Below are 60,948 nucleotides of genomic sequence, written 5' to 3'. Positions count from 1 at the left end.
GCATGCGTCCGCCCTCCAGCAAGGCCGCACCTCCTAATTTCCCCAAACAGTATGATCAGCTGAGAACCAAGTATTCAAAAGCCCAAGACTGTGGGGACAGTTCTCATTCAAATCACCACAATGGACATGTATGCAAACTGACTGCTATGATCCTCTCGTTGCATCATAACTCATATGATACTCCTCAATATCTCTTATCACAAGCTATATATACACAACCATCCCTTAGTACCTGTCAGGTATTTGTCCCAGGATATCTTGTGGATACAAATCCTTATATTCTTAAGCCTGTGTGTAAAATGGTGTAGTATTTGTACATAGCCAACCATGTCTTCCACTATACTTTAAATCATCTCTAGATGCATGCTTCCATTTGTAATATGTTCATAATACTTATGCTATGTAAATGCTATGTTAATAGGTTTTATACTGTTTGGAGAACAATGGCAAGAATGAATGCCCGTGGGTGTCCTGGGCAGCCTCAATTCTTCCCTGACTGCTTTTAATACATGGTTTCTTGAGCCCACATGTGAAGAAGCCATGGTCTGAGGATGTGTAGATATTTTTATGAATCAGTTAGTTTCTCTTTACATTTTCCCCATCCCACTGATGTGTTCGCTCTGTGCAGGAGGGTCACTGGTGTTTGGTTCCCTACAGCTAGTCCAGCACTCTGACTTTAGGCACACCATGATCAAAAACAGGAATGAGGTAAGGCTTTTATACTGGCTTTTTGTTAAATCTCCTCAAGCGATCCTAACGTACAGCCAGGAAGGATGTTTGCCCAGGCTATGTTCCTCTTTAGGAAGGTCGGAGGTTTAGAGAGTTCTCCTGACAATGTCAAGGCTCTGGACCAGGTGTGGCTGTCAGGATGTTGAGACAAGGACTCCATCTGAGATCAGCTTCTTTCCTTGCTGTTTCGACCTTTCAGTCAACTTGGAGGCGTTTTGCTACTGAGCAGAGGTAGAGTCCTTTCAGACTCTCACATTCTCCCAGAATGAGTAACTCAGATCTGCTGGTCCAGGCCTTTCTCTATCTCAACACCCAGGCCCTGGGCCTGAGGGTCACTGGCATTTTTTGTGCAATCAGAGTCCAGGCAAGGTAAAGGAAACAGCGCAGAGTGGCTGAAAGTCCCGCTTCTGAGCTAGGCTCTCCTGGGTTTGAATTCTGATTTGATAACCAAACTTAAGCAACCCTTAGGATCTCTGGTTGTAACGGGGTGTGGGGGGGGGGGAAGACTGACACTTGCTGCTTCAAGTAGTTGCTGTAAAGGCAAAGAGAACCAATGTTCTGTGTGAAGAACTCAGCACCATGCCTGGCTCACACCAAGAGACCAGCTGCCATCAGCTTTAAAACCTGAAGCATGTACCCCAGTTAGGAGCCCCCCCTTTACGCTCTTCCTTTCTCCCACCTTCTCCTCTTTCCCTTTTGTATTGAATGTTTTTCTTTTCTTCAGGAGGTGTGCATATAAAATAGAGATGTGTTTCAGAAAGTCTAGCTATTAAACTCTAAAATACCCCCCAAACCCGAAAGCCCTGATTACAGCCTGTCAACTCTGCAGGTCACCCCATCATCTCTAGGTCATGCAGTCACACTCTGCAAAGTTAAAGCATCTTGTGGAGCTCAGTCGCTAAGCAACTGCCTAACACAGTGTGCAGGAACTCTGCATCCCTTGGTCATTCAGGCTTATGATGTCTGACTGCCTATCTCTTCAACTCCAGCCATGTTTTAAATAATGGTATGCCAGACTAACCATTTGTTTCTAAGGCAACACTGAACAAATCCAATCCCTGAAACCCACAAAATATTAGCGAGGTAGGTCTTAGTGGTGCATATTTATTGGATTACTTATTTGTATTCTTTTTGTTATACGCACAGGGCAATCTAAAGATAAATTCAAGGCTAGACCCAAGCATGACAAGGACGTCTTCATTCATTTGTCTTGGCTCTCTGGGACTGGCCATCTACACCAGGAAGTCCATTAGTGGGAATACGAAGCAACCAGAGGTTCTGAGATGTGGCTTTGGGGATGACTCCACCCAACCCCCTTGAGGAGTATCTCTCACTCACCCAATGCATTGTTAATGTAGCACTTTGCACCCCACCAGGATATCGTTGCTCTATGCTACAACTGCCCAGACGGGAGGACTTGGGAGAGGAACACAGCTGCTGGTTCAGAAGTGGGAAAGCAGTGGGCACTGAGGAATTTGTCACTGTTCTGTGGTGACATCCCAGGGAGAGGCCACCCAGAGTACACTTCAGAGTGATGGACAGTCATTAATACACACTGGCCTATTTTTAATATTTCTATTATGTGTGTGTGTGTGTGTGTGTGTGTTTATCTGTGGTGTGTATGTGTATGGGTGTGAACGCCACAGTGCACATGTGGAGGTCAGAGAACAACTTTTGGGGCACTGGTTCTCTCTTTTTACTCTTATGTAGGTTTGGGGGATCAGATTCAGGTCCCGAGATCTGGGACAAACACAAAACCAGAAGCTATAAGATATGTACAAAGGACCTGTAGGGTAAAAAAGATAAAATAAAAATAAAAAAAAATAAAGAAAAGATCAAGTTAAAAAAGAAAAAACCCCGACATGACATTATGAGACAGGGAAACTTCAAAGATGCCATTGAGTTGGTTTCTGTGGGCCATCTACAGCTGGGCATGCAGCCTGCTCTCAAGAGTAGTTTGTTTCCCCAGTGCAACTCCCTTGGAGGGATCTCTGCTCCCATCTGCTGCAGGAGGAAGCCTCTCTGATGATGGCTGAGCAAGGCCCGGATCTATGAGTGTAGCAGAATGTCATTAGGAGTCATTTTACTACTATGGTCTTTTCATAGAACAGTAGTACTTGGTTTTACCCTAGGACCCCAAGCTTTCTACTCTCAGGTTCTCTGTCACCAGAGCAGAATGTGGGTTTCACCCCAGGGGGTAGAATTTCTTTTTCTGAAGTTCCACCCTACCCCATCCTTCACCTCGCCACTTGGCTTCTTGCTGACTTTCTATCTTAAAAGGCATGGCTTCCTCTCCTCCTCTGTACACCATCCTCCCCGAGCCTGCTGTGAATTGGAGCTTGTCTGCCCTGTTTTGCTTTTTCCTGAACTCTAGTAAAAGGTCTTTGTACTTAAAACACAGTAAGAGAAGAAATAAAATTTTGCAAGCCTAGATTTTGTCTGCCTCACCTTATTACTTGCGAAGTTGAGGACGTTCTGTGTGATTTGTGACTGAGTATGCGTCTCCCTTAGAGACAGCACCTTTCAGAGCCTCGACCCGTGGTAATGAGTATCATTTTTAAATTATTGTTTCAGTAGTTCCTCATGTGTGTAAATCCTAATGCTTTACACTTGAATGTAGTCACAGTGTGACTTGCACAAAACAACATTGAAGAAATAGACTTCCGGTGTTCACCAGTTGTCTGGCTCAGCAAAGACATCATTTCCTGGCAAATTTCATGCACAACTCAGTTTCATTTGTCTACATGAATAAAAAAAATCAACAAATAACAGATCAACTACAGACAAACATTCAACAAAAGCCAGAGTGCTCGCTTTGCCAGCATACATACTAAAATTGGAACGGTACAGAGAAGATTAGCATGGCCCCTACACAAGGATGACACACACATTCATGAACTGTCTCATATGCTTTTATGATGGGGAAACCCACAGAGACAGCTAACCCCACCTACCAGGAGCTCACTGACTCTGGACTGGCAGCTGGGGAACCTGCATACGACTGAACTAGGCCCTCTGAATGTGCGTGACAGTTGTGTGACTTTTTAAATTTTAAATTTAAAAAAATCTACAAAAGCTAGAGATAGTGCGGTGTGACTACCCTTTGCTTTTATTCAATTTACAATGCAATATTGCCTATCCTATTGTTATTTAAAAGTTGTATTGCATGTTCTTGATACTTACATGTATATATACTCATATTTATCCTTTGCACTAGTAATGTATATGTATATTCTTGTAATAGATATTTACCTCTTTCCTTCGTGGAAATCTTCCTGTGTATTTCCTAGTAGAGTCCTGGCTCTAACCAGTGTCCCGAAGTAACTGCCCTCTACCAATGACTGATAGGATTCGATGTATAAATACCCCAGCTCTTTACCATCTAGTGGATGACTGGTGGTGTTTTACGTTGCTTCCCAGAACTTTCTGAGGGATTAGCTGCAGTTGTCATCCCGTGGGGGAGCCAACTTGATAGCCCTCCCCTTTTGACTGTCTTCCCTCTGGTCTGATTTCCCATTTCCCTCCTGGTAACATCTCCATCACCCTAATCTACCTACACTTGAATTTTTGTCTCAGGGTCTGCCTGAGATTTGCTGCAGCCTGTTACATCTTTTATTCTTGGGGCCCCTCAATTCTGTCAAAGGTATTTTCCAAGGCTAGACTGTAGAGGAGATCTGGGGAAGTGGTTGACTTGAAGGAAGTGGTTAGATCTCCACTCCTACACACTAAATACATCACATCATTTCAGTGGCTGATTTCATGTGTACATGTTTCTATTCCATGAAGTCTGGGAGAGCAGGGAACATGTCTTATGGTATCTTTGGCATGTAGCATCATGTCTTCCATGGATGGTGGGAATAGAAACTAGTTTAGAAGCAGACATTTTAGGATTTCCCTATGAAAACCCTGAGAGAGGTAGAAGCCCCAGCAAGCTGGTGAGACATCCATATGTAGGACATGTAGGATATCCAGTGTTGGGGTAGCAGAAGGCAATCGAGGGTGAAACTCTGTAGACCCACACGCATAGAGAATACCTAGAGACCCCATGTCTGAATTGTGTAGGGTTACAATTCTACAATTATGTAGAGTCCCATAAAGGGACTCATACAAGTTAGCAGTTGCTGCCAAGGCACTTTGGGAGTTGGGGTGGAGGCAGAAAGGCAGATTTTTGTCGACTTGCACCTGAGATGGGATGACTGAGTGTAGAAAGTGTGTTTCTTCTCAGTTCCTAGAGAGATGCTCAAGTCAATCTATTTATTTACTTTTCAGATTAACTAAGCAATTGAGTAATTTGTGTATGTATTCATATGTGAGGGTTGATGTATGCCACATGTGCAGGATGCTCACAGGGACCAGAAGAGACCACTATATCCCAGGAGCTGGAGTCACAGAAGCCTGTGAGTTTGTCCAACACAAAACCAAACCGTGTCCTCTGGGGGTGCAGCAAGTGCTCCTAATGCCTGAGCCATCTCTCCAGCCCCTCAAGTCATTTTAGCTAAAGAAAATGCAATGAACTGTGTAGCGGGCCTTTGCTTGGCATACCACTGACGCAGTGAGCAAGGAATGCTGAGTCCCAGAGGAGCGGCAAACAGCTTTGACCGAAATTTGACACAGGGAAATCCATTAATGTAAAAAATGCAAAGATAGGCATAGAAAGATGGCAGTCTGTACACACACACACACGCACATACACACAGGGTGGGGAGGGAGGGGAGAGAGAGAGAAAGAGAGAGAGAGAGAGAGAGAGAGAGAGAGAGAGAGAGAAATAGAGAAAGCATTTGTCAGCATCCTTCATACCTCACACCACTAAGCACTAAATTCTTGGATTTCTTCCCCATAAACGATCACGTACATAAATTTATAACAAAATGGAGCCAAAATAAAACACGATGAAAGAGAAATGTATGCATTTCTTTAAAGTAGCTGTACATAAGATTGTTTATTTATATTACAGAGCAGGCCGTTTTCCTTCTCGAAAGGGGGTAAATTTATCCACATAAAAAAGCATGATCCTAGTCACTGTTTCCTGTGGAGTCACAACTATTGGAAATGCTTGGTCTTTCAGATTTAACCTCTAGCCTCTGTGTGTCGGATGCTGGGTATTCCTAGCCTGTTGTTGGTCCCACATAAAGGTGAGCTACTTCCAACCAGGACAACCTTAGCTCTTGCAAGCCCCACTGTGGCATGCATTTTAGAAAAACTCTTGGAGTCTTCTTTTGAGGCCTTGACGTGAAGCAGAGAATAGTGTATTTGGGGTCCGAAGGTCAAAAGCAAGGCTTTTAAAAAGGTTTCTGCCCCTCCCTATGGTGATGGGATAGAGTTACCTCTGAGACTGGCTTTCTGCTCGTTTCTCCCTCAGGCTGCGACCCACTGAGGAGGTTTTGCCTGCTTCCACCCTGCCAGCACCCGCCACCCTCTAACCAGCCCATCCTTCTCCAAGTGAAGACATGTCTCATATTTTGTATTTTCTTCCTTACGTTTGTGTTAAGGTCTTTGGTAGGCATCAGACGATGCTTGCCAGGGGAGTAAGTTTTACAGCAAACATCTTAGTCGTCACTGCCCACTTCGCTTTCCTAGTAGTGAGTATAATAGGGAACAGGGTTTTAATGTCTTTTGTTGATTATCTATGGAGGTCCTGATGGCTTCTGAAGAGTTTTACAGAGGTCTCATTCATCGTGATCTTAGGAAGCTAAAATGACATGCCCAAGCTCGCCCAAGCTCGCCCAAGCTCTCTCAAGCTACGAGTGGCAGAACGACTCCAAGTTCTTCACCACTGCATTATCGTCCAGAATCAAGACCAAGGGCTCTTAACCGTTGAAGGTGTTTGGTTTTGTTCAGGCTACAAAGCTCAGGCTGGCTTGGAAATTGTGATCCTCCTGCCTCTTCCTCTTGGCTGCTGAAATTACAGGCATGTGCTACTACTTTTTATTGCCTTTCACTCGGGAAAATTTGGTGGTCACATTTTAATCCCTGAGCTAATTTGATGACCACTTAGAAGCGTGTCTATGACCTACAAACCTCTCTTAAGGATGCCATAAACAGAATATATTAGATGGCAATGTTCTTGACTATCTCAAGTAAGCCATCCAAAACAAATTATGCAGTCATTTTCAGCCTCCCTGTGGAGTGTGGAGAGCTGAGCAATCATGATTCACATTCTGCAATTTCTGCCCTTAGACTTGCTCTTCCACAAGTCTCATATGGAAGCACTAAACTGATGGGGTAAAGAGCAAATTAATTTTATCCTGAAATGGCCCAGATTGAGTTTTAAATGTTATTCTACCTCTATTTTTAGCCTTCCTTAGTAGCCAAAATGTTATATTCTTGATAATAAGGAATAAATTATAAATCCCCATACTTCTTAAAATAGATTTCACTGAAACTTCACTAATCTCTTTGAGTACATTTATAATAACATAAAAGCTATACAAACTTAATAGCAAGTAGAATGTTTGCACACTAAAAATATCAAACTATTACTGAGTCAAAAAAAGAGGAAGAGTTAAATCAATACAGGGATTCTGTTTGTGTATTGGAAGGGTCGCTGTGTGAAGAGGGTAGGTGCAAGATGACCTGTAACAGAAGTAAAAAAGCTGTGACTGAGACAAGTCCAGCCCACCACCTGCCTTTGTGAATAAGCGTTTATCAAACACACCTACACCATCCATTCACCTATTGCCTATGGCTCTCCACCCTTAAAACATCAAAAATCTTTAAACACAATCTCAGTCAAAATCCAGTTGGTTGCTAGTATGCCATGTATGTGTGTGTGTAGAAACTGAGTAGAGTCTAAATTAGTATGGAAATGCAAAAGATCTGGAATAGTTTGTAATGTTGAAAATGAATAGCCCTAAAGCAACTCCATTTGATGTTTAGAGTTAACCTGGACCACTTGGACCTGCCACGCAGTTGGTATCTCTTCTAAACCTTGAGTCTTCTCCTGTTCTTACTATCCTCTGCAGAAGAACCTGCCTGGATGATGCAAGTCTTTGATGAGTGTGCACACGGAGAGTCGGGGGCGGCTCTTTTCCTTAGCTCCCAGGATGCAGTTCAGTTCCCATGAAGGGCTGAGCGTGGGTGAAAAGGGGAACACATTGCCTTGCCCCGTCCCCCTGAGGTCTGTGTAGATTAGATCTCCAGTGGTTTTAGGTGGGATGTGGGTCACGCTGTCCCTGGACTGAACATCTCTCTCCCACACGAATTCTTCTACTTCCACCTCCTCTGCTACAAGCATGCCAATCTCACTGTTTCTCCTCCCCTGCTAGGGGTAATGTGTGGTAAACTCCAAACCCCTTCCTTTCTTGTTCTGTTCACATATTTCCATCCAAGGATGCTCCACCCACATAAATGGCCCCCTTCTACCTATGCTAAGGATTGACACCCAATGCCTTAAAAACAACCCTTTTTCATTGTTCAGTCTGCAGATATCCTAAGGACTTCTTTCAGGGACTGTTTGAAGAGGCTGACCTAGCTGTGTGCTTGTAAAGCCCAGGATAGCTGCCATGTTCCACCTGACCTGGCCTTGTCAGGATGGTGCAGCAGTTGAGGTGAAGTGGCTCTGCAGTCAGTCACCTTTGCCAGTTCTGCAACTTTCTGTAAATGTTTAACTTCGCCATGACCTTAGCTGTTTCAGCAATAAAACGATGGTGGAAAACCCACACTTGCCTTGTACTTCCTTATAGCGTCGTGCTGAGTATCTGCTGGGAAGAGAAACAAAATGAAGATAGCAACCAAGAAGTGTTCACCATTCTTCTTGTTGTTAGATATTCTTTCCAGGATGAGGACTGTCTGCTTACTTCTGAGTTAACACCGGGTAGATGAGAAGGAAGGTCCCTTCCAAGGACATTCAACTATCCAGGGAGAGGAGCTTTTCTAGGACTAGAGAGTCATCGCAATCGGCAGGTGGCTGTCTTGACAAGCAGAGAGCAGTGTGGTCATACAAAGGAAGACATCCTTTTTAGAGACAGGGAGGGATACTTCAGAATGTGCCCCGACACTCTTTGACCCAACTGTGTAGCTCAAGTCTCCAAAGAACACAAAAAAATTGCTTTCTGCAGGATTCTCCTGATTTATTGTTCATATGTATCTTACTCATTTAGAAATTATTCAAGTTGCCACCAGAGGAAATTATTTTAAATGGAATAGTTAAATGCTTTAATGCAGTGCATTTCCTTTTGGAAAAATGAATGTTATAAATAGGAGTTTAAAGATTCTAAAAGCTATAGGTGTAGAATAGTAAACAAACTGAAGTGTTGGGACAGTGTGAGAGAACACTGTAACTTCTACCCAACATCCAGGCATTTAGGCGACTGAGAAATGACAGGATTCTGGATCAACCACCAATAGAAAAGACTCCTGATGGAGACGAGCGAGCGACTGATGCCCAGACATCTCTCTTGCCCTGGATAAAGCCGTGAGCCAGCTTTATAGCAGGGAACACTTTTTTCTCTAGTAATAGAATTGATTATTGGAAACAGTTTGGATATGAAGATATTTTCTTTTTTCTTTTCTTTTTTTTGTTTTTTGTTTTGTTTTGTTTTTCGAGACAGGGTTTCTCTGTAGCTTTGGAGCTCTTGTAGACCAGGCTGGTCTTGAACCCACAGAGATCCATCTGTCTCTGTCTCCCAAGTGCTGGGATTAAAGGCGTGCGCCACCACCGCCTGGCCAAATATTACTTCTTTTTAAAATCTCATTAGTTTGAGGAAAACATCATTTTCCTTATTTTTGAAGTTTCAATACTGAAAGATCAACTGGACTAAAAAAAAAATTACTCTCATACGAGGAGGAAAATGCCCTAACATTACAAGAATCCAGTTCAGCTAATAGTTATAGATAAATGTTCCCCAAATCTCAGAGGATTTTTGTTTCTCCTCAGAGTGCATTTCGAGGCTCTGTGTGGTATGTGTTGGGGGTTCATCTGCAAATCCTTCCAATTTCAGATTTCCTGGGCTAGCAGAGAGGAGGAACTTGGTAAATGGAGGAGGTGCCTGGCTACGGAGTCTATGTGGCTGGCAGAGCTATGGGGTCTCTGGCTTCTATCAATGATCTCTTGGTCTAACTGCAAATTAGCATGAGAACCAGAATTCAGCTGTCTGCTCAAAGAGAGGAGGATACAAACTGGATGAGCCAGATTCTGTCATAAAAGTTACACAAAAGGCCATGTTAGCAGCAGGCAAGCTACAAACTACCCCACATGGCTTTCCTTTTAGTCTGCACTGACTGCTTTGAAAATTCTTATTAATTCAAAGTTTTGACTATCGAATCATTTCACTGCCAAAGAAGGAGATCTACTATTTTAGGTTTCTCTCTAAATATCAAAGTCTAAGATATTTTCTGTTTCTGTGCTTCCCTTTTGTCTTCAAATGGTCCAAACTGAGCAGCGGCTGCCCCAGAGCTTAGACAGAGAGTCTCCAGTTTGCCTTGCAGTTCATTGAACTCTGAATTGGCCTGATCCTCAAAGATGCCAAAACCACAAGCAGACAAGAGGAAGGGAGAACAAGGAAAGGTCGTACAGAAGTAGACTCGTCGGGAGTAAGCTGATGTCAAGCCTGGGGTTTTCAGGGCATCCAATGACTCTCGACCAAGCGGAAGTCTATAGGTTCAGGACAAAGTGGGCTAAGAGATGTGGCAACCTTTTACCTCTCTGGCTCCCAGGATTGAACCACAGGGTATAGGTCTTAACTGGGGGCATTTCAGTCCTAGAAAGAAACACAGTGGGTAGATTCCAACAGATCAATAGCAACAGCAAAGGCACAGAGATACAGCTCTTGGGAGGATGTCCAAACCCAAGCTGGCTAGCTAACTTGAAGCGGGAGGCAAGGATTATAGCGGGCATCTGTGAAGCGTGTGTCCGCCCTTCAGGATGGATTAGCCTGCAGTGAGGGTAGACTCGGGAGTTGAAAGTGATGAAATGGACAAGAGGCTTCCAAGCTGATAGCAGAAAATGCTTTTGGAACGATTACAGGGCAGCCCTTTGAGGGTTCAAGGATTCTCACTCTCCCAGACTCCCCCTTGTTCTGAGCATTTCCCAGCCAATGAGGACGGTCTACAGCAGGTGGCGCAGGACCCGCCTACCCATGGTGATGTTGATCCCAGGAGAAACTGTGGCCAGAAGGTCCAAAAAGGCGAGGTGACTCATTCTTCCTGCCTGGGTCATTTCCATGAGTCATGCACTTGAATCTAGTCCTAATCGTGGAGAGAGCAACATCAAAAGGGCTGTCTATGATCTTTTTTATCAACATTTGATGCAAACAAAATCCTCTTTCCTAGGATCATCGCCGAACGTGTTTATCTAGCCTTTTCATTCCGTTGCCATTTCTTCCCCAGCTTCTGAATGGAGGAAGGAAAAGGAGGCTCTAGAAGACACAAAGAAAGGTTAAGATGGCTCAGTCATCATCTCAGCCTGGAAGCAACAACTCTCCTTGGAGTAATCATGACTTCTTACTGATTGCTTCTCTGCTCTGTTGGTAAGAGAGTGTAAACAGAGGCTTTTCTGCCCAAATAATCATTCAGAGGCTAAATATTCATTACAAACCGTTTGACCTATTCCTCAGGCTTATTACTAACGAGCTCTTACAACTTAAATGAACCCATTTCTATTTATTAATCTACATTTTGTCACGTGGCTTCATGGCCTTGCCTGTTCTCTAGTATATCATGTTGCTCCAGGGGCTCCCTGGCATCTCCCTGACACCGCCCATCTTCTCCCTGTATCTACTTGGCTTTCCCACGCAGTTCTAGCCTGCCTTGCTATAGGCCAAAGCCTCTTCTTTATTAACCAACGGTAATAAAATATAGTCCCAGCCTACAGAGGGGCTATCCCACAGCGAGAGTACACCGTTCAGATCTCCTTTGCTGGAAGAGAAAAGGAATGGGTGGGGTGATTCGAAACACTTAGACTTTGGTGTCGGGAGGATGGAGTTGAGCCCTGAACTTACCACTGTTTAGCTGTGCAACTTCATGCAAGAGACTTGAGTGGGTTTAAATTTAGCATTTACATCTGTAAAACAAATGTAAAAAAAATAGTATCGATACAGTGTTGACATGTCTGTCATTGATTAAGCTTCTAGTCTGTGCCAGATACTGACTTACGGACTTTGAGTGTAATGTCTCATTTGTCCTCTACTGCAGTCTCAGACATGAGTTCCATGACTTGGCCCCTGATACACAGAGTTAGGAGAATGTGTCCAGGGTCATGAGAATAGAAAGCACTGGAAGCAACATAATTTCCTCCTCCAAGTGTTCGGAGGCTGGTGAATAAGCTAAAGCATTAGCTCCCTGTAAGCTCGCAATGTATAATAGATTTTAAGGTAAAGGAGAAAAAGGGAAAGAATTCCCTTCCAACGGCTTCAATAGCTAATTCCTTCTGTTTCAAACAAATGAGCCATTCTGTCACCAACCCACGATGTGAGAGTAACTTCTAGTATGCCCTACATCTTAGTTCAAGTTACTCAGAATCATAGAGAGTCTTCATGAAAAGACTATGAGTGTCACCTGATGCTAGGCTAGCACACATTTTGTTCAAGAAACTTCTCTGTTCATTTTTTCAACCGACTACAACGAAGCCTGCAAGCTATTGAAAATCTACTTTCCACAAACCTTAGGCGTGGACTTCAGAGCACAACACAAGTGTTTTCCTTCATGCGTGCTTTACAGACATGTGTTTCATGCATATGTTTGTTTGTACACACACACATTCACACACACACACACACACACACACACGCACACACACACACACACACACGCCTACCTACTTGGCCACGTTGAAAGTGATTCTGCTTAAATCCTTCTTGCCAGCAATGCTGATCTCTGCAGTGGCCAGTGTGTTAGACTCTTTGGGATGTCATAGTTAACTGAAGCGACAGAAATTAGTTTTTTACTGTTCTGGTGGCCAAAAGACTGAGATCGAAGTGCTGCCTGGTGCCATTTTTGAGGCCACTTCCTTTCATGGCTTACAAGCTGCCACCTCCTTGAATCCTCACATGACCTGTCCTCTGTATGGACTTGTAGAGTCTGACCTTTCTCTCTCTCTCCTTGCTTTTCCTCCTCCTCCTTTCCCTCTTCTCCCCTTTCTCAGTGCTTCTGGACTATGCCCACACCCCAATGACTTCCTTACCATGTATGGCCCTCTTAGAGCTCTCCAAATGCCTTCTAGAAGAGAATTAAAGCCTTAACACGGGAATCTGAAGAGGACGATTTAGTTCATAAAGAGCAACTGAGGTTGGGACCAACTGAGGTTGGGACCGTGTATTTCAGAAAGCTGTTCACAAATTATTCTCATTTTCCATGGATGGAGGTCATCTGTTCACCAGTCATTAGAAAAGGCTGTGAATGGGGCCTGTATTGTATACAACCCACGGGCTACATAGAGTAGACCAAATCTCTCCTCTCCTCTCCCTCTCCTCTCCTCTCCTCCCCTCCCTTCCTCTCCCCTCCCCTCTCCTCTCCTCCTCTCCTCTTCCCTCCCCTTTCCTTCCTTTTCCTTCTTCTCCCTCCCTTCCTCCCTCCCTTTTTTCTAAAGCAAGGGAAAGAACTACTGGAATATGGAGTGTTGCTAGCCTCCCCAAGATTAAATCTTGGCGGCTGCTATACTCCTAATGCTGAAAGGCACGTGAGAACTTAGGTAAGTGTTAGATACAAAATGCCTATTTTCCAATGGCTTTACTTCTTTCCTGTGTCTGTCTCATGCTAAAGAGACAGACAGCTGGATGTCCTGACTAAGCATGGATGTGTTTTCACACGGCTTCAGAAATCTCAATAGCGCCGCTTTGGTGAGTTTAGAGAGATTCATTAATTCTTTTCAGGCACTATCTAAAACTCCTGGATATGCGAGTGTGCCATTCTCTCACTTTCTGACTTTATTAGCGTCCCCTTTGGCTACAGTATGTCCATGGGTATGTGTGTGATTATGTAGGCGGGGATGCAGGCACAGCCAGATGGCACAGCTAGGAAAAAAGTAGGGATTTCTATTTGTGAAAGCCCAGATAGCGTTGCTTCTAATGTTTAAAATCAGATCTATCTATAAGGCTGTTGTCTTGAGAGTAAATTTTCAAAAAATAATAAATAAATTTCTTCTAGAAATGAAGTGCTAAGACCTTACACCCTACTGATTCCTCTCACAGATAGAGGAGCCAGACAATTCCCAGAACTCCTGTGTGTGTGTGTGTGTGTGTGTGTGTGTGTGTGTGTGTGTGTGTAAGAGAGAGAGAGTGAGTGTGTGCGTATGAGTGTGTGTGTGTGTATGTGTGTGAGTGTGTGTATGAATGTGTATATGTGTGTGCACACATATGTTTGTATCTAGCATGATGAAGGGGCACAGAAGAGTCACACATAATGATATTTGTGCCTTCGAGGTCTTTGAACAGGTGGAGGGGTCATCCAAGAAGAAAACAACTCCTTTCTATTAAGTCAGTCTGCCACGAGCCTGGCTAGTCACAGGGAGCATTGAGGTCTTATGCCTTGTTTTCTGAGGAGGAAGTGCCTGCGAGGCTCCTGGGGTCACTGGGACTCTGGCAGCAGAGACAGAGAACTAGCTCACTAGTTACACACCACTGGTAGACAGAGACTAGTAGGCAGGGGTCACTATGCCTACCACGTCCCACTGGAAGCTATGCCATCATTTACATCTCAAAATCCTGCAAGTTGTAGTCATAGCTACTTCCTTCTTCCCATTTACCAGTTTGGGGGGGGGGGGGCAGTGTGAGGAGAATGAGAGCAAAGACAGTGGGGCAGAAGGGAAGGAGGAAGCCTTCCAGAAACTTGAGAATTTTTATTTGAGAATCGCCAAGTATTACTCAAAGCACTCTACACTGAGAGGCTCATGACTGGTTTCCACAGAATTGCTTGACTTTTCTGACCTCATACCTTGAAACACATCTCTGTCTCCTCCCATATTTTATCCATCGCAGGTATCTATTCCCTGATAAAGAAACTTGTCTGGAGAAGATGGCTGAGTGGTTAAGAGCTTTGCCTGCTCTTCCAAAGGTCCTGAGTTCAATTCCCAGCAACCATATGGTGGCTCACAGCCATCTGTAATGAGACTTGGTATCCTCTTCTGGCCTGCACTGTATACATAATACATAAATCAATCAATCAATCAATCAATCAATCAATCAATAAAACCAACAAAGTTACTCACGCCAAGCTGCAAGCTCCATGGCAAAAGGGCAGTAGGCTTTATGCTTCTGGGTGTTCAAATAGTATTAAAAAAAAAGAAGAAGAAGAAGAAGAAAGAAAGAAGCTTGTCATCTGATGCCATTCCCTCACTAACAAAGACTTGTCCATATTTCAGTAAGGGCTCTCTTTAGAATTTATAAATTTCAGATTAGATGATGTGTTCTAAATATAGACCCTCCAGAAAAGAGACACCGGTGTCACGCACTCTTTGTCTGGATCAGACAAGCACTCACACAGGTGAGAGTAGATTTTTCAGTCAGGAAAATCCTGGGCCTGGGTGTTTCCAGCCAAATGCTGACAGCCGTGAGCTTTTTACAGAAGTAGAGGATTTTATTTGAGGATATCAGCTTTACAGATCTCTCTTTTTTTCCTTGATCCTAATTATCCACATATTTTTAACCCCTTCTGAGTCTGAAACATACTGTGTACAGAAGCACTTCCTGGCTACGATGCCCGTCTTGTTTCCCAGTTCACTGTGTGGGTCTGAGTCATTCTTTACATCCCAGTTCCGGGTCCTCCTTTATTCATGAGTTCCTCCTCCCTCGGTCCTTTAGTACAGAGATACTTTACAAATGTCTGCACATTCCACAAACGAATACTGAATCCTTGAAGGTGTTTCGACTTTCTCAAAAAGATAACCCCAGGATTGACTTGAGTCAAAAGATAAAACAGCTCAGAGGAATTGCTTACTGTGTTTCTATTTCTCTCTAGTGGAAAGTCCCAGCTGGTTATCAATTAATAGCGAGTATCAACAGCGGTTTATCTAGCCCTAACAGAGAACATGTCTGGAGATAACTCCATAGACCAAGCCTATTGTGAAACAGCCTGAATTCTGACCAGTTCACTCCCTCTCCGGCGTCAGACTAATCGCTTAACACTTGCAGCGCCATAGGTAGGAAGCGAATTCTGCTATCAGTAAATCTGAACGTTAAGAATCCAGTTATCCTGTTACCACGGTCCAGCAGTCAGCAAGCGGGTTGAGAGCCGAGTACCTGGGCTCCTGGCTTTGTGTGTTGTGCCTTTAAGGATCTTTGGGAAGAAAGCAAAGATATGAACACAAAGGAGCCATTATAAGAGTCTCCGTGTTTACGTTCCTGGCTTGTATCAAGGTCAAAGGAAAGCTAGACAAGGGCAGGGCTTGGACAAGTGACAGGACAGAATGGCAGCAACAGTGCTGGGTGAGCCATTATTTGTTCCAAGTGCCAAACCTTGCTACCATCTTAGAGCCCTTTGTCCCTTTTTAAGAAAAAAATAGGTTGCTAGCACTGCATGGAGGGAGGTTCGAGAGTTTGTGTCAGTAGGAAGAACGCTAATCAATCTCATGCCCATTTGTAGTTCAGTATTTGACAAACTCGATTTAGAGACCAAGGGTTCCTTTCCTTAATAACTGGGAGGGGACAGACAATTATGGGGTGGCACGCGATAACAGATTTTCTGGTGCCTGAACGGAAACCCTGTAGCTGGGGGTAACAGAAGCCATATTCTTTTGGTGATTTGGATGGCCAAATCCATACTCCATGGCACCTTCTGATAGGCACCTGAGAGGTGTCCACCCTCCATGTTATGACTGCTCTTTCCCAAAGCCTGCTCAGTGAGGGCATGAGTGTAGGGCGGAACTTAAGCATATTAACGTTTTGTTAAACTGGTCAAGGAACTGTCTTTGGTTAGAAGTTTTTTGGGGAAGTTTCTAAGTCTCGTGATTGCCAGGTATTATGAACAAAGATGCCCTATTTTACCCAGGATTAAAAATAAAACCATTCTCCCCCTCCCCATCAGGGGCATTTTAAGTTCAGCAAGGGTGTCCGTTGAGAAACACAGATTAAAGGCTGGCTTCGAAATTCCTAATTCAGAGAAATAGGTGATTGGCTATTCCATGAGAATTTTCACAAATAATCCTTGAACTGAGTGTTCTAGAAGCAACTGCCTGCATAAGGTGGAGACAGTGGCATGGGGAGGAGAGGAGAAGAGAGGGGAGAATGGAGACATGTATCTGAGGAATGGGGCCTTGGGATATCCAGACAAATTGTTCTGAAGGAAGAACCTGACAGACGAACTGAAGGAATGAACTCAGTCTCTGGAGATGTCTGAGCCAAAACAAGTTTTAGGGCTTTGATGATAGGGAGGAAATGTATTATGAACCTTAAGATAATGAACATCAAAGCCACACAATTTGGAGGAAAAGAACATTACTGTCAAGTTTTAAGTTTTGAAAAATAAATGATAGTACGGTCTTTGGCTTATCAGGCTGAAAGTGGATAGTTAGATGTCTCAAAAGAAAAGAAAAGGAAAAGGAAAAACCTTATAAGCATATACAGAAAATTCATCATGATAATGCAGCAAAAGTACGTAAATTTATCTCACACAAATAAAATTAAAGTAGGAATAAGTCATAGTCTACTCTTAATGAAACATCCATTGTAAATGAGAATCTTTAGCCATTGTGTAGAAATCCAGAATCAGGTTTTAAAAAGTCACATTTATGGATATTATTTTTCACAATTTAGCTAAAAAAATCCTACTATAATACCTATTATTTAAGTCTGTTCACTTTATTCCTGTATAGAAAGGCAGAGGGGAATGAGCGGTAATCTCATGGCAAGGTTCAATGAGGCAGAGAACATATCCTGGACACTGAACTTTGCTGCCAGGCTGAAGATTGTCCAAAAGAAGTCTTTTGAATTAATCAGAATTTACCAACAAATAGATTTCAAAATGGAACTTGGAAGAGCCCCAAGTGCAAGAGAGCAAGAAACACAACCGTCACCTGCGCTTGCCTTTAGGAGATGCATGTAAACTGAATGGCAAGGGGACAGAGAGAAGAAACCCGCCCATCCACTGACTGCTGGGTGTCTTCAAGGCAGGGTCTTGGGGTACGGGATGGAGGCTTTCTATGCTGGCGTGAGAACAACCTCCATGCCAGAGCAAGCAGACCAAGCCACTGCCTGTATTTCCAAAGGGGCCCAGAGCCCAGGAATGCTACTCAGTGTTTGACGGTACTTTCCAAAGCAAGAATGGGTACAGAAAAGGAAGGAGACTAAGGAAATCTTACCAGGGAACTTCTTCTATTTCACCTGTCTTTGGGATAAGGAAACTATCATAGCATCAGGCCTAAGGGGAGACTATACCACAGCTGGAAGACATATATATGACCATGAAGTTTTATAAATTTCCTGCACTGCATTCTCATCCGTGAAACATAGAGCTGGACTAAATGGCTTCTGTCCACTCTAACGTGTTATTGTTTCATGAAGCCTGTTTTCACACCGATCCTCATCCCACACAACGCGATCCCATCCAGAAGGCAGAGGTCTTTCAGGCCTGGTAAACCACAACTGCTGGACATGGCCCTCGTGGCTGCAGATTTCTATGGTTCCTGTGGGCAACATCCAGCTGTACAAGGAAGGAGCCACAGAGGCAAAGGGAAGGACACTGGTGAGCAGTAATTCAGAAATGAGACTCTTGGCTTCGCTCTCGTGTCAGTCTGAAACTGGGCTCCTGTTGGAGACACAAGACCTTTGAGCAGTGTTCCGTGTGTTTGTTCTACTTGTATCAAAGAGACTTTCATTTCCCCAGGGCAAATTATTAACACATTCCTCCAAAAATGGGAGGGTGGAGGCCCGGCCTTGGAGGAAAAAATAATCACCGTTATAGTAAAGTTATATGCGTGAGATGCAAACTTAGCAGACACTGGCATGAAAACCTGCACTTGTAATCACAGGGGTTGGCTGAACACCAAGGCCTTTGTGCCCAGGGAAGCATATCTGGGTGATTTCTTGTCTGGAAGCTGACCCGTCTGTGCCCAGGAATTTTCCACTAGGAAGCTGGTGGTGTTGGAGGTGGGGACCTTTGAAGGCACCCACAGCTGGTCACCCTCAACCTTAGCGGGAGACTAAATGGTGATGGCTGACTGAACGGTGACTCTGGGTTCCAGGCTGTAAATTTTCGTCTTTCAAGATGATTGATTGGGTTGAGGAGAGGAGGGGAGAGCAGGAGTGTGGGGGTAGAGTACTGGGGGAGTCGTAGGTGGGGGCAGAAGGGAGGCCAACCAACCACGCTTACAGTTAAGACTTAGATACAGTAACAGACATGAAATAGACAGTATATCCTTGGGCCTTCTCTAATGGATCACTCCCCAAGGCCAAGGCTTGCAAAAAATTGTTTTCAGACAGTTTTCTAAAGCGTGTTTGCCTAATTTACGGGGTCCATATGATGTTCGGGCACCGCCTCTGAGGTACAGCTCAATGAGTTGTATGCAGAAAAGGGCCTGGTGCATGAAGGTACACTAGGGCGTATTTGTTGACCCCAGCTCAGACTTCGTTTGTGTCTATCTTTTTAATAATCTTTCCAGGTAACACCAAAATACGTGATACCTCAAGAGTCACACTCAGTGACTGTGAAAAACGAGATGGAGGAACAGTGTAAACATATTGTTTGTTATTAGTTTCAGAGCGAAGCTAAGGGTACAACTGGGATTTGAAAATCTTCCTCCGGCAGAACAGCCCAAAGGTTTTTCTACAGAAACAGCCTGGGGTCTCCAACTGTTTTGTTATCTGAAGCTGAGAGCTTGGTTGTGGACTGAGGATCCATGTTATCCCTACATCGAGAGGACATCACCAACATCCCAGGACACACATTATCCCTACATCCAGAGGACGTCACCAACATGCCACTACTTCACGTACAGATTTATAAAACTTTAGTTAATGGCGGCCAGTGTCATTTATTCTCTTAGTATCTGGCTGCCTCAGGGGTGTTTCCCAGCTGTAGTTGGGTTGCTGTTATAATCACTGGAGGTGATGAATTCAGGAACGGATGCTCAGAGTGTGCAATTCATCTGTTTCCCTCTCCAGGATCCTTGCTCTACACCTGTGGTTCTCAGGAAGGGTGAGAGTTTTCAGCACTCCAGGTCAAGGCTGGCCATGTTTAGAGACATTTCTGGCTGCTGTAAGTCAGGGAGAAGATTCCTCTGATATCTCGTGGGTATGCAGGATGCTGATTGCCCTAACGTGCTCCAGATGCCCCTCAACAAATAATTACTGATAAAAGCAGGTGCTAGAAACTGGTTGGGCAGTTTCGGGGTAAGGAACCCAGGAAGAAGACAGTCTTTACAAGGCCAAAAGCTGGAACTGTCCCAAGGCTTGTTGGAAGTTCTGTCCTTGACAAAGGCCAGGGATGCCAGAAATACTTCAGCCAAAATGTCTGGTTGTACCTTGGCTGAAAGCCAGGTTGCCAGGTGGGAGGTTTCTGGTTTCTCATTATCTCTGTTTCTCCTGGAAGCAATGTGCAAGAAAAGGACCAAAACTGAGAGGAAGCACCTGGACGCCTCACCACTGGGCCAAATGAACTGACCAGCGCCTCGCCCTCCCCATGTCTCACCACAGTTTCTGCTAAAAGTCTATAAAAAGCTCAGCTTAGGTGTTAAACGCCGTCCCATATCCCAGGACTTGCTCCTGCCATGTAGGAGCTCTGCCTTCTTTCTTACAAGTGCCCACCTGTGAAGTTTCTAAACTTGTCCTCTGGTTGACCATGAATTTATCCTTTGAATTTGAAAGACCAGAGGCCACAAGAACTCAGAGGCCACTGGCTCAGTAGAAGCAGAATATGAGCACAGCGTCTGTCACCCTAACTCCTGAATTAAGTCCCATCTGAGATGAGTGAGAAATCTTCCTTCAAATTAAAAAAAAAAAAAATCTGACTTTCCTCATGTCATTATCTACCTCCAAGTGTCAGTAACTCGAAGGCTGAGAAACCTAACTTCACGTATTCTTGTGTGGGGAATCCCCTTTACTGACTCTAGTAGTGGTTTGAATAAGAATGGCCCCATAGGAAAGACTTGAGGAAGAGACTCCTCTAATTGAATTGTTGGCCAAAGGGTTTTATGGGAACCCCCAAACAACCCAGGTTGTTGCCAAAGCTGTGGGTTGCTCTCCAAAAACTGACAGCAAGGTCCTATTGCTGAAGACAACACCTACACAACTCATTAAACATGGAGAAGTTGAGTGGATGCCTACATAGAGCCTTCACCCCTACTGACTTAGAGCTCTTGGTACCAGACGGTACTCTGAATGCTACCAAAGGAGAAATGTAAATACCAAAACGGTTACAGAACCTTTGATTTACAATGGTGTCCTTGCAAGATAGGCTAGTGCAAGGGTAGACTTACACCTGACATTGCTCTGGTGACCAAGAGCATGAGACTAGATAAGTCACGGGCCCAGAGGGAACCCAAATAGCAAAATATTGTTTGAATATAGCAATAGAATGTCTCCTAATGACATTCTGTTATACCCCTGGATCAGTGTCTCACTCATCCATCACCAGACAAGTTTCCTCTTGCAGTAGGTAGAACTAAAATAGAGACCAACAGCAGGAGGACATGCAGAGAGTGAGGGCCTTTGGAACCCTCAGTCCTATAAGGGCATCTTCATCAAACCCCTCCCTTCAGGACTTTGTGGAAGACGAGGCAGAAAAGTTGTAGAGCCAGTGGAGATGGGGACACCATGAACGCAGTGTCTTGTAGGTGGGTGCATACCACCCACGTGATGTCGCCGAGGTAGGCGACCTGCACAAAATCTGTCCAAGTTCAAGCCGGGCAGAGTTCCAGTAGCAGAGGAAAATGAGTGCAATCCCCCATCTCTGATGAAGATGCTGTCTCTGATTGACAGCCACGTACAGTGAAAAATACAAGCTTTCTCCGATGGAGTCCCCTGGGGGATATAAACTACACTTAAGGACAGGCCCCTTGGCCAGCACAAAACAAACTCAAACTCAGTGGTATTTTTGTCGATCTTTTCTTTCATATTGCTTTGTTTGCACATTAAAAAAAAAAAACCTTACTAGTCTTTTGCTTGTATATTATGGTTTCTGGTTTGTGTGTGTGTGTGTGGGGGGGGGTATTTCTGTCATTTTTCAATGGTTTTTTTTTTTTTGCTTGACTAATTAGCTTTATTTTTAAATTCTGGGTTTTTTTGTTTTGTTTTGTTTTTATTTGCTTCTTTGGTTTCTAAAGAGAGAGAGAAATAAGGCTTGGAGTTGGATGGGTGGAGACGTCGGGGAGGATCTGGGAGGAAATTAAGGAGGAGAAACCATGATCAAAATATATTTTATAAATTTCAGTAATAAAAAATGAACAATGGATTCCCTTATTGCCAACCACCTAACAGAGACTTGCCTGCTTGTCATGTAGGAATCTACATATAAGCTGTTAAAAAAAAAACCTCTACTTTCCAGCTCATTGTTATTGTTATTGTCATATTTTAGACAGTGTCTCATTATGCAGCCCAGGCTGACCTAGAACTCACTATGCAGCCCAGGCTGGCCTAGAACTCACTTTGGAGCCTAGGCTAGCATGTAACCAATAATCCTTCTGTTTGGAATTTCTGGGTGCATCATTTCTATTTTGAACTCATTATTGGCTCTATCATCATCTAGAGTTTTTTTATACTGGAGTAACAGTTGTCCTGTCTGATTCTTCCTCCCAGTTTTAGTTTGGATAAGAAAGGGCCCTAAAACCTCCACATTTATGTGATGAAGGTTTAGTCTCCACCTTGAGAGGAAGTAGAACAAATTCTTCTTTTACTTCTCTATACCTGGAATGTTCTGGAACTTTTCTCATTTTTGTGCCATTGAAAATATTTCCCTTTAGTTCCCAGGAATCCACAAGGATGACCCCAGCTAAGAATCTAAGCAATAGTGGAAAGTGTTTGAACTGGCCTTGCCCTGTAATCAGATTGATGATTGCCTTAATTGTCATCATAGAACTGTCATCCAGTAACTGATGGAACAGATGCAGAGATCCACAGCTAAGCACTGGGCCGAGCTCCCAAAGTCCAGTTGAAGAGAACGAGAAGAGTTAATATGAGCAATGGGGTCGAGACCATGATGGTGATACCCACAGAAACAGCTGATCCGAGCTAGTGGGAGCTCACTGACCCTGAACTGACATCTGGGGAACCTACATAGGATCAAACTAGACCCTCTGAATATGGGTGACAGTTCTGTGAGTTGGGGAGTTTGTGGGGTTACTGGCAGTGGGACCAGAATTTATCCCTAGTGCATGAATTGGATTTTTGGAGCCCATTCCCTATCGAGGGATATTTTGCTCAACCTTGATACAGGGGGTAGGGCCTTGGTCTTGTCTCAGTGATGTGACAGACTTTTTGACTCCCCATGAGAGGACTCACCCTCTCTGAGGTGTGGATGGAGGGTGGGAGAGAAACGGGAGGAGGGAGGGAGAGGGAACTGTGATTGATATGTTAAATAAAAGATTGTTTAAAAAAAGGAAATATTTCCTTTTACCCCAAACTCCCTTTCTCTTTTCCTTGTTCCGTAGCTCAGATAACAGCTATTCAAGTCCATAATCATGTTCCATTGATTGGCTGTTAATTATCTAATGCTAGACCCCTTTTATAATAGGTACCCAAATCTTAGCTAAATTAAAGATGGAGCTTTCTCTTTCCACTACTTCCAAAGAATAGTTACTTTGAGATTATTTTTCTTTGAAAGCCTCCATTAATGCCACATCCATCCCTCAGGATCAGAAGTGAATGTTTTCATACGTGTTTGAATAGGGATAAACTCTCCAACACACATCAACCCTGTGATGAGTCCACGGCACTGACTACGTGGGTTCCATCAGCATATGTCGTATGTCATTTCCACCATGAGTTCAAAGAAGCAGCAGCTTCCTGACTGAAAGAGTCTGAGCTTTGCATGTAGCCCCGAATCTAGGTCTTGATTTGAAAATTAATCTCTTCTATGGGGCCTGGTTGTGAGGGGAGGAAGCGTTATACAAGGTGATTTGTCTCAAATAACCCATGTTGGAGATCAGAAGACATTCAAAGGCTGTGGCACTGGAGGCTGATCTCACATTCATGCTATTTTAACAACCTCCCCCTCACTCTGCTCTGCCCCCTGGCACCATATGCAGTTGACGTGCAAACACCGCATGGTGCAAGATTTAAAGTAATTCTAGTGTCTATTTCTAGCTGCACTGCCATAAGGCGTGCAAAAAGACAGACACTTCCTGGCAAGCGCCTTTGTCGTCAGCAGAAAGGGAAAACAGAAATACAGTGTTGGGGGAGATGTTCCGACATTCCTTTGGAAAAAAATCAGGCAGTGGCTTTAACTTAGACACAAACTCTGTTTAGTCCTATCTCCACCTATGTTCCTATTGGATTAAACACTGGAAAGCAAGAGCAGAAACTGGAAATAATTAAGTAACATCTGAAACTAAAGGACAGAGCTGTGCATAGTGTGGACTAAATAGGACCCCAGACATGATAGTGCCTGTCCAGAGAACGTAAGAGTGAGAATGGTTATTGTAGCCACCACTCTTTGGAAGATGTAAAATATATATAAGTTCTTTTTTTCCTGAACTATTTTAATAATTTGAAGGTCAAATCCTGACTTGTTGTTAGTATAACATTTCCCATCTCTTTGGCCACCGTGCTGGCTAGTTTTATGTCAACTGGACACAAGCTAAAGTCATTGGAGAACAGGGAGCTTCGGTTGAGAAAATGCCTTCATAAGATTCATAAGCTAGGTCTGTATACAAGCCTTTAGGGAATGTTCTCTTACTTTTTTTGTAAGAATTTTTTTTAATACCATCTTTTCTCATTTTATATAGCTATCCCCATTCCCACATCCTCCCCTTCTCTCACCCCACCCTTCCCCCTACTCCCCCATTCACTCCCCAGAAAGGGTAAGGCTTCCCATGGGGAGTCAACACAGTCTCACACATCTTAATTAGTATTTGACCTGTGAGGGTGCAGTCTATTGTGGGTGGTGCCATCCCTGGGCTGGTGGTCCTGGGCTCTGTAAGAAAGCAGGCTGAGCAATCCATGAAGAAGCCAGTAAGCAGCCCCCCTCCATGGCTTCTTCATCAGTTCCTGCCTCCAGGTCCCTGTCCTCTTGAGTTCCTGTCCTGACTTTCTTCAGTGGTGAACAATAAATAATCAGGAAGCAGAAGTCCAATAAACTCTGCCCTCCCCGAGTTGCTTTTGGTCATGGTGTTTCATCACAGCATACCCCTCATCAAGACAGCTACCAAACAGGCCAGTTAAGGACTCACACATTTTTCTTTATCAGTTTCAGAATCCTCCTGAAACACAGCTAATGAGGATGGCATTTTACTCACGTGTCACCTTTGAGAAGAGGCCCGAGGTGTGGAGAAAACTAGCTTCAGTCATAGCACTTCATATACAAAAATACATCTACATCTGTAGTGCAAGACCCACTGGTTCGACTACGCATGCATCCATCAGTGATTGGTGACAGTTCTAGATAATGCCATGTTTCCTTTTAGTGATGTTTCCCATGGCATGGCCTGTGGGAAATCAGTGGATGCATATGGTACCCGATGTCTGTCATCTCAAGCTGCTATAGCAAATGACCATTGGCTGGGCAGATCTCTCACAGTGCCTGAGGCTGGGAGTTCTAGATACAGCCCTCTTATGGGTTGTAGATTGCTTGTGTGCATGTCCTCACATGGGAGGGAGGGAGAGAGAGAGAGAGAGAGAGAGAGAGAGAGAGAGAGAGAGAGAGAGAGAGCGCCTTTCTCATCAGGAATGATGCGGGAGAATTGTCTGTATTCTGTCAATCATATTTTAATAAAACGCTGATTGGCCAGGCAGGCAGTATAGGCGGAAAAACCAGACAGGAAGTAGAGGTGATGCAATGAGAACAGGAGAATTCTGGGAAGCAGGGAGGTTCCTCTGCCATTCCTGCACAGACCACCGAAGAGGCAACATGTAAGCTGACAGCTGAAAAAGGTACCAAGCCATATGGCTACCATAGATAATAATAATGGGTTAAAATAAGTCATAAGAACTAATAAGTAGCATGATCTAATGGGCCAATCAGCTTTATAACTTATAGAAATCTCTGTGTGATTGATTTTCTTTGGAACTTGCCGGCTGTGGGGTACCAGGCAGGATAGAAACCCCAACAAGCTGGCCCTCATGTTACATGTCGGGATTTCAATAATTTGGGGGTGCATTATTAATTAGCATGGTATATAACTCTTTGGCATCATCCCTACCCCCATCCACAAGTTGTAAGTGGCTACTGGGGCTGCTGTTGGTTTTCTAATGCCAGAACTTCTCATATTAACATCTCTTTCAAGCCGCTATTGCCCTTGCTTGGGATGTTTCCACCTAACTTTTCCACTGACCAATTCATGTGATTCCTTTGCTTCAAACCTCAACGTAAAACCACTGAGTTTGGGAGGCTTAACAGGCAAACTATGTTAAGGGTTGTAATTAGACAATTAATTATTAATTCTGGTTAAATATTAGAAGCATTGATGGGAGGGGTCTAAAGTCACTAATAACAGCCTGGCAGTAGAGGAACTAGAATCTCTGAGGTGGCATTGGGCATCAGGACACTAGCAGTATCCCTGGTGATCTTGACTTGCAGCCAGCATCCAACAACTGCCTTCACGGACACGATTTCTTGCCGTCTCTAGGGTGAATGCTGGTTCTCTGTCTTTCTTCATTAGTGGATCGTGCTAGAGTGGAGAGTCTTCTTCATCAGAAAATGTCCATCTGAAATTCTCATAGGAAGGAAGAGAGAAAACCAGTTTTCAGCATGCTGCCCCTCAGCTCCAGGAACACAGGCAGACAGGACCGGGGCTGCCCCTCACCCCCAGGAGCACAGATGGACAGGACCGGTGCTGCCCCTCACCCCCAGGAGCACAGGCGGACAGGGCTGGAGAAGCACCGTTCTTTCTGGCTAATCTAGTTCCTAAGTTTCTACACCTGGAGGCTGAAACGATGCCAGAGTTGAAGAGCCAAACAGGGCTTCTATGCGCCCTCCCAACTGTGCTCCTACATTGGGTTTCCTCACCTCACCTGCTTATTCCCAGGGGCCCTGGACTCTTTCTTAATGCCTTTTCCTCCCCATCTCTCCCTTTCCCTTCCCTCCTCCAATCCTACCTCTAACCTCATCTGACTCTGGTCTAAGCTGTTGTGGTTCCTTCTGTAATCTTGCAAACAGAGCCCACCTCTGCCGTTAGTCTTCCTGTCCCTGTCCCTTTCAGACGATGCTGGGCCCTGAAGACAGAGTGATCTAGTTAAAATGTAATTCAGAGGCCAGTGAGCTGGCTCAGCGGGTAAGGGTGCTTGCCTCCCAAGTCTGCTGACCTGAGTTCAGTCCCCGGAATCTACATGGTAGAAGGACAGAACTGACTTTTGTGAACTGTTTTCAGTTTTTGTGGCAAACAGAAAGACAGACAGACAGACAGACAGACAGACACACACACACACACACACACACACGTGTGCACACACACAAGAAGTAAGTAAAAATGTAAATAAAAATAGAAGTCATATTTTTCTTAGAAGGCCCCAGTGTCTTCTATTTCACAGAACAGATACCAAGCACCTTCAGAAGCTTTAGATGCCCATACAACTAAGTCTTCATTGTTTCTGTCTTTACCTGCTACCAGAGTCCCCTTAGTGCCCTGGGCCTGTCTTCAGTCTCTTTGTTCATCCGCAAATGTCTGTTTCAGGACCTCTGCCCTGCCTTCCACCCGGAACTCTCTGTCCCCATGTGTCCACCCCATTCAGGACCCCCCTGCACTGTCTTCCGCCCGTAACCCATGTTCCCATGTGTCCACCGCACACTTCCTTACCTCTCTTGAGAATTTCCTGAAGTGTCACCTTCCCAGCCAGGTATACCTTGACAACCCTACTTAAGCAGGACAGTCCCCAACAGCCATGGTGCAGTTCTGCTGTGGGAAAGCCGAGGATGGACTGCGTGCAGACTCTTCCAATAGCAGAGGCTGGGCTGGACCATGGTGCTGAGGTCCAAAGGGCAGAAGGAAGTGATTTTTTTCTGCACACTGACTCGGACAACACTTTTCAAAATCATTTTGGAAACCATTATTTCTCACACATTAGCATTCTTGAACTTCTATTTTTGGTGACCTTCAGACCACAGTGAGTGCTCCCATTTCTACACTACTGTCTCTTGGTTTGGGTTACAGGTCAAGAATTGAGGTGGGGGGTGGAGGCTTGCTTCACAGGGGCTAATTTTCTGTTTGCAGCTCCCTTCTTTTCCCCTCTCTGACTTACTTCCCGGAAACTCCAACCTCCAGCCCAGCATTGTTTTACCCTATGGTCTCTGCCAATAAGGAGCAATGATAATGATTCTGCAACTTTACAAATGACAGTCAAAAACTTTACGGAGAGTACACGAGTCCAGGTCTTCTTGGCTCACCACTCTTCTTACAGCCCAATAACTCCCGAGCCCAGGGCCATCAAGAAGCAGGTCGCGGGGGCAGGCCTTTGAGTCCAGTGCCAGAAAGGCTGAGGCAGGAGAGTCATGAGGTTAAGGTCAGCCTGGAATACACAGAAAGACTTATAAAAGGAGAGAAGGGGAGGGTTGGGGGTCTTGAGGCTTGCTCTGAATGTCAAAGCAAGCCTGTGCAAATAAGCACACATCCATCTCATAGGCTCATGCTGTTCTTTAGTAACCATGGCATCTGAGATGAATATGCCAGAACTCACCTCAGCTCATCTCTATCTTCAGAGATCTTGCATCCAGGGAGAATCCTGATAGTAGCAATCCTGATCGTAGGTTAATGTGTATACCGAGGGACTGGGAGTCAGATAGATCCCCAGCAGGCAGACAGGGAGCAGATTTTCTAGGTAGATTAGTGTGCTTTTAATTTAAACATTTAAGATTCTCTCCCTCTCCAAAACAAAGACACAAAAGTCGAGAGCACAAAGAAAAAGCAGAGAACAAAGCAGATGTGGGGAGAGGCTTAACTCAATGCCTGACCCAAGTGACAGACTTTCAATGGCAGAGAACCACCTCCTAATCAGAACCACCAGCCAGTGGCTAAGTATTCAGAGGTGTGTGCCTACGCAGGACAGCTGTCATTCAAATCATGACAGGGTTTGTTTTCGCTTGTGGTTCCAGAAGGATGGTGTCCATCATGGTGGGAAAGGCCCAACAACAGTCAAGGAAAGCGTGGAGGCGGGAGTAGGAGTTGGGCAATCACATTTTGATTCACACACAGGAAGCAGATGAAAGGCTAAACCCCTCAAAGTCCACCTCCAGTGATGAACTTCCTCCAGCAAGGCTCCACCTCCTGATAGTTCCATGACCACCTACCTCCAAACAACACCACAGCTGTTAATAGAGTCCAGATACATAAGCCTATGACATTTCTCCCTCAAACCCCCACATAATCAAGGCAGTGGGTTGCTACAATGAAAACCTTATGATCAGAGTGGAGAGTGAAGAAATAAGCCTTTCATTTGTAATACAGGTTCAAGCTCACCTATTTAGACATCCGGATTATTTCTAGTGCTTGACTATTACATACGTGACCTTTGTGAATCTCTTTAACAAGTGTTGTGTGAACATGTTATCTCATTTCACATGAATAAATACATGTGAGTGGAGGGGCCTTCTCAGATGATAGCTTAATGTTTTGTTCTCCCCGGTGGGATAACTACGGAGCACAAAAGTTACCATTTTGGCCCTCTTAAGTGAGCATTTAGCCATATTAAAGTAGATCAACTTTGATGTGAAGCACATTTCCACCTTGCTAGTTTGAAATTTGATGCCTGCAAAACAGTTCTCCTCCTCCTTTCCCCAGTCCTTACTGACCAGTATTCTTTCTGCTCCTACAAATTAGCCTGTTTTGAAAACTTACATTGATAATATTTGTTTTTTGGGTTTGTGTGTGTGTGTGTGTGTGTGTGTGTGTGTGTGTGTGTGTGTGTGAGAGAGAGAGAGAGAGAGAGAGAGAGAGAGAGAGAGAGAGAGATGCTTATTTCATTTAGCACAGGATCCTCCAGGTTCCTCCATATAGTATTAGGCAGGACGGGGCTTCCTTTCTTCACAGTACTAAATACTATTTCAATGGATGAGTGGATTTTATTTAATCTGTTTTTTAAAAGACTTGTTTAGTTCTGTTTTACATGCTTGGGTTTATTGCTTACATGAATGTCTGTACATATATAAGCCAGAAGAGGGCATTGATACCCTTTGAAACCAGAATTACAGCTGGTTGTGAACCATCATGTGAGTGCTAGGGATTGCACCTAGTGCCCCTGCACCCACCCCACCCCAGGATAGCGGTGTGTGCTCTTAACTGCTGAGCCATCTTTCCAGCTCTCTTGTTTAATCTTTTATACACTGATGGAAATGAGGGTTGATTCTACCTTTTTGTAGGCAGAACTTTTCTGTCCCACCAGACAGCTCCCAAATAATCACACAGAGACTTCTTTTTAATTAGAAATGCTTGGCTGATAACTTAGGCTTGTTGTTAACTAGCTCTTACAGCTTAAATTAAGCAATATTTCTTATCTACCCTCTACCACGTGGCAGTACCTTTTTTTTTTTTTGCATGGCATGTTCATCTCCTGTTTCCCCTTTCTTCTGTTTCCTGACTCCGCCCTCTTTCTTCTTCCCAACATTCTCTTAGTCTGGCTTTCCTGCCTAACTTCTTTCTGCCTAGCTATTGGCCAGTCCGCTCTTTATTAACAATGAAAGCAACACATCTTCACAGTGTGCAAAAGGGTTATTCTATAGCACCCGTTAGCTGTTGAATCCTGCTATTAATAGCCTGTGTATGTTAGGACTTCTTCATGTAAGTTCAACTTTTCCAGAAACTGCCACTCTTGTTCCTGAAGTGATTATATCAGCTTACATTTCCACCATCAGTGTACAGAGATGTCACTCCATCCTCATCCACTTTGTGTTGATAATTTTTGGTTAGTATAGTAAGCACAACTTCAATTCTCACTTCCCTAGTCATTCACATGTCTTTTCTGCCTACTTTCTCTGAGAAGTCAAGGATCTCTTGTGAAACAACGCGCTGGGTGGAGACCCTCCCAGAGTCCAAGCTCCTTGTGTTAGTGCTCCTGCTAAAGCTAGGCTGGACAGTGGCTCTGAGGGCCGAGAGTGGGCATGTTCCTTCTTTCAGTTGACCATCACAGCGGCCTTCTCTCTAAATGTAGTCTGGGTTGTGTGTTCACATCTTTGTGAGAGCTTGATGTTAATTTGTGTGTTTTCCTTTTGAGTTCAAGAATTGTTGCTGTATTTCTGATTCATGTCCTTTGTCAGTGATATGACACACAATATGATTTCAAATATTTTCTCTTGCTCTGTAACTTGCTATTCTAATGGCATACTTAATGGAACAGTTTATTTTTAATAATGCTAAAATTATTAAATTTTGTCTTTATGACTGGTATGCTTGGTGTCTTATCTAAGAAAATATTACTTTAACACAAAGTCATGAAGAATTTTCTAGGTTCTTTGGTAAGGGTCTGGTCCCTATAGGTAATCTCAACTTTAGGTCTATGATATACCTGAGTCAAACATGGGACAAAACTTGTAATTTTGTATACTGGTATTTAATAATTTTAGCATACATTATTGAAAATAAACTATTTAACCACAGAATTATCTTTGTCAAAAGTCATTTATCCACATGTCTACATGTCTGTTTCTGAACTTATCTGTTCAATTTAATTTGATACTTTTCATGTATCTTTATATTATTGTCATACATTGTCTTAATTACTATAGTTTTAAGTCTTAAAATTAAGTAACATTGGCCAATGATTGCTCTTTATTTTCAGTTTCTAAAATTAGTATTATATAAATTTGTGTTAGAAAAAACTGAGATCCTTGGTTCACTCATGTGGTAACCAACCCCACTGAGGCTGAGGCCCTGGCACTGAAGGTCGTAGAGCTGGCTGGTAGGAATGGGGCACAGAGAGCAGGTGATCCTGCTAGAGCAGCTGAGAGAGAAGGCGTCAGTTCACAGTAGATGGCACATCTTGAATACATGCGGACAGCCCAGAGGTCCTGTGAGTCCCAGGGCGGGCTGAGTAGCTTACTGGAGCGTGTTTTGTTTTCAAGCATGATCTTTTCAAACATCACCATCCGTGCTACAATGAAGAATGAAAAGTCGAATTGAGAGATTGGCAGAAAAGATTCAAAATATTTGTGTTTGTTCAGGGAGCTTGATGAACAATACAGGGCTCAGAGGGAACAGATTCATTTCAACCTCAGGACAACACGATTCAAGAATATTGGGAGTGGGCTTTATGTTGAGTGGATTGTTTGGCATTTTGAAAACATATTTGGCTACTATACAGATGACAGATTATAGGTGACCTTAAAAATCTTATCTGCCAATTTCGAGGAAAAGGTATATTTTCCCCAAATCATTTTGGTTTAGCTAGTTTTGATTACCAACTTGACAAAGCCTTGAGTCATCAGAGAGAAGTGGGGAGGGATTTGCCTAGATCAGATTGGCCTGTGGCTTGTCTATGGTGGGCTATCTTGATTATTAATGTATGCTGGAGTGTCTAGCCCACTGTAGGCAGTACAATTTCCTGAGAAGATTGTCTTGGGCTGTATAGGAAAGATAACTGGGCATGAACTTGCTTGAGTCAGTTATCAGGCAGCACATTCCATGGTTCCTGCTCTACCTCTCAAATTGTGAAGGAGTTCAGAATAAGTAGCTTTCCTTCAAATTTCTGCTTGAGTTCTTGCTCTGACATCCATGAGGGATGGACTGTAGCTTGTAAGTTTGTTTTGCAAGTTTCTTTTAAGTTCCGTTTGGTTCTGGTATTTGTCACAGGAGCAAAATGAAAACAGAACATATCTCAACCACAGGCTGCTAAGAAGCAGAATGCATTGAGTTTGTCTTACTAATGTCATTGGTACAGTGACTCTCCAATGAGGGGTTTAGAGAACAAACCGAAACCTTCCCTTTGAGCGTCACTAGCTTTGTAAACCTCTAGAACCAGGACTAGGATGATCTCCAAGTAGATTTATGGTACTAACTTTGTGTAGATTGCAGGAGTGGTGGAAATTCACTCATGCTTCTGGCCCACTATGTGCATCGTTGAACTGGCAGTACACTTAACAATGGGATATTATTTAGCACTAAAGACACCGGCTATTAATCTCTGATGGTGAAGTTTTTGAGACGTCTTTTTATGTAGTTCCAGTTGATCTGGAACTTGCTGTGTAGTCCAGGTTAGCTTCAAGCGCACAGTCCTCCTACCTCAGTCTCCTGAGTGATGGGGTCGCAAAGGGGATGCATCAGGGAAGCTTACATTTATGTAACTAAGTTTAAAAAAAAGCAAATTTGAAAAATGAGACATACAAATCTAATGATGCAACTGTCTGGAAGGGGCAAACTATGGATGGAGACAGTAGGAAAGGCGAATGACTGCCTGCAGCTATCTGGAGCATAGAAGAGATTTAAGGATGTCACACTGTTCTGTAGGGTATCATAGAAAGTGATCTATGTCCTTATACATTTGTCAAAATCCATAAAACATATACAACCTTAACACCACCTGTGGGCCTTAAGGGACGCTGGTGTGTCAGTGCAGCTGACTGACAGGAACAAATGTAGAACTCTGGTGCCTGGGGAGGTCAGAAGATATCAGATTCCCCTGGAACTGAAGTTACAAATTGTTGTAAGCTGTTATGTGGGTGCTTGGAATAGAGCCTGGGTTCTCTGCAAAGCAGCCAGCGCTCTTAACTGCTGAACCATCTCTCAGGCTCTTGCTTCCCTGGAACATTTACCTCAAACTCTCCCTCTAGATCTCAGTTAGTAGAACTGATATGTGTGTGTGTGGGGGGGGTGTCACGTGTACTTTATAGCCTGCTGACTTCTATGCTAACTAGATTCTAGGCCCTTTAGCTACAGAACCCAACCTTGTGGTCACATGTACTTTGCAAAGGAGTTTCTAGGTAGTTAAACTCCTTTTCAATACCTTAAACTTTATTGTGCACCTAGAATCAGAATAACTGTTGCCTGTAAACATCTTCCCAAGTTGTACTGTGTTTGAAATATGCTGACAATGAAACTCCACATCAGACTCCATATATCTGATCTAGGATGACCAAGTCGATCTGAACTGAGATTCTCACCTCCTTGTGGTTCTCTTCCTGGCCTGCGCCTCTGTAGGGTCCCCCTCATGAAAAGCAAAAGAACCAGCGCATAGTCAACACATCAGATTGAATCTGATGAACATTTTAAAAAGTGTTATTTAATTGATTTCTTTTAAAGATGAGAGAAAGTATATTTCTCCATTGGGAAACTATGGAGTAATTAGTATCAAACTTGGGCCATTATGCAGATAGACCTCACCATAGCCAAGCATTTCTCATGAGGTTTCTCTATCAATAATATTCATCAATAAGCAAACAAAAATGGAAGTTGAAACTGTAGGATTATGAGCCTTACAAGGCTAAAGCAAAAAACAAAGTAAAACAAAGTTTTGAAAAACAGAGTAACGGAAAGGTCTTCCTGACTCATTAAGTAATCTAAAGTGATCGTCTCCATTTAAGTGGTGTCTTTTGGTTTCTATTGCTGTGAAGAGACACCATGACTGCAGCAACTCTTTTCTAAAGGAAAAACATTTACTTGGGGTGGTTCCCCAACAAAGTCATGCCTCCTAGTAGTGCCTCTCCCTGAGAGCTTATGGGGGCCAATTACATCTAAGCTACCACAAGTGGGGAAAGGAGAGACTATGCCTCAAACCAGGAAGCAAGGAGAAAGGAGAGGAGGAGAAGAGGCTGGAGAGCCGGGTCTCACAGCCCTACTGCCTGTAGTGTCCTCCGGAGCAGTCTTGTCAGATGTCCAGTGGTGACCTTGTAGACACATCATCTTGTACAACAGTTTTCAAGTTGAGACGTTAGAGACTGTAACCAGGAGCCTGGACGTAGCACCCCTGTGAGGAATTAGTCAACAAACACAGGAAACGGTTCCCTCTAGATTCTTCCAAGCCTTTAAGGGATTGAGCTCAAACCCCAATTTCTCGGTTTACCCGCAGCATCTTTATCTTGTGTAAATATGAGAGACGCAGATAAACTACTTCCCCCACACACCTCTGAGAAATAGTACTTTACTCTAACGTGGTAGAGATGCCCTCCCATTCATCTCAAGGTTATAGCGCAGGGAAGCAATGGAAGACTCCGAGCAGAACAGACCACTCTGCTCAAAAGAAGGCCAGTGCTTTAGGCACAGGCAGTTCCAGCAGCCTTCAGCACTGCCCCTGTTCTCCTGCAGTAGGTCCTCTTTCTTCGCCCCCCCCCCCCCCGCCCCATTCCTCCTGGTCCTTCTTTTCACTTTCCTCCTACTCCTCTGCCCTTTCTCCTCCTCTTCCTTATCTTCTTCTCCTCCTTCTTGTTTTTCCATTAGCTTATGCCCAAGTTATTCAAGCCTAAAGGACTTACAGGCATCTTTTCCCTGTGGAAAGAATAAGATAGGTAACGTTAAGCACGTGACCTAATTCTACATATGAAGTCTAAAGAGTTCCAGAAAATCATACAGTTGTTGAAAACACTGTAAGTTCTCCCCAGAGAGCTAATTTAATCAGACCATTCATGACTGTTTAGGATATGGCCATAGCTCACAATAACATTCCAATTATCATGGAGGCAGCCCTCTATTTGTCGGTTAGATTAACTTAGCCATGGTGCCTTGCTCCTAATAGCATTCACCATCCAGTGACCTTCAGGAAACACAGCCTTTTACTAGACATCAATCAAAGTCTAGGTCGTGAGTTGAATGGCTCTGGGGTTTGTGGCTGCTGGTACCCATTTAAGCTGCAACAAACCGGTCAGTTCCTGGCTTAGTGGGCAGTGCTTGTTACTGAGTTACCTGAACCTGAGTTTCTTACTTACTTAGGAAGACCCCCAATTAATTTTTTCTCAACTGTGTGATTTTTGACGCTGCAGCACTGCGGCATGGTTTGGAAGTCTCCCCGCAACTGTGCTCAGCACCTGAACTCTAAAGCGAGAAGTCCAGCAGGAGGGAGTATGCCCGGTCCCAGCAAACCTAGCATGGCATGCTTGGGAATGGGAGATGGGAGACAATGACATTCTTCCAGAGTGATCTGTATCCAGCCAGGACGCAAGGACAATCATCTGGTCTTTCTAGAATCTCCTCATACTCAGTGCACAGGGAATGACTCACGTGCACCTCTGTAGAGAACTCAATATTACTATTAATCCCTCAGAAGCGTGCTTGATTGTTCCTTAGATGATTTGATAGGAGGTGGCAAAGCCCAAAATGATCCTGAAAAACTCTCTATATTTTTCTTTAAGTTGTAAGCAGTTTACTTAGAAAAATGTGCTTCTGAAGCAAAATGGAACACTTAAAGAGACATACAGGATGGTTCTAGGGAGGGCTGGATAGCGGTCGACAAACACAGCAGTGTGTGCTCACCTGTTCTCCCCAGTTTGTCTCAGGAGGAAGAACCACACTGGCCAGTATCATCATCCCGTTTGTTGATGGAGTGGCAGTGTCCACGATGAACAGAAAACCTTGGGGGGCAGAGCGGTTCCTGGGGCGTCTAAATGCTGCTCTTTGTGAAAAATTGAAACTATGGTGGCTCTACAGAGGTAAACAATCCTGGAGATGCTTTGGCACTAGCTTTCTTGGACTGGACAGTCTTTATCCTACACTGAGCCAGGGTGACTAGCAAATGCTCTTTTCCTTCTTCTCGGAGTTCCTCAGCATCCTGGGTTCTCAGGATCATTCTGCTCTCTCCAGGCAAAGTCTGAATTTATAAAAGAACCTGACGACATAGGCTCCCAAGTCTTGGCAAGTGAAATCAGTTATTGTCATATATTAACCTATTTCTCGGTTGACAAAAAAAGGTTTAGTAACAGTTATTCTGTGTATTTGCCTCCCTCCCATCTTTTTCTTGTACAGGCGCATGCGCATGCACGTAGGCTTGCGTGTAACTTTACAGTAGGTGTCAAAGTCTTCTTTGATGGCTCTCTGGCTTACATGTTGAGGCCTGCGTCCTCAGTTGAATCCAGAGGACACTGATAGTCTAGTTGGCCAGTGTGCTCAGAAGATCCCGTTTCCAACTTCTATGCTCTGGGATCACAGGCAGGCTGCCTCACCCATCCTGCATTTACATTGTTCCTGGGGATTTGAGCTTTGCTCCTCATGCCTATGTGGCAAGCAGTTCAACCTGACTATCTCCCCAGTCCTTGTACTTTTGTGTACTTTGTCTTCCCTCCCTCCCTCCCTCCCTCCATCCCTCCCTCCCTCCTTTCTCTCTTTCTTTGTTTTTCAAGACAGAGTTTCTCTGTGTTGTTCTGACTGTCCTGGAACTCGTTCTGTAGACCAGGTTGGCCTTGAACTACGAGATCCACCAGCCCCTGTCTCTCAAGTGCCCCACCACCGCCCGGCCGTGTCTTTTTTCATAGAGGCTGATGTTTTTGTCTGGATGATAGGTTCCTAATTGTAGAATTTAAAGACACCAATCAGATCATAAGAGGAGATAACTTTGTCAGACAAAAGATAATTGCTAATAAAATTAGAGTATTTGTTTATCTACTTCACCCACTTTTAAAGGCTGGTAGTTGACCATCTGCTAGCATTCCAGCCTTCCTACATACTAAGAAGAGGCCTTATTAGTGAAGCCTAATTAGCATCAGCACAGTGAGTGGTCTCCTCAAATTCTACTGCATATCTCTCAGCCGCTTTCCCTGGAAGCCCCCTCCAAACCCAGATACACAATCTCCATTCCTGAAGAGGTGAAGCTGAACTGCTGGGCTAATTGAACTAAGCAGTGTCTTTCTTGCATCCATGGGACTGAAAAGGGTTAAATTACAACTATTAAGTTCTATAAACTTTGATAACAATGCTTGGGCTGTTTTCTCCTTCCTACTTCCATGACATTGTTACCTTTTGGAAATCAAAAAGGTGTCTTGTACTTTCTCGACTGTTTAAAGACAGCTTTTCTGAGCTTCCCCTTCCCGTTCTGATCCAAATTGCTTGTTTCTAAGCAACTTAACACGCTGTCATTAGATGTTTAATTCATTTTAAGATGTGTCCAGAACTGTTTGTGTTGGACTTGGGCTGGTCGCTTGAACCCTGGGAGCTGGCTGCCTTTCTACGATCTCCTTTTCTATCCATTTTGTACACAGACTGTGTGGTAGACTTACAAGTTATGTACACACAAACACACTTGCTTCATTGTGCTTTAGATCCCAAATTCCCAACAGAATGCAGCCGTATAGTAATCAGTCTCAGAGACGTGTTTGCTTTTCTTCATGAACCCCTCACCATTTCCTATCGTAGCAGAAAGTATGCAAGGCTCAGGTTAGGTCAACAAGGGAGTCCAGGTCAGCTGTGGGGGAGTGACATGGGAAAATATCAAAATATCAATAGACAGCTTAGGCCGACTTTGGCGCTGGTCACCTCAGGTACCCGGCATGTGGCATGCTTCGTCTCCCTTTTCTAGCACAAGGAGGGGTTCTTTGACTTTAAAACACCAGTCTACTGCTGCAGATAGCTCTGTGAGTGGCTTGTGGAAGGTCTCATAAACGTACCCCCTGAACTATAAAACAACAAACAGTTCACAGAATGGTTTCCCAGGCCCCATGGGAAGCCCTTGTCAGGCCGCATAGCTTGTTCCAGATGAGACTGACTAGACCTCCTGCTTCAGGCCCAGGGCAGCGGCAGACCCATAGGATTTTTTGTTGACATGTGAGATTTACTTTGGCCCTCTCAAACCCTACGTCTCAGCAAAACAGGGCTCCAAGTTTATGTGACCTGGGTTAACTGTGAAGAAAAGAGATGGGACAAACTTCAGGGGCTGCCTCCGATTTTAGCAATAGATCCATAGTTTGTGTTGGATTTCCATTAACATAGCATAATACCTAAGGCAATTAGCTTATAGACAAATAAACAACAACAAAAGCTTGTTTGTTATCAGAGTTTTAATGGTTCCAGACCATGAACAGTTGGCTATGTGACCTTGGGTCTGTGACCACATCATGGTGGGAAAATGGGGTGCAGCTAACTTGTCAACATTGTGGTCAGAAAACGAGGAAAGAAGAGAGGATTGTGACTCGATGATCTCTGTTGAAGGTTTACAGCTGATGACACAAAACCTCAAACCAGCTCTACTTTTCAAAGGCTCCGTCTTCCAGGGGCACCACCCAGCCGGCAACCCCTTAACATACGAGCCTCTGGGGATCACTCAGCACCCAACACCTAAACCACAGCTGAGCAGACCTCATCTTCTACTGAGTCTACTCCCATGCATGACTGAAGGGCCCTCTCAGGTGTGACTCGGTCTTGTGTGAAGACATGTGTGCTCACTCTCCATGACTTCCTGCTTTGAGTCTTTTAGGTTAACCTAAATAAATTCCAGTACTTTCGAAACAAGAAAAATGTACACTTAGATCATACTGAAAATTGTTTAGGTAAAGGGAAAAAAAATCACACGGTTGCACAAACAGTTGTGTGACTGTCCGTTGCAGATCATCAAGAGTGGGCAAGCATTTCCCAAAGATCTGTGGCCTTGGAAGACTTCTCCTTCTTTAGAGATGTTCTCAGAATCTCCTGTTCCACAAGGAGAACCATGGCAGACCACAGTCAGGTTTCAGCTTCAAGCTTGTCTCAGTCCCTTACAGCCACTCCATCACAAGGCAGCAGCAGCAAGATCCTGCTGACGTGGTCCCATCCCATCAGCTGTATCCCTGTGGACCAGAGCCAGGGCCAGCTGCAGCGTCCTGGCACTGAAAGACTGCCCCTGGCCCGTGTGAGAAGGTGTGCACGTGTGCCTTATAGAATACAAAGTCAGGACGCAGTCTTGGAAGAATTGCTATCTGACTGTTGAGAGTGTCATCACACCATAGTAGAACCAGGGAGTCATGCAATAAAAAGGAGCCTATGACAGAGTGTGACAAGATCCTTGAAATATTAAGAATGCAGGGCTCTTCCCTGGCATCTCTGTGGGGTTTCTTTTCTTTCATTTTTAAAATAAATTTGTTTATTTGACATCTGGCTGCAATTTCCCCTCCTCCCTCTCCTCCCAGTCCCTCTGCCAACCTGCCCTCTGCCCACCCCCATCCACTCCCCCCTGATTTCTATTCAGAAAGGGGCAGAGCTTCCATGAATATCAACAGAACATGGCATATCAAGTTGCAATACGACTAAGAACCTCTCCATGTATTAAGACTGGACAAGGCGACCCAGTAGGAAGAATAGGTTTCTTAAACATCTATTATTGAGAAATTGCTCCAAGCTTTATTATATCATATTTTATTTTTGAGTGGAAGGCAAAAATCATGGGGGTATCATAGTGTTACTGCCTCAATGTTAAAATGTTTTGTTTATTTGAACAGAAATAATATTTCCCTCAGTCTATTTGGGCTGCTATGATTGGCTAATGGCACAAGTTTATCGCTCACAGTTTTTCAAGCTACATAGTCAAAGCCAAGGCACTGGCAGAGTCAGTGCCTGGTGGAGGCTTGTTGTGTGTTCCATCGATGGTACCCATGGTTATGACATCACATGGTGGAAGGGGCCAAGAGGAGGGTACTATCCTGTGCATGAGATAATAGAACTCATGATGCAAATGACCCACTTTCTAATCCTAGAAACGAGGAAACTGAAACCTGTACTTTTATCTTTTTATTTGCAATTTTAAATTGAAAACATAATCGTACCATTTCCCTCCTCTTCTGCCCCCAACCCTTCCCAGGCCCCCACCCCCACCCAATTCATGATGAGGTCTGCTTTTTGACATATGAATTTTGGGAGGACATTCTATTCAAATTGTAGTAGTGTTGCTGTTGCTTTAAGTTAGTATACAGAACAACAGCTTAGTTGCATGTTTTCAGACTTATTTGTTCATATTTGCCCCCTCCTCCAATGCCCTTCTTCTTTTTCACTTTCCTTCCCCCAACAGCACTCCTGTGTCCTTATCACATGCATCCTATGATCCTCTCCCCAGCCCCACCCTGCCCCTTGCTTTCAAATCATCGCACTCTGTGATCCTCTCCCCACCCCCACCCCACCCCCACCCCTCTGATAATATGGTTTTTCTTATCCTCCCATGGTTCCTTTTCTGATTTCTTCACATACACAAAACACACAAACACATGCGCACATACACACACACACAGATGTAGGCACACATACACACATGCAAATGCACATTCACACAAGTACAGACACACAAGTACACACAGGTGAGCATGCATTCACAGACAACAAATGGATCTTTAAATCCTGTTTACACATGAGAAAAAAATACGGTATTTTTTTCTTCTTTCTTATTTCACTTGACATACTACTTTCCAATCCTACCCATTTTCACACAGATTTTATAATTTTATTTCTCTTTATGGTTCAATAAAATCCCACTGGGTCTATACATCCTCGTTTTCTTTGTCCACTTACCTACTGATGGACATCTACAAGTGTTGCTACAGTGGGACTTGGAGTCCTTTCGACATAAGCCAGGAGTGGCATTATCTGGTGTGCTGATTTGAAGGAGCTAGCCCCACAAATCTGGGTACATTTGAATACTTGGTGTCTGGATGGGGAAGGTCGGAAGGTAGACTTGCTGGAGGATTTACTCCGATGGGCTAGGCTTTGAGGCTTTAAAAGACTAGCATCATCTTGAGTGTGTACTTTCTGGGTTCTGTTGGTGATTGAGATGTGAGCTCTCAGCTTCTGTTCCAGCCTCCTTCTCCACTGTCAAGGACCCTAAACCTCTGGAATCCTTAGCCCCTGTAAGTTCTTTCTTCTCTAAGCTGTCTTGGTCATGGTGTTTCGTCACAGCAATAAAGAAGTAACTGATATAACTGGGTCTACGATAGCTCTATTTTTTGTTTATTAAGAAATTTCCATGCTGATTTTCACAGTGGCTACACCAGTCAATATTCCCACCAGAAATGAATACGTGTCTCTCTTTCATCACACCTAGCTAGTGTTTGTTATCATTTGTTTTCCTGAGGATAGTCATTCTAAGAGGAGGTGGATTCTCAAAGCACTTTGAATTTACATTTCCCTAACAGCTAAGGATGTCAAAAACTGTCACTATCCTCTATTGGCCATTTGTATTTCTTTTGAAAATTGTCTACTTAAATCTGTAGCCCATTCTTTATAAATAAACGAAGTAAGTTTATTTCGGGCTCACAATTTTGGAGAACAGAAAGCTCAGGAGGCGCCATCTCTGGCGGTGGCGGTGGGATCAGGATCACGTGGTGGGCGAGATCACACAGCAGGGGTGCATGCGAGAGCTGTGAGCAGTAGAAGCGGGAGAATCCTAATGTGGGGCGACCTTGCATCGTGATAGCCCCTTTCCTGATGTCTGATGAGCATTAATCCTCTCAAGGGATGTTGTCCCCATAAGCTCATTGTCTCCTGTTAAACTTCATCCCTTCCTGTCCCCTTCCATCTCACACTGTAAGGCTGGGAACTAAGGCTCCTCATGCAGACCATCAGGAGACAATATCCAGATAGAAATGTGTAGCTTGATCCCGGGCTACAACCAGACACAACCAGACAGAAGAACTCTGGAGCAGATACCACTCAGCATGGGTACACAGATAATATGTTTCTATTGGAAGCGGATGACCCTTCCAAAAGAACATGTTTGAAACACCTGGGTCATACAGTGGTGTGTGTCAGGGCAGAGACATCTATTTTAGAAAAGATCTACTTCCTTTGTGACTTCTACCTTAGTTCAGAATGCAGAAGTATGCCAAGAATCTTCACTACTGTTGTAACAGAGGTAACAAAATAGCAAAACAAGAAGTATCATTCCTTACAGGGCAGGGCAATTGGTTGGATGAACAAAACATCAAGATCTGAGTCTAAGAAGAATAGCGTTCTACAGATGGGTAAGAAGCCATCACAGCCTCTCATCCTTGGGTGCACATATCTGGTCTGGTTCCATGTAGAAACAACCATAGTGAGATCTTTCAGTGACGGAGGGAAATTGGACACGTATTTCAGGGTACCCTGGTCTGGGTAGAAGAATCAGGGTCTGGCAGAACTTTAGATGCAAGGGCCAGTCTCCTTCCCCCCATACACACACACACACACACACACACACACACACACACACACACACACACACACACATTCAATTGATTCTTTAGAAATTTCATATCTTGTACTCCAACCCCCCAATCTCCTACTCCCTCCATAACTGCCTCTCACCCCTACAGCTCCCTGAAAACCTTCCAAATTATTAAAAATAAAACAAAAACAAAGAATAAAATAAACAAAGAAAACACAAAAACAAACAAAAATACAAACAAAGATATCAACTAAAAACAAAAAAATAAACAAAAAACAGAGCCAACAAACTTCTGTGATCCTCAGCCTCTTCAGTCTGTCACCTCTCCATTTGGTGGCACTGGGAGCTGCTGTGTATTGTGTGTGCAGTGTACCCCGTTGGGTATGCAGCTTCACTTGCAAATGTGCATTGTGCAGTGTGTTGTCAATCAGGTTCAAGGCTGCTGGCCTCTGGCACACCATCATCACTGGACCCTCGCCGAAACTCCTACTGAATATCCTGCTGTTGCCCCAAATCATGGAGATCCTGCAGCTTCACCTGCTCCAGCAGGTCATAGATGGGGCAGACGCTGGGGTGGGCCGACTTAAAGCCTAGATCTATGCTTGGTTGGTCTGTCTGGACTGCTGGGACCACTCCTTCAGGTGTGGGGTGGAGTCAGCTCTCCGATACTCCCTCCCACGTGAGTCAGCTGGGGGGGGGGGGAGGCAGGGCCAACCCATCAAGGCCCTTGTACTTCAACACATGGTTTGCATAGGCTCCTGTAGTAATAGGGACAGTGAGCATCAACACTGACCCCAGCTGCAGCAGAGCCACGGGCCCATACATGGCCAGCAGCAGCAGCTTGGGCCCGGATGTCACCATAAGGACCAATCTCTCAACCCAGCAATATTTTGTGTCACCCTTGCTGTCCCATTTCCATGAGGTCTGCTGGGAGAAACAGCGAAGGTGAATCGTTGGTAAGCAGAGCACAGAGGACGGAAATAACTGCTCCACGGTCCTAGGAAACACAGCTGCATTTTTTTTGGCTGTTGTTGTGCAGCGTACACTGCACTTCCCCTGTGAGTCACCTTGAGCCATTGCAGCCTTGCAAATAAATTGTTCCTCCTGGTTGGTGTAACATGAGGGGGCCTGTTTGTTTGGGCTTCTTGGTTCTGCCCGGCCCCCCAGCTGTTTAGTCCCAGAGAAAAACCACACAGAAATACCTATAACTTATAATGCTGATTGGCCCATTAGGTCAGGCTACTTATTAGCTAACGCTCACATCTTGATTAACCCATTTTTCTGATCTATGTTAGCCATGTGACTCAGTACCTTTTTCAGTGGGGCAGCTCACATCCTGCTGCTTCGGTGATCTGGGCAGGAGTGGGGCAATCAGCTTCCTTCTCCCTAGAATTCCTTCCTGTCTGGGTTTCCCACCTACACCTTCTGCCTGGCCAATCAGTGTTTATTTAAAACATGATTGACAGAATACAGAGAATTCTCCCGCACCACTTCCCCCTCTTTAAAAAAAAAAAAAAAGGAAAATATCCATAGTCCATATTTTGGGAATGTGGGCGTAGTATTCCAAGCTACTTTCAGCTGGTTGAGGGCGCTGATAATCTTATGGGGGCCTAAAGAATATTTAGAGTTATGATCAAGTCCTGACTGAAGTATCCTGTGAGTCTTGATCATCTCAGGCAGCAGTCTTGAACCTGTACTGGATGAAGAACTCAGACATCTGGGCCATCTGTTCCTACTGGAGATTGCTCAGGTGGTCTCCCTTGGTCAAAGACGATTTTTCTTAACTCTGAATAAATCCAGAGCCTCTCATTTTCTGTGGAAACAAAAGCAAAATCTCTTCTCCAAAGTAACATACCTTTAGCCTTCAATTTTGAAGCCAAGGTATTTTCAAAATACCTTTCTTGGATTGATTCTGCAGCATTTATAAGCAAATATCTTTTAGCAGCTATTGCTCTTTCCTCAGCATTTAAACGATTTAAAGAGAGCATAACAGCATACAGTATCAAGATTCCCTGTGTATTTTCCATCTTTACGTGGCTTTATTTTTAACCTCTATTTCTTTTATTTTTACTTTTAACTTTTGGCTTTTTGAGACAGGTTCTCTGCATATCTTTGTCCTGGAACTCCCTCTGTAGACCAGACTATCCTTGAACTCCCAGAGATCTGTCTGTCTCTGCCTCCCCAGTGCTGGAATTAAAGGTGTCTGCCACCACACCTTGAATTTACAGAGGTCTGCCTGCCTCTGCCTCCCAAGCCTTGGGATTAAAGGTGTGTACCACCACACCCAACTACTTTTTTTCTTTTTTTCTTTTATTTCTAAATACTTTAAACCATTTAGAGGTTGTTTTTTTTTTTCTTTGAATCTCTCTTTGCTGTATCTCTCTCTCTTTCTGACCATGTGGGTCTTTAATTTGCTAAGGAATATGGAGAAGACAACACTCAAAAGCTCCTATGGCATTTCAAGGTCCTTGCCAGGAAGCAAGCTGCAACATTGTGTCCAAAGCTCCCTAGTCGGGACGCCTGCTTGAAAGAGTCAGAGTTTTTCCCTGGCAGGACAGCCTAGAAAGCCGGCATTTTAAAACAGCGCAGCTTTTTTCCTGCTACGGCTGAAATGCTTTACTCTAGTCTTTCCCAAGCTTTCTCAGGCTTTGTGTGGATGCAGTTATCCACGTGGGCTCCATCTTTTGCACCAGGTTGGCACAACAAAGGATTTTCAGGAGCAGTGGTTGGAGATGGTTTGGATGTGCCAAAAAACTACACCCAGAAACCATGATTTTGGTAACGCATAGAAGATCAAAGTAGAGGGCATATGGTTCTCCTCCTTTACCTGATTGGACGACTCAGAGTATCATCCAAGGATAATGGACAGACGGCTATATTCAGAGACAAGACATAGAAAAGTAGTTGCCAAGGAACTGGAGGAGATTGGGTGGTGGGGTTAGTGGGTATGGAGCTTTCAGCTGGGAAATGTTAGAAACTTTGGGAGTGGGTGGTTCCAGCTCTGTAACAATGTAAGCATACATGATGACGTTAATCAGAGATTAATTTTGCTCTCAGACCCTCGCCAACCACCGTATCCATGTCTACAGCATCCCTCAGTAGAAAAGTAGAGAACCAAGTGTCTTCAATGGGAGATAATGCAGGCTAAGCAACAGTAATGAAACTAAACACCTCAGCCTAATGGCACAGGTTTATAATCCCGTCTGCTAGGGAGGCTGAGATAGTGTTGGAAGTTCAAGAACAGGCTGAACCACAGGAAGAGTTCAGGACTTTCTTGGGCAACTTAATGAAACCTTGTCTCCAAATGAAAAGTAGGTGATAGTATACTTGCGTAGCACGTGTGCGACCTTAGGTTGAATCCCCAGTGCTAAAACACACAAACCTAAAGATATTAACACTGATATTTAGGTATCTACACTTTAAGTTAGCTTGCAGTACATCAAATCTAAGACTTACCAAGCACTTACCGCACTAATCTTTAGAATCCTTTTGAAGTCCTTGTCAGTGGACCTGATTGATTTGCTTCTGAATTAGCAGGTTTAATTAATCTGAGCATCTGTTGATTGGGAAACATTCCACTTTCCTTGTAGCTAATTTTCAAAGACTTTGTAAACCCTAAGAGTCCTTGAACGAAAGACTCTTTTCTCCTGTCCCTGAAAGTAAATTGACATACCCTTATTTGAGAAACTAAAGCCTTCCTCCGTAAAGACGACTGCACAGTGATAAACCTCTACTGCAAACGGTACTGTCATCTTTCTAATGGGTAAAAATAAAATTTCAAGTCATCATCGTCATAACCAAAACACTGGGTTTAAATTTTTTTTAAGTTCCTTGTAATTTATAGAGCTCTCTCACATTGCAAGAATATGCCTAGGATCTTTGCTTGAGAAATAATTCTTGTAGAAAGTTCTGGGAACCTCTTACAGCCAGGGCTTATGAGGAAAAAGTGGGAAAAGTTGAGGATTTCGGTGACGCTGAGTGTATGGGGCCAGAGAGGCGACTCTCTCAGTAAAACACTTTCCATGCAAGAACAGGAACCTGAATTTCATTCCCGGAATCCATGTGAAGATGCCAGATGGGGTAGACAGGGCCTATAATTGACATGCTGGGATGGCAGAGATAGGAGGGTTCCTGAGGCTCCTAGCCAGCCTGTCCAGGCTAATTGATAAGACCTGGGTCCTGAGGAAAGCCCTGTCTCAAAAGAGGAAAGAGAGAGAGAGAGAGAGAGAGAGAGAGAGAGAGAGAGAGAGAGATACAAACACACACACACAGAGAGAGAGAGAGAGAGAGAGAGAGAGAGAGAGAGAGAGAGAGGTGGGGAGGAGAACAATAGAGGAATGACACCTGAGTTGACCTCCGGCTTCCATGTACTTTCTTACACACATGTATGAATACACATGAATACATATTTGCGCACACAGAGACATTCACACACATACACACACACAAGGAAACAGCAACAAAATGAGTGTATTTCTTACAATAGGAAGTCAAGTTAGAAAATAAGTATTTGCATAGAGAAAATAACGTTGAAGTCGTATTTTTGATTTCAGTAGGTGAAAAGTGACTTGGGCACATTAGTTCTTTCAGAAACCAGTGTCTAGAGAAACTATTCTTCTGCAACAAAACCCGGGTGCCTTCATTTCTGCACCCCCATTCTCGGGCAATTCGATTCGAAACAACTTGTTTTAGAAGTTTAGCCAACCCTTCTCCGAGTACTGACATGGGCAGATCTTGTTTTCCCGCGGGGCTGAACCTCTGCCAGCCATTTAGTGCCCGCCTGGTACATGGGTGTGTTTTTCTCTATCCCTTTCCCCTCTTGTGGTTTCTGCAATCGAAATGGTCATTTTTGAAAACGAGAAGGGACACTCCTTCTCAGAATCTCAGCCCCAGATCTGCTTTTGATTCGGCATGCTCCGTTTTGTTCCCTGAAGGATAATTTGAAGATTTGAGCAATTAACCCAAGACTCCTAGGATGCTGTCTCCTGGAAGGGAGCGATTTTGCTGTGGTGGAGTCGGCCGCTGTCAAGCACTAACTTCTTAATAATGGACCCTTTCAGCCCCTCCGCCGTTGGCACAATGCTGTACTTCAAGCTGGTGGTTTGGCAAAGTGTAAGCGGACCACTTCCATTCTTCCCTTACACAAAATAGTCCTCTTGATCTCTGGGTTGGAGCTATTTTTATTTTACTTTGGTTCTTTTCTGCTCTTTAACTTGGTGAGCAAGCCTTTCTCTTATATTTTGATCCACTGCTTAATCTGTTGCCTTACTCCCCACCCCCACCCCCACCCCAAGACCCGCAAAAGGACTCCCTTCCCGAGATCAGCAGCTAGTTCTTCCCTTTCAGGATATTTAGAATCCTGCCTTTGAGAGAGACCAGGGACTCAGCTGCTGGAGGAACTAGGAGCTTGCTTCTCTGATCCCAGTACACTTCCTGCTATTAACATGGTAATGTCCCTGGCACAGCTCTGGGGACAATCACACCTGCAATTAAAAGCCAAATTAGGACATATCTTTTCTTGGCAAATGGGAGCCACAGAAATCTGAGGACAGCTGCAGCTCCTCCCATGACTCCCTTCCCCACCTGCCCTTTAATGCCCACTCTCCCCCCACCCCCCCCGCCCCAGCCCTCAGCAAAGAAAGGAACTATACAGTTCTGGGGTTTTTTGTTTGTTTGTTTGTTTGTTTTGTTTTTTAGTTTGCCGAATTGATGCATTTTAAACGATCCAGCGAATGTTTAGCACTTGCACTTGCGACGCAGACACCGAGGCACACAGAGGCCAATTTCACCTGCCCAGAGGTGGGTACCATACCCAGGATGGAAGAGAGTTAGGGAAATACAACACCTAACCATGGGTACATAGATCTGTAACAACTGTATGCACTCATAAATAACAATCTATAAATAAGAGTCGTACACAGCTAAATGACAACTTCCTTACAAGGCAAGAAACCCCATTACATCGAGAAGCAACTTGCAGCTAAATTTTTGTCTCATTTCAAGGATTATAAAAATTCCTACTGCTTTTGCTTCACTTGCAAGTAGAGTTAATTTTTCATTGCTGGATCATTTCAAAAATACATCTAGTCAAGAGAAACATCCCTCAAACAGTACAGGAAGGCCTTGGTGTGCAGCTTCATGGTGGAGCATTGGCCCAGCTGATGCGGCACTTTGAGTTTGAGCCAAAGTTCCAAAAGGATTAAGTATATGAACAAATAAGTTAACACGAGATGTTTTATACAACAGGGGCTTCAGAAGCCTTAAAACCACCCAGCTGGAAGAGCTAAGGGATGCTAAGAGAGGCCACAGTCACTCTGACGCTTGTAGTCCAGACTGGGCAGACAAGGCCACCCATAATGCTGGCCACTGCTCTGCGTTGGCTGCTACTAAGTGCGCGATGCCGCCAGCTGCATCTCCTGTTATCTCTGCAGCTTGTTACCCATGGAAGGTTCTGTGCAGACGGCTCTTCGTGCCAACGGATCCTCTTGTCTCTGCTATTGCTATTCCTTGCTCCCTTGTGTGTCATTCTGGTCGCTTTCTTTTCATTGTGTTTTGTCTTTACCCCAAAAGGAAATGCTGTTTAGTAAATTCAGAGTAAGCGGGAACTTCACCACGGCAGTAGAGTCCCAGCCTTTGTCATTGCAGTTATACAGTGCCATAGGGAGTAGGCCGACAAGATGGCGCAGTAGTTCGGGGTACCTGTCCCCAAGGCTGGTGACCTTAGTTTAAATCCCAGAACTGATGAGACGGAAAGAGAGGACTAAATCCACAAAATTGTCCCCTGCATACACACGTGTGTGCACAATACGTAAATAGATACATGTTATATATATATATATATATATATATATATGTAAAAATATATGTAAAAAGGTCATCCTCAATCAAAACAAAAGCATCCGTTTGCCTTTTTCCTATCAACTATGCAGAGTAGTCAACCCTCAGTGGCATTGGCTAAGCAGCCTTTCCAAATGTCTTGGTGTATGTTTATATTTTTAAAATATTGGTGGGACTTTTTTGCTTCCTTTGGTTTTAGACAGGATCTCAATATGTAGCCTCAGCCGATGTGGAGCACGCGGTGTAGACCAGGCTTTCCTCAAACTCACAGAGTTCTGACTGCCTCTGCCTCTGCCTCTGGATTAAAGGTGTGCACCGCTATACCCGGCTAGATTTAATTTTATAAAATCATTCCACTGTCCCCAACTCCGAATGAGACAAGACTCAAATAAAATATCCTTTTGGTTATCATATTATTCCTTCTAGCTCTGTGTCATCCAAACTTTGACAGGTTTGATGGACAGGGAAAAATAAATGCAGAACTGAGGCCTGGGACAACATTGTAAAGTCACGTACACCAATAGCTGTGGGTGGTTCCTTCCATTTACTGCAAAATCCAGCAACAGTGCTGGCCCCTATTTTACTAATCAAGTCACTACAAATGGTTTCATTAATGCCGTGTTGATCATGATATTCTGATTTTCAGGCCAGATCCTGACAAGGAGAGTGATTGTGTGGCTTCCATTTGTGGTTTAATGTTATATGTCACTTGAAACTTTAGCAAGGGATGACCAGGACACGCAGGTATGAACTAACTCATGATGACACGCTTCTCTTTTGTTATTGTTGCTGTAGGGATGAGACCTCTGATTCTGAGAGGACCAAGTTACGTTTACGTGACACCAAAGAATGGTAAGCACAATTGCGGAGCTGAGTACAAACGGAATGGCACACGGAGGTGTCACTGTGTTATCCCTTTACCTCCAATTCAGCTGTGCCACAGGTCTTTGCTCCCTCTCCTCATTTACCTGTCCTTATCAAAATTCTACATGATTGACATTTTCAGACTTGGTATGCGATGTCCATATTGAAATTTTTGAAGGTTTAAGGACAGTCTCCCCGTCAATATTCCTTGTATGGTTTTACCTTTTAGCCCAGATCTCAAATAATTGAACCTCTAATAAGCACTTAATGGCCTTGGAGACATAAAGAAATAGAGTGTGGGTCTTGCTGTGGGTTAAAGGCCTCAGGAACCCTGGGAAGGTGCCACATTCCCTGGTCGTGTTAATTAGCCCATGGCTAATAAGGTCCCAGAGATGCTTTACCAAGATCACAGAACGATTTGCTAAATCCAGAGTCGGAGTGAGGGGCTACACACAGGCTTTATGAACCTCTCAGAAGGAGACTCCCTTCCTCACGCAGGCATTCCCCTTATAATTCAGAGGTTTTTTAACCAGAACAACAGAACATAGAAATCAAACTTCTGATGTTCAAAGCGAATAATGGAAATGCATTTCTCTTTCCCCGCTTGGGTGATTTAACTCAGTGTTCTTAACCTTCAACCAAAACCTTACTATTACTAGCTGAAAGCATGAGTTTATAGCCTTTTTTTTTCCTTAATTCTGTGGCTCCGACCCATGGAATTTGTTTGCTCTTCAATACTATCCTTACTCCTTTTTACATCTAGACAGTAAATAATGTGTCATTAGCAGGGGAAATTGGTTGCCTCCAATTCATAGCACTAGGATATGGCTGGCTCTCTCTCTCTCTCTCTCTCTCTCTCTCTCTCTCTCTCTCTCCCCGCCCCCGGCTCCAAGTCAAGCACTTAGAAACAGAATACTTTAAAAGGAAAAGATCAGAACTTGTTTTTCAATGAGTTGAAAACAACAAGCACCATTGTAACCTAAAGCTAGGGTCTAAACAACAGCTCAAGGACAAAAACCACAACAGACTATTATATGTACGATTTAGATGAAATATTCTTAGGTTCAAGATGGATTTCAATTTTCATCTTAATGTTTATATATCATTCTATATTAAACATGACTTTTGAAAAAAGACTTCAATGTTGTGATAAATTTTGGACAATGTACTAACAATTTTAACTAAGAATAGTGGACGTTGATCTGTGGCCTAATTGGCTCCATAGCACAAATTCTTTCCAGCATTCTGTATGTTGGGAAGAAGAAGACATGATCTAGTTTTATCAAAAGACATACATGTCTAGCCCACCATAAAAGGACAGCATGAATCTGGGCTCAGTAGGGTGCCTGTATCCAAAGATAGGCACTCCTGACTTGTCATTAATCTGGTAACCATCTCAGAGGTGTAAAGGATTGAATTCCCACTATGCCCAGCTTTCCTGGAGACCAGGTTTGGAAATACTCCACAGAATCTTTCCCCTTACAGAGGACCATAAGCGCTGTAATGGTAATATCTAATGTCAAGGGAACTTTTAGTTCCTAACAATCATAGTTCCCGATGATGCTTTACATATATGAACATATCTGTTTCTAACAGTGTCAAGAAAGGACATGGATAGCCTTAGTTTAGCTCACTGCAGAGGAAACTAGTCCCAAGAAAATTATTTCCCACCAGTAAGTAACGACTTTGAAGACTCGAACATGGGTTTGGGGAGGGTGTGATTTTAGATGGCATTAGCCCTGTGTTATTAGACATGCATATACCATTTGAAATTGTCTGATAACGATATTAAAAAATGAAACTAAAATGATAGAACTGGACTTTAATGATATATTTTCTTTATCACTGTAATATAGAACAATATAAAATTATTGGTGAAATATTTTACATTTAAATATTGTTAAACCAAATCTGAAGCCTTCTATATATAGTTTATGTTTCCAACATCTTCCAACTTGGATAGCTTTTTGAAAATGCTTTATGCCACATTTGCATTAACACATCTTGAATAATGTCTAGGTTTTGTCATAAATAAAGAGGGCCCTTGCCAAGCAATTACGTAGCATTTTAAGTTCAGAATTGTAGTAGAGGAGGATGCAGTTCCTAGAATAAATGGAAGATCTGGATCCTCGGTTCATAGCCTTTGTGTATGCTAAAAGAGGGATGGGTAGAGTGGACTGGCTGGGCTCTCTGGATGGCGGAAGCCAGAGTGGATTACAGACTGGATCATCTTTTCCAGGCCACACACTACAAACCCACTTGCCCCGTGTGTCCTCCTTCTCTGTGGCCTCCCTTTGGGTTGAGAGATATCGACAGACTGATCTGACTAGAAGTCCTTTGAGTGTGTGGCTGCTCACAGCATGCTACACAGTTCTGTTCCTGGTGTCTGTGTCAAGAAAGAAGCAAAAGTCCCATCTTCAGGGCTCATTGTGGGATTGTTCTGTGCCAATAAGAGACTGTACATAGCCTGAGAGGCCTTGTGGCCATCTGCAGAGAGCTCTCCTGGATTCCTGAGCCTTACTGGCACTGTGAACTATGTATATTTTCTCTGCTTGTTTGGTTTTCTCCCCTGAGAATAGTCCTTTCTGGATTGGCTGCAGGCTCTGCTGGCCTCTCTTCCATCCTGTTCCCTTTTCCTTCAAGAGAAAGTCAGCCGTTTCTGAAGGGATATGAGTTGATTGTGCTACTACTGAAGATCTCTCTGGATGGAGATAGCTTTAGGTTTTCAGTGCTTTAATGACTAGATGGATGTCAGGTGAAAGGCAGATGAGAGTGACCGGTTGTCAATGGGAACAAAGAAAGGCAGGTATGTTAAGAGTGTCCTTTCGACACTGAGAGCAGGACCCTCCATGAGAGAGGAGACAGCCCACCAGGCACTCCCATTTGAGGCTTGTTAGAAACTACTGGTCTATTTGAAGTATTCAACTATTTTGAAGACACTGACAATTTCTATTAATGATGAACTCCCACCGACCCAATAACCCAGCAATTCTGTGCCTGTATGAATGTTTGCCATATGTATGAATGAGTATGTATGAATGTTTGCCAGAAGGCCAATACTAGAATGCTCATGGAGTGTACAGTAGTTTTAAAGAACAGAAACAGCACCAATGTCATCCATGGGAGACTTGTTTAAAAAGAATGAAGTCATATGACACATGGTACATGTACTGCATACATACCTAGTGCAGCATAAGATTGGACAAACCGAAACGGCCACGTCGGTTCTTTAAAAAATAATGCTTACTGAAAAGAGTCAGACACCAGAGAACACACACACTACACCATTTCCTTTTGACAAAGTTTAGACCCAGATAAGAATCAATCGTGTTCTCTGTCAGGCTGCTGCGTTTCACACTGCAAACCAGGGTGTACAGCATTGGCAGCGCTGAATCAGAAGCACAGCGAGGCAGTTCCTACCCGTGCCGTGTGTAGAGCATATGCACCTCTGGTTTCTCTGCTCCAGTGAAAGCCTATGAGTGGCCAGTAAGTGGGTTTACAGTAATTAGTGGATTATGTCCTAGAATTTGGAAAACACTGATATTCGTGCTGGCCAGGCTTCCAGAGTAGCTGGCGGAGTAATTGATCTCCCTAAGCCTCGGTACCCTCTCCATAAACACAGAGAAGGACGGGTGCCGTTTGCCAAGAGTATTGAGGAATTGGATCAATTTGGTCACATTAGGCTTTTAGCATATTGACCAGACAGTGAGTGTGTGCTTAGACATATACACAGACACACAGGCACGTATAGTCACACACACACACACACACACACACACACACATGCACACACGCACACATTTTTATTAGATGTTTCATTTCCAAATAAACCCAGGTCGTTTCCCTAGAAAATAAGCCTTCCAAATCCTTGTCCTCAATTTGTGCTGATAACGTGGAGCGATCTTCCCAAGGAGACTCAAATGTGGCTGGCTGCTCCAGGGAAGCCAAGCTCCTTGTTGGAGACCATCTGGGATCTCCACCTCCTCAGGGTGGGCTCCTGTAAGCTGTCGCTGTGTTCCCACACCACGCTCCCCTGGGCGGTTTCCCGTCTGCTCTGGCCTCTTTGGCAGGGCCCGAGTTCACTTGGCCATGTACAGTGAAACTGTACTTGCGCGATCTTTGTGTTTTAAGAAAGTCATCTTAGCCCGGGAAATGTTGGCCACTGCGAAGAGCCAGCCCTCCTACTTGGCCGTGGGGTCCTGACCAGCCCCCATAGCTTCCTCCAACAACAGGGGCTTTATGCTCTCATGCAAAAAGACCAGCTGTCAGCTTAGATTTCCCTAATCCAGCCAGATCCCAACTCGGGCCAAGCAACAGTCGCTATCTGGGGGAAGCCCATCTGTGAAAGGCAGGAGGGCCCTTACTGGAATGACATGTCATAAAAATTAGTGTGGGCACTAATCTAAAGAAGCTTTGTGCTGAGTCGAGGGACTGCAAGGTCCCAGTTGGTGTCCTTCCCTTTGCCAAAGAGTTGGACCAGACTAGCAGAGCAGAGCATGAAAACACTAAAAGCGCCCCCACACCTTGCTCGCCACCCCCAACCTAGAGCGCTGCTGCGGTACTTGTAGGCAAAGGCCATGGAAGTCCTGTAGCCGCTGGTGAACATTAATAACTTATGGTCTGGTTTATTGAGAAGAATAACTAGCCCGTTCTTAAGATTCTTCTCAGTAACTTTTCCCTCATGCCCTGGGAAGACTATTTGCTCCCCAAACACATATTCCCATCGCCTGAGGAAAACACAGACTGCAGACTGGCATCCGCCTGAGCGGAAGGGTCCAGATCATTTTCCCTCCAGGCTCCTCCTCTTTGTTGCACCGCTTTCAGCACATTCCTTGCACCACGGCCTAACTTTTCCTACCTGAACTTTGCCTTCATTTTAGCTTCCAGTCCCGGACTACAAAGAGCCTCTGGTAGGAGTCCAAAGGATGGGCAGCCAACGTAAACCAATCTGATCTCCACCGTGCCTGCTCTTCTACCAGTCTTGCTGACCATGGCAGGAATCATTGTGAAGTTTAAAACAAGGCCCTGACTGCAAGGATCTTAACATGAGGGGTTGAACTGCCTACACATAAAGGCTACTGCCTCTGCTTACGCTTGTCCCTGGCAAGATGGAGCTGTGTAGAGAAAGAACCAGTCTAGCAGAATAATTCCTCCCAGAGCAATCCATTATATATTCTCCTATAACTTCAAAAAGAAATATGAGCCAAATCACAGAAATTAAGTAAAAAGATTACTATACCCTGTTTTAACATGTGGCCATGTTGCAAAGGATTAATTGCAAATTATTTCTGTTGAAAAATAAAAAACAAAAGAAATGAGGAATAACCTCAGTTGTTCTGGATTTAGTAACCTGCCAGACTTCAATCAGCTTGGTGTCTAAACATGCAACCTCATTTAGATCCTTTCTTTCTACATGAGTGTGCACATGCTTCATTCATTCACAGTGTGTGTGTGTGTGTGTGTGTGTGTGTGTGCATGTATGTGTGCACAGGCATGTGTATGTGTATGAATTCTCATGATCTCTGAGGCTGACTTCATGTTTGTGTTCATTTTTATATTGATATAGCTAATCTGACTTTGACAGAGGCTCCCTTTATATGAACCCAATTTTTAATTTTTTGAAAACTGTACCTTTACAAACCTTCGAGTTCTGACTTGGTGTGGCAGGCATAATGGAGCTGCTGAGGGGCCCGTTGTGTCGTTGCCTCTGGTAACAGCACATACCTCGGAATAATGCAGCCAGCACCTATAATTCTCTGCATTTATTTTGTACTTTCCCACCCAGGGATACATGGAGGGGAGATCACAGGAACCAGTGTTTCATAAACCATCAAGCAAGCCCTGAATAGGGTGAGCAACAGGGAATAGAGCTACACGACTTTCTAAGCAGTTCCTTCTGAAGTGGTCTTCCTTACAGGCAGGAGTATGTGAAGTTCTTGCAAACCTTCGGATTTACAAGGGGCCGTAGAAGAAGGGGAACTCAGAAGAAATGTATCCACAGGGAAAGATGACTCCCTTCTCTCTGTCCTGGAAGGACAGGCACTTGGGCTGCTTTGTGGCATTACTACTACTATTATTTTAAAATCACAGTTAGAAACTTAAACTTCGCTGGAATAGAGGGGCAAATGGCAAGTTCTTGGTGAGCCCTTGCTAATTAGCTGTGCTCAAGGTACACAAGCGTCTGCTTTGTGAGGGTCCTGAAATGCCTGCGTCAAATTTTCCTAAAGAGATCTTAACATCATCCAACATATCAGCTCCACTTGTTTTAAGAGATCCTTCAGAGGACTGGGCAGGTTGTTGTAAACGTTTTCCAATTTCCGGTGATTATTTCTTTACACACAGTGTGGAACAGCTCTTGGGGCATGAATCAATTCATGACGCAAGTCTGATTTAGCCACATGCACACACCAGGTAAATATTAGCTATGTTCCTACTGTAAACAAAACATCGGGCACAAATATCTGAAATACTCTACTGCAAAGAGACTTATAGTTTAATTAAAGAGACAACGACTAAGTAGTTTTCAAAATAACTTTCTTTTATGTGCATTGGTGTGAAGGTATCAGATTCCTTGGAACTGGAGTTATAGACTTTTGTCAGCTGCCGCGTGGGTGCTGGGAATTGAACATAGGACCTCTGGAAGAGCAGCCAGTGCTCTTAACTGCTAGTGTGTGTATGTGTGCGTGTGCTTACACGTGTGGCAGGTACCTGCAGAGGCCAGTAGAGGGTATCAGATCCTGTAGACCTTAAGTTACAGTTGTGAGCCATCTACAGTTCTGGGAACCAAACTCCTATCCCCTGGATGGACAACAAACACTCTCAATCACTGAGTTATCCCCCTAGCTCCCACACTCAATTCTAAATCTATGGGAAGTTTTGTTGTTTTGCAGCTGTTTTCTTTTTTTTTCTCCCTCTCTCCCTCCTTCCCTCCCTCCCTCCACCCTTCCTTCTTTCTTTTTCTTTTTTGAGTCAAGGTTTCTCTATGTAACAGCCCTGGCTGTCCTCAAACTTGCTCTGTAGACCAGGCTGGCCTCAAACTCACAGAGATCCGCCTGTATCTGTCTCCTCAGTGCTGGAATTAAAGGTGTGCATCACCATGGCCTAGCTGTAGCTGTTTTTCTCAATTCAACTAATTATACTATATATTTGTAAGCTGTAGGAAGCTGGAGACTGATAAGCAGAAATGATCACAGGTGTGCCAATGGTACTCCAGCAATTGTGCCTAAACTGAGTTCCCTTGGGCCTGCTTCCGGTAAGCAAGCTCAGCCTCCCTACAAGCATCTGTTAGTAGCAGGACCCTGTTGCTATTCTCTTTCATGAAAATATCTCTTTAGATCTAGTCTTTGAGCTAATTAAATGCCTCATGACTCTGGGTTGCTTCTGTAATTGTATATACAACAAGAGAAAGCAAATTGACTTAGAAACTAAAACTTAACTGTTTTTAAAGGTGGAAGAAAAGAGAAAAGAAAGATATTAGCGGTATTTTCCTTAAAAGAGGAGTCAATAGAAAACTATCTTTTAGTGGTTCTGAAGGTTTGGCAAGCTCACACTGTGTCCCTTAAAGTCTCTAGTTGGTATGTGACATTTGTCAAGCGGTTGGGAAAGTCTTGGGTTGTTCCTGAGAGAGTGAAGTCCCAGGAGAGTAGGGAAACCAAGACACCGCATGGCTGGCTCCTTTCTTCTCATGCCTTATCCCTTCACAGTTCATTATTCAAATCTCACTGGCTTTCTCTCATCCAGTTACAACTGCCAAGTGTACGCTATGTGGCAAGAACTGGTAGCGGGGCTTGGGGATCGTCTGGGGCAGCCAGAGGTCCTCTCACTGGGCACATATTTACCTGTTTCATATTTTAAATTGCTTCCTTCTCATCGTCCTTGATTATCTAGAAGTATTTGCACAGACCAGATTCATAAACTCTCTGTAACTTGTTGCTGTCCTAACTGGTTCCCAAGTTCATCTAGCCATACCGTATATTGCTAAGAAGTCCCCACACACTCCCAAGACTCTTCTATGTAGGATCGAGGAAGAAAGGCTAGGAAGTATCATTATAGTGTCCTAAACACCCAACTCTTCGCCTCGGGTTTTTCGAGGTCACAAAGGACTTGGCTGAACATTCTACTTTAGTTAAAAAAAAAAAATCCACTTTTAAGATCTGGCTAGTCTGCACGGGGCTTTCTCACTATGGAATCCTTGAGGGCGGAGAATGTTTTGTCAATCTTCACGGATCTAGAATCTGGCATGGGGCCAGGCACAACACTGACTGTCAGCAAGTAATTTTGTATCCCAGACTTTCAGGCTTATGTACGAGTTGTTCCCTGACGGGTTTGTAAAGGGGCCCCTTTCTGCATCTCTTTCCCATGCATCCAGAACTATCTGCTTCAGTCAAGACTCGGGATGGAACCTCACCAGGCCAGAACATCAGGCTGGACTCCTGGCATGCAGAGGGACAATGCCACACGATCTAGCCACATTGCCACTCCCAGAAAGCTATAATGGAGGGCATTTATGCCATTCTTTATAAAATGAGAAGTTTACTAAAGACACAGCATCATGCAGGGGTGGAATAAATGGACTTCAGGAACATGGGGGTAGGCTCATGACCAGGGCTATGGCTTCAGAAATACCAAGACAGAGTTAAACCAACAGCAACATAGCACCTGCAATCAGCAAGCCATCAGTATACCTTCTTTAGTTCTGCCCTCCACAGGGGACTTAGGAGCACATTTCCCTGTATGTGTGCCACCTGCAGGGACTAGCATTGAAACACAGCAAGCCACCTGATGAGCAGGTATAGGAAATGATAGGAGCGACTTCATGACATTTTGATGTAGGGATAAAAGCAGACAAAGTCAAGTTTCTGGGCTGGAAATCCTCAAGGCCTCAATGTCCAACTACCTGTGAAAATGTCCTCGGGAGGTAACTCCAGACCTAGAGTTCCAAAGGTGGGATGCATCCCGGCAGAACAACGTTGGAGATCACAGTACACTACTAGAACTTAGATATGCTCCTAGGAGATCTGGACACCTTCAGTGTCTGTTCCACGTCTTGAAGAAGTCACACAACCCCTCCAAGTCTTGGTTTTCCAACTTGTAATACAATTGAATTGCCCACTTGTCTCTCTTCATATGGAGAATTGTAGGAGAGAATTAGAACGACAGTGAACACAGGGGAGACCTTTAGGAACAGGAGAAGACCGCTTCAAGTACACAGTCTCAGTCACGTGATCTGCTTTTCACTTTGACCTCAACGGAGCCAGCAGAAGAAAAAGTCTCCAACAAGAAAGGACGACAAAGCCAGGTGATGGTGATGCACACCTTTAATCTCTACACTTGGGAGGCAGAGGCAGGGGGATCTCTGTGGGTTGAAGGCCAACCTGGTTTATAGAGCTAGTTCTAGGACAGCCAAGGCAACACACACACACACACACACACACACACACACACACACACCTGTCTTAATTACACACAGACACACCTGTCTTGAAAAAAAATCAAAAAAAAAAAAAAAGGATTGCAGAAATCAATTGTGTTGTAGAGAAGCAGAAAGAGTCAGTCCAGGGGAATTCTGGAAAAAACTAGTCACCCATCCCCTGCTTCCTAGTTCCCCCTTTGCTTGATTTCTGTGCACATCTGTGTGGATGGGGTGACCTGGCATCTTCACTTGTGTTGAAAATATTGTGTTGGTTTACCCGGCCAACGAGAAGGAAGAACTTCAGAGAAACGCGGGGAGTCGGTTCCTTCAGAAAATGTGGCCTGGGCCAGTGGAGTTTTGAGGGAGCACAGAAATTTCTCAACCCTTCGGTGTGTATTACACAATAGGCCGTGCCTTTAGCCTGGATTCTTTAATTTCACTACTCAAGTTTTCAGTGCTGTTATTTCTGTTTGTTCCATGCAATGCTCCCGTTTTATGCCGGAGCCCTATGATCGACACAAAGCGATTTCGTGAACTATGTTTGTCAAATGCAGTGAGTGAGCACATGTGTGTATGTGTGTAACAGTTAAAGCAATAGAGCTGCGAATTTGAGAGGGAGGTGTGCATGGAAGGAGTGGGAAGGAGAAAAGGGAAGGGGGAATGATGTGATTACATTTTAATAAATAAAATTTGAAATTAATTGACTTTGCTGCTCTGTTGACCATCCTTACAAAGTTCAGTTTATTGGAAATCAGCATCTTCCCCTGATGTTTTGTTTTGTTTTTAAATATAGGGTTTCTCTGTGTCACCCTCACTGTCTTAGAACTTGCTTTGTAGACCAGGCTGGCCTCACACTCACAGAGATCTGCCTGCCTCTGCCACCTGGTTGCTGGGACTAAGGCGTGTACCACAATGCCTGCAAAAAAAAATTTTTCTTTTAAAAATAGAGTAGCCCAGGCTAGCCTAAAATTTAGGAGTTTTCTGCCTTAATCCCCTGAGTCCTGAGATTTTAATGGCCTGCCGTGGCATCCAGTTTTCCCTGAGTCTTAATAACTTAGATACTAGCAGGTCGGCCACCTTGATTTGAAA

At 44.0% G+C, this 60,948-nt stretch overlaps 3 long non-coding RNA genes and 1 other non-coding gene across 7 annotated transcripts; 2 read left to right on the top strand and 2 right to left on the bottom strand.

Annotated features, from left to right (window-relative positions):
* Positions 1–3,535: 3,535 nt before the first annotated feature.
* LOC125406223 (U6 spliceosomal RNA) lies at positions 3,536–3,642 on the top strand. The gene has a single exon (XR_007233853.2). It is a non-coding gene; the product is annotated as a U6 spliceosomal RNA (small nuclear RNA).
* A 1,996-nt stretch (positions 3,643–5,638) lies between these two features.
* On the bottom strand, positions 5,639–17,287 carry LOC125406168 (uncharacterized). Of its 3 annotated transcripts, none has more exons than XR_014997058.2 (4): positions 14,870–17,287; positions 11,667–11,728; positions 8,526–11,084; positions 5,639–8,426 (listed from the first exon to the last, which is right to left on the bottom strand). It is a non-coding gene; the product is annotated as an uncharacterized LOC125406168 (long non-coding RNA). The 3 variants fall into 3 exon arrangements; XR_007233828.3 differs by having other exon boundaries at positions 5,639–8,682; positions 10,804–11,084; positions 14,870–17,280; XR_014997057.2 differs by having other exon boundaries at positions 5,639–11,084; positions 14,870–17,284.
* Positions 17,288–25,489: 8,202 nt separating this feature from the next.
* LOC125406165 (uncharacterized) lies at positions 25,490–27,702 on the bottom strand. The gene is made up of 3 exons (XR_007233818.3): positions 27,542–27,702; positions 26,912–27,070; positions 25,490–26,453 (listed from the first exon to the last, which is right to left on the bottom strand). It is a non-coding gene; the product is annotated as an uncharacterized LOC125406165 (long non-coding RNA).
* LOC125406167 (uncharacterized) lies at positions 25,594–55,772 on the top strand. 2 transcript variants are annotated; one of them, XR_015734996.1, is made up of 3 exons: positions 25,594–25,679; positions 50,379–50,435; positions 55,328–55,772. It is a non-coding gene; the product is annotated as an uncharacterized LOC125406167 (long non-coding RNA). The 2 variants fall into 2 exon arrangements; XR_015734997.1 differs by lacking the exon at positions 25,594–25,679 and adding an exon at positions 48,442–48,545.
* The last annotated feature ends 5,176 nt before the right edge of the window (positions 55,773–60,948 follow it).

This window comes from Myodes glareolus, chromosome 15 (assembly GCF_982192425.1).
Source record: "Myodes glareolus chromosome 15, mMyoGla1.1, whole genome shotgun sequence".
Classification (NCBI taxonomy): Eukaryota; Metazoa; Chordata; class Mammalia; order Rodentia; family Cricetidae; genus Myodes; species Myodes glareolus.
This window is presented reverse-complemented; position numbering and strand designations above follow the sequence as displayed.